At 37.2% G+C, this 72,089-nt stretch overlaps 1 protein-coding gene across 1 annotated transcript; it reads left to right on the top strand.

Annotated features, from left to right (window-relative positions):
* Positions 1–33,159: 33,159 nt before the first annotated feature.
* LOC127681506 (vomeronasal type-2 receptor 116-like) lies at positions 33,160–60,394 on the top strand. The gene is made up of 6 exons (XM_052177822.1): positions 33,160–33,365; positions 40,092–40,371; positions 40,751–41,554; positions 42,244–42,468; positions 43,303–43,426; positions 59,478–60,394. The coding sequence occupies exons 1-6, from the start codon at positions 33,160–33,162 to the stop codon at positions 60,392–60,394; spliced, it is 2,556 nt and encodes an 851-aa protein (XP_052033782.1).
* The last annotated feature ends 11,695 nt before the right edge of the window (positions 60,395–72,089 follow it).

The following is a 72,089-nucleotide window of genomic DNA, read 5'->3' as shown; positions in this document are numbered from 1 at the left end:
TGTTGTCCCTGGCCTTTGTTCTTCTGAGAACAATACAGCTGCTTTCATCTGGAAGTCAAGGCAGCCTCAGGGCAGTCTCACCTGTAAGCATCCTGGACCTGTTAGACATGAAGTCCTTTAATCCCAGTAGACAACCAACTGAGAGAGGAGCCAATGAGTTCTCAGATCTCTCCTTGAAGTCTGGGGGCAGGGTTTAATTCTAAAGGGTATATATTGACTAAATAATAATAAAGCTTGGGTCATGATTGGCTAATGTCATCCTGACTCATTTCTCTTTCCTTGCCTCCCCGTATATCCCCAGAATTCTCTTCCAGGTCTCCAGTTCACCTGTAGCTGCTGGCAACTACAGGTCCTGTGCTTTTTTTGGTAGGAAGACTCTATTACACCTTCTATTTCTTTAGGGCTTATATGTTTATATGATTTATGTTTATATGATTTATTTGGTCCTGATTTAATTTTGGTATTTGGTATCTGTCTAGGAAATTGTCCATTACCTCCAGATTTTCCAGTTGTGTTGAGTATAGGCATTTTGTAGTAGGATCTGATGATTTTTTGAATTTCCTCAGTTTTTGTTGATATATCCCTCTTTTCATTTCTAATTTTGTTAATTTGGATACTGTCTCTGTGCCCTTTGGTCAGTCTGGCTAAGGGTTTATCTATCTTGTTGATTATCTCATAGAATCAGCTCCTGGATTTGTTGATTCTTTGTATGGTTCTCTTTGTTTCCACTTGATCGATTTCAGCCCTGAGTTTGATGATTTCCTGTCTTCTTCTACTCCTGGGTGAATTAGCTTCTCTTTGTTCCAGAGGCTTCACATGTGCCATGAAGCTGCTAGTGTATGCTCTCTCCCATTTCTTTTTGGAAGCACTCAGGGCTATGAGTTTTCCTGTTAGCACTGCTTTCATTATGTCCCAAAGATTTGGCTATGTTGTGCCTTCACTTTCATTAAATTCTAAAAAGTCTCTGATTTCTTTCTTTCTTTATTCTTTGGCCAAGGTGTCATTGAGTAGAGTGTTGTTCAGCCTCCATATATATGTAGGCTTTCTGTTATTTTTGTTGCTATTGAAGTCCACTCTTCTTCCATAGTGAGCTGATAGAAGGCATGGGAGTAGTTCGATCTTCTTATATTTGTTGAGGTCTGTCTTGTGACCAATTATATGGTCTATTTTGGAGAAGGTACCATGAGGTGCTGAGAAAAGGGTATATTGTTTTGCTTTAGGTTGATATGTTCTATAAATATCAGTTAAAACCAATTGGTCCAAAGCATCAATTAGTTTTACCATATCCCTGTTTAGTTTCTGTTTTCCTGATTGGTCCTTTGTAGAGAGTGGTGTGTTGAAGTCACTCACAATTATTGTGTTAGGTGTAATGTGTGCTTTGAGCTTTAGTAAATTTTCTTTTAGGAATGAGGGTGCCTTTGCATTTGGCGCCTAGATGTTCAGAATTGAGAGTTCTTCTTGGTGGATTTTTCCTTTGACCAGCAAGAAGTGTCCTTCCCTGTCTCTTTTGATGATTTAGGTTGAAAGTCAATTTTACCTTATATTTGAATGGCTACTCCAGCTCGTTTCCTGAGACCATTGGCTTATATAATTGTCTTACAGCCTTTTACTCTAAGGTAGTTTTTGTCTTTGACACTGAATTGTGTTTCTTGTCTGCAGAAAAATGTAGGGTCCTGTTTCCTTATCAGGTCTGTTAGTCTATGTCTTTTTATTGGGGAGTTGAGTCCATTGACGTTAAGAGAAATTAAGGAATAGTGATTATTACTACCTGTCATTTTTGATGTTATTTTTATATTTGAGTGGTTATCTTCTTTTGGGTTTGATGAAAGAATGTTACTATGTTGCTTTTTCCAGGGTGTAGTTTCCTTCCTTGTATTGGAATTTTCCTCCTGTTATTCTTTGTAGGTCTGGTTTTGTGGATAGATATTGTGTAAATTTGCTTTTGTCATGGAATATCTTGGTTCTCCATCTATGGTGATTGAGAGTATTGCTGGGTATAGTAGCCTTGGCTGAAATTTGTGTTCTCTTTAAGTCTGCATTTGATCTGCCCAGGATCTTCTAGCTTTCATAATCTCTGGTGAGAAGTCTGATGTAATTCTGATAGGTCTTCCATTATATGTTACTTGGCCTTTCTCTCTTACTGCCGTCAATTGTCTTTCATTGTTTAGTACAGTTGGAGTTTTGATTATTACGTGGTGGAAGGTATTTCTGCTCTGGTCCAGTCTGTTTGTAGTTCTGTAGGCTCCTTGTATGTTCATGGGCATCTTTCTCTTTAGGTTAAGGAAGTTTTCTTCCATAATTTTATTGAAGATATTTGCTGGACCTTTAAGTTGTAAATCTTCACTCTCATCTATACCTACAATCCTTAGGTTTGGTCGTCTCATTGTGTCCTGGATTTCCTGGATGTTCTGGGTTACAAGCTTTTTGCATTTTGAATTTTCTTTGACTGTTGATTCAATGGTATTTATGGTATCTTCAGCATCTGAGATTCTTTCTTCCATCTCTTGTATTCTGTTGTTGATATTTGCATCTATTGCCCCTGATTTCTTCCCAATGTTTTCTATCTGCAAAGTTGTCTCCTTTTTTTTATTTATTTTTTATTCGATATAAATTATTTACATTTCAAATGATATCCCCTTTTCTAGCCCCCCACTCCCCGAAAGTCCCTTAAGTCACCTTCTCTTTCCCTGTCCTCCCACCCACCCCTTCCCACTTCCCTGTTCTGGTTTTGCCAAATACTGTTTCACTGAGTCTCTCCAGAACCAGGGGCCAGTCCTCCTTTCTCCTTGTACCTCATTTGATGTGTGGATTATGTTTTGGGTATTCCAGTTTTCTAGGTTAATAACCACTTATTAGTGAGTGCATACCATGATTCACCTTTTGAGTCTGGGTTACCTCACTTAGTATGATGTTCTCTAGCTCCATCCATTTGCCTAAGAATTTCATGAATTCATTGTTTCTAATGGCTGAATAGTACTCCATTGTGTAGATATACCACATTTTTTGTATCCACTATTCTGTTGAGGGATACCTGGGTTCTTTCCAACATCTGGCAATTATAAATAGGACTGCTATGAACATAGTAGAGCATGTATCCTTATTACATGGTGGGGAATCCTCTGGGTATATGCCCAGGAGTGGTATAGCAGGATCTTCTGGAAGTGAGGTGCCCAGGTTTCGGAGGAACCGCCAGACTGATTTCCAGAGTGGTTGTACCAGTTTGCAGCCCCAACTGCAGTGGAGGAGTGTTCCTCTTTCTCCACACCCTCTCCAACACCTGCTGTCTCCTGAATTTTTAATCTTAGCCATTCTGACTGGTGTAAGATGAAATCTCAGGGTTGTTTTGATTTGCATTTCCCTAAAGACTAATGAAGTTGAGCATTTTTTAAGATGCTTCTCCGCCATCCGAAGTTCTTCAGGTGTGAATTCTTTGTTTAACTCTGTACCCCATTTTTTAATAGGGTTGTTTGGTTTTCTGGAGTCTAACTTCTTGAGTTCTTTATATATATTGGATATTAGCCCTCTATCTGATGTAGGATTGGTGAAGATCTTTTCCCAATTTGTTGGTTGCCGATTTGTCCTCTTGATGGTGTCCTTTGCCTTACAGAAACTTTGCAATTTTATGAGGTCCCATTTGTCAATTCTTGCTCTTAGAGCATCCGCTATTGGTGTTCTGTTCAGAAACTTTCTCCCTGTACCGATGTCCTCAAGGGTCTTCCCCAGTTTCTTTTCTATTAGCTTCAGAGTGTCTGGCTTTATGTGGAGGTCCTTGATCCATTTGGATTTGAGCTTAGTACAAGGAGACAAGGATGGATCAATTCGCATTCTTCTGCATGCTGACCTCCAGTTGAACCAGCACCATTTGTTGAAAAGGCTATCTTTTTTCCATTGGATGATTTCAGCCTCTTTGTTGAGGATCAAGTGGCCATAGGTGTGTGGGTTCATTTCTGGATCTTCAATCCTGTTCCATTGATCCTCCTGCCTGTCACTGTACCAATATCATGCAGTTTTTTAACACTATTGCTCTGTAGTATTGCTTGAGGTCAGGGATACTGATTCTCCCAGATTTTCTTTTGTTGCTGAGAATAGTTTTAGCTATCCTGGGTTTTTTGTTGTTCCAGATGAATTTGATAATTGCTCTTTCTAACTCTGTGAAGAATTGAGTTGGGATTTTGATGGGTATTGCATTGAATCTCTATAGTACTTTAGGCAAAATGGCCATTTTAACTATATTGATTCTACCGACACATGAGCATGGGAGGTTTTCCCATTTTTTGAGGTCTTCTTCCATTTCCTTCTTCAGAGTCTTGAAGTTCTTGTCATACAGATCTTTCACATGTTTGGTAAGATTCACCTCAAGATACTTTATATTGTTTGTGGCTATTGTGAAGGGGGTCATTTCCCTAATTTCTTTCTCAGCCTGCTTATCCTTTGAGTATAGGAAGGCCACTGATTTGCTTGTGTTGATTTTATAACCTGCCACTTTGCTGAAGTTGTTTATCAGCTGTAGGAAAGTTGTCTCCCTTTGTGATTTCTTAGTTGTTTCTACTTCTGCTTTTAGATCCAGGATAGTTTTGCTTAGTTCCTTCATTTGTTTGTTTATCTTTTCCTGTAATTCTTTAAGAGAATTTCCTCTTTCATGTTTTCAAGTGTTTCCTCTTTAATGACTTCTGCCAATTGACTCACTTTCTCTTGCATTTCTTATTTATTTATTTATTCATTTTTGCATTTCTTCTTTATTGGCGTCTAACTCTTGAGCCTTATTCTCCTGAACTTTTTATAGTGATTTTTGTCAGTCGATTATATGGGTTTCTAACTTATTCATGTTCCCCCGTATTTCTTTAAGAGATTCATTTATGTCTTTTTTGTGTTCCTCTAGCAGCATCATGACCAGTGATTTCCAATCCATATCTTGTTTTTCTGGTGTGTTTGGGTATCCAGGACTTCCTGTTGTTGGAGAGTTGGGTTCAGATGCTGCCATATTGCCTAGATTTCTGTTAGTAGTGTCTGTAAGTTTGCCTTTTGCCATCTTGTTATCTCTGGCATTAGTTGGTATTTTTGTCACTGGCTGGTGTTTGAGCCTCCTGTGAGACCATAAGGATATTTCTGCAACACTGGATGGCTGGGTTTCCCCTGGCACAGCTTGCTGATGTGCTGCCCTCTTCTCGGGTGCCCTTGGAGACCTAATGTGCCTTTCCCCAAGTTGTCTCTGTGAACCAGGTGATGCCTGTTTGCTCCTTCAAGAGTGATGATGGTGGATCCTGCAGGGACCTTTGCAGAGTGCTGAACATTCTGCTGGGCAGCCGGTCCCTCAACCAGGTTGGTGTACACACGACTATCCTAGCTGCTTAGGCCCTGAGTCCAGGCAAAGGCCTGACAGCCTTAGGCCAGAGCAATGTTTGCCTTGGGCTATGTCTGCCATCTGGTTCTGTCAGGTAACCAAGATGGTGCTGCATGCTCCTACACATGCTAGGCAGTCTGCCTGGCAGACAACCTCCTGGCTGGCTTGGCACATAAGTGGCCCACCAAGCTGCCCAGGACTTGGGTGCAGGCCAATGCCTGTTGGTCTTAGACCCCTGTGATGTTAGCCTCAGGCTATGTCTGTTAACTGGCTTTGTCTGTTAGAGCTCTCTGGCATTCTGTAGCCAAGATGGTGGTGCATGTCCCCTGCCAGTGCTGGACAGTCTGCTGGGTAAAAATTGTCCTGGCAGGGTTGGCACACAGATGGCCCACCGAGCTGCCTAGGGCCTGGGTGCAGGCCAACTGCCTGTCAGGCTTAGACCCAAGAGAGATGTTAGCCTCAGAATATGTCTGCATACCTGGGGCTGTCAGATCTCTCCGTCATCTGGGAGCGAAGACGGTGGAGAGCCTCTTGTAACTGGCTGGCGGGAGGCAGAGGCTTAATGTGGCTTCAGTGCTGTGAAAAGTGCTGTAATTCCACTGCTGCTCACAGCTCGGCTGACCAGTGGTGGCCAGTGGTAGCGGGCGCAGGGCCTGTCTGGACCCTATCCCCTTGGTTCCACTTGTGGTGGCCTTCTCCACTGGATAAGCTGCTGCTGCTGCTGCTGCCACTGCCACAGCCGCCACTGCCCCCTATATACTCATCGCCATTATGATTTGTATCCACCCCCAATCTTAACTTTTTCATGTACTTCCTGATAAAAAATATATCTGGATGTACATTCGAGTTTTCTTTTTGGCTTCAGGCATTTATTACAACCTGAACTTTAATTGGCAAAATATAGAAAAGTGGCCATACTCTAATTTTTTCTCATGTATATTTTAGCTTGGATATGAGTGCCACTCAAATACAAGCTATATAATTGATCTTTAATTTGGTAAAGTCTGCATGTGGCATTTCTAATGGAGGATTGTTTTAAACCTATTTTATGCCATCAATTACATTGCCCAATTTTTTAGTATAATTCTTATTCCATTCATCCAATTCATGATGTGTTTCATAAAATATCTAAAATTTTCAATCCTATCTAAATTTATCTTATTTTCAAATTGTAGATTTTAGTAATATTTTCAAGAGTCTATGTTTTTTTTCTTACAATGCATTTTGACCAAATTCATCACCTCCCCAAATTCTAGGTACCTGTCACTTTCTCTATTTACTTGATGTTGAAAATGAATGTAATCATATTCCCTTGAGGTTGAGAAATATTAAAGACCAATGATATTTGCTTCCTGTCATTTTTGTTTTGGAGTTTGAATTATGTTTGTGCTGTTCTTTTCTTTTGTGTTTCTTGTGAAAAGATTAGCTTCTTCCTTCTTCTTAGGTATTGTTTCCTTCTTTTTGTTAGTGTTGTCCTTCTATTATCCTCTATAGGGTTGGATTGGGAAAAAGATCTTGTTTTAATTTGGTTTTGTCATGGAATATCTTGGTTTCTCCCTTCTATGGTAATTGAGAGTTTTGATGGATATAGAAGCTTGGGCTGGCTGATTTCTAAGGGTCTGTATGATATCTTCCCAAGATCTTTTGGCTTTTAAGATCTCTCTTGAGAATTTTGGTATAATTCTATTGGGGCTCCCTTTATGTGCTACTTGACCATATTCTGTTACTGCTTTCAATATTCTTTCTTAGTTTTCTGAATTTTGCATTTTAGTTATTATGTGATGGGAATTTCTTTTCTGGTTCTATCTGTTTGCTGTTCTGTAGGCTCTACTAGAGCCTAGTCAATAGAGATGGATATGTACACACCCAAACATCAGACTGAGCCAGAGGATCCCAATGGAGAAGTTAGGGCAAGGATTGACAGTGTTTAAGGTTTGGAAACTCATAGTGAGAACAACAATATGAACCATCCACATTCCCACAAAGCTCCCAGAGTCTTAAACACTAACCAAATATTACACTTGGGAAATCCAGGACTCCTGCCAGAAATGTAGCAGAGGATGACCTTATTTGGCATCAATGGGAAGGGAGGCTCTTGTCCTGTGCAAGCTCCATTCCCCAGCATATGGAAATACTAGGGTGGTGATGGAGAAGTGGGTGGGCATGTAGGAGAATGTGCTCATAGTGGCAGTGGAGAGAGGGGTGGGTATTGGGCATTTGTAGAGGAGAAACTCTGAAGAGGAATAATATTTTAAATGTAGATAAATAAAATAACCAAAATTAAAAAACAATGCATATTAAGGCACAAAAAATAATATAGATACTGAAGGAATGGCCATCCAGTGACTGTGCCAACCTAACCTCAGACACCAATCACCCACACTATTTTTGGCCCCAATAAATGATTGTTGACAGGAACATTGTATGGCTGTTCCCTGAGATGTTCTACCAGCACCTGACCTAGAAAAATACAGATCCTCATAGACAAACCTCAAACTGAGCCTTGGAACCCTAATGGCAGAGCTATGGGAGAGACTGCAGGAGAACAAGGGAATTGTAACTCTATAGGAAGAATAAAATAAACTAACTTGGCAATCCAGAGCTTCCAGGGACTAATACACCAACCAAAGAGTACACAGAGAGTGAGCCTTGGATCCAGGTACACATGTAGCAGAGGATATAGCCTTATCTGATATTGATGGGAGGAGAGGTCCTTTGTCATGTAGAGGATTGATGCCTCAGTATAGGGGGATGCTACAACAGTGCGGTGGGAGTGGGTGAATAGGTGAAAGAGCACCCACATATAGCTAAAGTGAAGGTAGGAGAGGGAGTGTTGAGGGGTAAGCAGGAAGAGAATATCAGCTGACCCCCACTGTTGAATTAGGGAAGGCTGAATGAACCTGAGGGCAATCCTGTAGGAGGACCAGCATTCTTAATTAATCTGGAACCCCAGGATTTCTCAAACACTGGACCACTAAACAGGAAGTTGATGATATGTGGCCCCTAGCACATATACAACAGAGGACTGCCAGGTCTGTGTTCATTCAGAGATGATGCACCTAACCCTCAAGAGAATGGAGCCTCCAAGGAGTTCAGATGTCAGGTGGGGTGGAAGTAGTGATACCTACATGATGACAAGGGGAAGGGGGGAGGTATGGGATGTGAAAGAGTTGGAGGGTGGACAAGGGTTTGCAGGATGGAAAATAAAATATGGAGTGTATAAAAATAATTAATAAAATTATTTGAAAATAAAATGTGAATGAATAAAATAAAAAAAATTAAAATGATTAGCTTTGCAAAAAAAGGCCATGTATCATAAAAAGGCAGTCCTGTCAAAATCTCACATGATTTTTGAGCAAAGACTCTACAATCTAGAAGGAATTGTTCAGATTTCTTACATCTTTGAAAAAAAAAAAACACAGATGCTAACTTAGGCTACTAACCTCATCAAAACTATCAACCACCACAGACAGAGAAAATAAGAAATTTCAAGACATATCCAAAAATCAAACAATCTGTCCACAAATCAAACTCCAGATAAAATACTAAAATTAAAACTCTAACCATTCTGCCATCTGTACTTTCTTCTGGGGGAGACTCTTGCCATGTCTGCGACAGTGAAGACACCATTACCTAATACATCCAAGAGAACCAGCTGTACTCTGGAAATTATGTAAGAACCCCCTCCTACCTCTGGAATCCAGAACTGCTGCTGGAGGTCCAGCGGGGCTTGCTACCCAGCAACCACCAAAACCTCACCTTCCTGAATACCACTCCCCCTCCATTAATTCTGTCCCTTCCACAACCTGTCCTCTCTCCTTGAGCAGACTCCAGGTCTGCCACAGTGAAGGCATCATTTCCTTATACATCCTAGAATAACAGCTGTATTCAGGGCATTGGCTAGGAACCCACACCTACCTCTGAAAGGCCAGAGCTGCTGCTAGGGGTCCAGCAGGGCTTCCTACCCAGTAACCACCAAAACTCCACCCTTTTCAAATACTACACCCTCTTCTTCCCCTTCCACCATTCTGCAACCTATTCTGTCTGCTGGGCAGACTCTTGCAGGGTCCGCTACAGTAAAGACACCATCTCCTCATACATCTCAAAGAACCACCTAAACCAAATAAAGACCAAACAAAGAAAGAGAATTCAGACCAATTTCCCTTATGAACATTGATGCACAAATACTCAATAAAATTATGGCCAGCTGAATTCAAGAATGCATTAAAATAATAGCTTACCATGTTCAAGTAGGCTTTATTCCAGGGATGTAGGGATGGTTCAATATATGGAAATCGATCAATGTAATCCACTACATAAACAAACTCAAAAAGAAATAAACCACATGCTCATTTCAGTAGATGCTGAAAAGGCTTTCAACAAAATTCAGCATCCCTTCATGATAAAAGACCTGAGAGATTTGGATTTCAAGGCCTATAAGTAAACATATTGAAAGCATTACACAGCAAACCAGTAGCCAACATCAAACTAAATGGAGAAAAACTTGAATCAATACCACTAAAGTCAGGGACTAGACAAGGGAGCTCACTCTCTTCTTGTCTATTCAATATAGCACTTAACGCCCTAGCCAGAACAATTAGGCAACAAAAGGAGGTCAAAGGTATACAAATTGAAAAGACAGAAGTCAGAATATCACCATTTCCAGATGATTTGACCCTACATATAAGTGACCCTTAAAATTCAATCAGAGAACCTGTAAAACTGAAAAAAGAACTCTGGCAAAATGGTTGGATATAAAATTAACTCAAACGAATCAGTAGCCTTCCTCTACTCAAAGGATAAAAAAGCTGAGAAAGAAATTAGGGAAATTACAACCTTCACAATAGTCACAAATAATATTACATACATTGCTGTGACTCTAACCAAGGAAAGAAAAGATCTGTATGACAAGAACTTCAAGCTTCTGAAAAAGAAATCAAAGACGATCTCAGAAGATGGAAATATCTCCCATGCTCATGCATTGGCAGGATTACTATAGTAAAAATGGCAATCTTGCTGAAAACAATCTACAGATTCAATGCAATCCCCATCAAAATTCCAAATCAATTGTAATAGAGCTAGAAAGAGCAATCTGCAAATTTATTTTGAATAACAAAATTCCCAGGATAGTTACAACAATTCTCCACAACCAAAGCTCTCCTTGTGAAATCACCTTCCCTGACTTCAAGCACTACTGCCGAGGAATAGTGATAAAACTATATGGTATTGGTACAGAGACAGGCAGGAAGACCAATGGAACAGAATTGAAGACCCAGACATGAACCCAAACACATAAGGTCACTTGATATTTGAGAAAGGAGCTAAAAACATCCACTGGTAAGAAGGCAACATTTTAAACAAATGGTGCTGGATGAAATGGAGGACAGCATGTAGAAAAGTACAAATTGATCCATTTTTATCTCCTTGTACAAAGCTCAAGTCCAAATAGATCAAGGACTTTCACATGAAACCAGATTCTCTGAAGATTATAGAGGAGAAAGTGGAGAAGAGCCTTGAACACATGGGCACAGGAGAAAATTTCCTCAATGGAACACTAACAGCTTATGCTCTAAGAACAAGAATTGACAAATGGGACCTCATAAAACTGCAAATCTTCTGTAAGGCAAAGAACACTGTCCATAAGAAAAAAACTGGCAACCAACAGATTGGGAAAAGACCTTTATCAATCCTACATCTGATAAAAAGCTAATATCCCAATGTATACAAAGAACTTAAGATAGTCCCCAAAGAGTCAAATAACACTATTAAAAATGTGGTACAGGTCTAAACCGAGAATTGTCAACTGAAGAAACTTGAATGGCTGTGAAACAGATAAAGAAATGTTTAGCATCCTTACTTGTGATCATAGCAGACTTATTTATAATAGCCAGAAGCTGGAAAGAACCCAGATGTCCTTCAACAGAAGAATGAATACAGAAACTATGGTATATATACAACATGCAATACTCTTCAGCTATTAAAAACAATGGATTCATGAAATTCTTAGACAAATGTATGGAAATAAAAATTGTCATCCTGAGTGAAGTAACCCAATCAGAAAAGAAAATACATATTATGCACTCACTGATAAGTGGATACAAGTTCAAAAGCTCAAAATAAATAATAATTCACAGACTACAGGAATCCCAAGAAGAAGGAATACCAATGTGTGAGTGCTTTGGTTTTGCTGAGAAAGGGAAGAAAATTTTCATAGGAGCAATTATGGAGAAAATATGTGAAGCAGAGACTGAAGGAAAGGCTGCCAAGAGACTGTCCTACCTGGGGATTCATCCCATAAACAACCACCAAACCCTGACACTATTATGGATGAGAAGAAGTGCATATCAAATGGAGCCTGTTATGGCTGTCTCTGGAGGGGTGATGCCAGAGCCTTACAGATATAGAAGCGCATCCTAACAACCAACCGTTTGACTGAGTGCAGGGTCCAAAATGGAGTAGTTGGAAGGAGGCCTGGAAGAGCTGAAAGGTTTTTGCAGCCCCAGGGGAAGAAAAATGATGTAGGCCAACCAGACACCCCAAGACTCACATGGCCTAAACCATAAACCAACAGGTACACAAAGTTCCAGCCAAAAGTGTGGCAAAAGAATGCCTTATTGGGCATCATTGGAAGGAGTGGACCTTCTTTGTATGAAGGCATAATTGATGCACCAGTGTGGGGAAATTACAAGGGGTGAAGTGTAGGTGGTAGTGTGTGGGATGGAAGAGCATCTTCTTGGAGGCAGGGGGTGGGAGGGTGGGTTGGGGGTTTCTCGGGAGGGGGGAAGCAAGAATGAGTATAATGTTTGAAATTTAAATGAAGAATATATTCAATAATAAAAATCTCCATACATAGAAGGATAACAACATCCAAAAACATGCAAGAAAACACCCAATATAATCTCATACCAGCAGAATTAAGAGAACTACAAACAAATATACATACATGTCAAACACTGTTCATTAATATCTCAACATTAATGGACTTAATTCTCTAATAAAAATAACACAGACAAACAAAATGGATATGAAAACAGGATCTAACCTTCTGCTGCCTACAAGAAACGCATAGCAATAAAGATAGACAATAAAGAGTAAAGAGCTGGAAAAAGGTTTTTCAAGTAAATGGATGAAGAAACAACCTGGAACAGTCATTTTTATATGTGATAAAATAGACTTGTATTTGAAATGTATATTTTATGTACTCATGCCTATTCACATATCTACATGTAACTGTGGAGAAGAGAGGCCAATGTTCATTGACTTCTTCAGTAACGCTTCACTATACTAATGATACTTTGTCATCAGCAAAGTGGACGGCTATAAAATCAACTCAAGCAAATCAGTAGCCTTCCTATACTCAAAGGATAAGCAGGCTGAAAAAGAAATTAAGGAATTGACACCTGTCACAATAGCCACAAACAATATAAAGTATTTTGGTGTGACTCTAGCCAAACAAGTGAAAGATCTGTATGACAAGAACTTAAGGACTCTGAAGAAGAGAATCAAAGAAGACCTCAGAAAATGAAAAAAATCTTCCATGCTCATGGATTGGCGGGATTAATATAGTAAAAATGTCCATCTTGCCTAAAGCAATGTACAGATTGAATGCAATCCCTGTCAAAATTCCAACTCAGTTCTTCATATAGTTAGAAAAAGCGATTCTCAAATTCATCTGGAATAACAAAATTCCCAGGATAGCTAAAAATATTCTCAAGAGCAAAAGAACTTCAGAGGGAATCAGTATCCAGGGCCTCAAACAGTACTACAGAGAAATAGTGTTAAAAATTGCATGGATGGTACAGTGAAAGGCAGGTAGATCATTGGAATAGGATTGAAAACCCAGAAGTGAACCCACACACCTATGGTCACTTGATCTTTGACAAAGGAGCTGAAACCATCAAGTGGAAAATGATAGCCTTTTCAACAAATGGTGATGGCTCAACTGGAGGTCAGCATGCAGAAGAATGTGAATTGATCCATTCTTATCTCCTTATACTAAGCTCAACTCCAAGTGGATCAAGGACCTCCACATAAAACCAGACACACTGAAACTAATAGAAAAGAAACTGGGGAAGACCCTTTAGGACATGGGCACAGGGTGAAAGTTCCTGAACAAACACCAATAGCTTATGCTCTAATATCAAGAATTGATAAATGGGACCTCATAAAATTACAAAGTTTCTGTAAGGCAAAGGACACTGTCAAAAGGACCAAATGGCACCCAACAAATTTGGAAAAGATTTTCAGCAACCCTACATCCAACAGAGGACTAATATCCAATATATACAAAGAACTCAAGAAGTTAGACCCCAGAGGGCCAAATAACCCTATTAAAAATGGGGTACAGAGCTAAACAAAGAATTTTCACCTGAAGAAATATGAATGGCTGAAAAGCGCCTTCAGAAATGTTCAGCATCATTAGTGATTAGAAAAATGCAAATCAAAACAACCCTGATATTTCACCTCATACAAGTCAGTATGGCTAAGATTAAAAACTCAAGAGAGAGCAGGTGTTGGCGAGGATGCGGAGAAAAAGGAACACTCTTCCACTGGTGGTAGAAATGCAAGTTGGTAGAACTACTCTGGAAATCAGTCTGGTGGTTCCTCAGAAAACTGGGCATGACAGTTCCGGAGGACCTTGCTATACCACTCCTGGGCATATACCCAGAGTATTCTCTGGCATTCAATAAGGACACATGCACCACTATGTTCATAGCAGCCTTATTTGTAATAGCTAGAAGCTAGAAAGAACCCAGATGTCCCTCAATGGAGGAATGGATACAGAAAAATGTGGTATTTTTGCACAATGGAATACTACACAGCAATTAAAAACAATGAATTCATGAAATTCTTAGGCAAATGGTTGGAACTGGAAAATATCATCCTAAGTGAGGTAACCCAATCAGAAAAGAACACACATGGAATGCAGTCACTGATAAGTGGATATTAACCAAGAAGTTCTGAATACCCAAGACATAATTCACATATCAAATGATTCCCAAGTACAAGGAAGGAGAGGTCCCTGGTCCTGGAAAGACTTGTTCCAGCATTGTAGGGGATTACTGTGACAGGGATTTGGGAGGGGGTTGATTGAAGGATGGGTGGAGGGAAGATAGCTTATGGGACTTATGGGGAGTGGAGAACCGGGAAGGGGAAGATAATTTGGAATGTAAACAAAGAATATAAAAAAAAAAGACGTTGAAGTTTGTTCAGTATGTTAGGATGAGTCAGTATTGAGTTCCCTGTTGTAACTTTTTCTGTTTTATGAGAAGGAAAATTTTTGCATGTACTCTTATACACATAATATCATTGTAGACAAGGGATGAGAAAGATTTTAATAGAGTATCTCGCAGTTAGTTTTGAGATTGTATCCCTCGGTATTGTCAGAAGCTGTACCCATGAACTCTTACCATCATGAATGCTTAAATATGGACTGAAAACAGGGCCACCAAGGACTCAATGCTATATCAACATTTACAGTCTTCTGAGAATGCTGAGAGAAGAAATACCAAGAGAAGTAATTTAACTTTATTATCCAATACCAAATGGAAAATTCTTCAACCATATATACATGTAACTACCTTGTATGGATTGAGCAAATTACATTGTTATATTTAGGAATATATGTATACATAAACATCTAAAATGTTTTTTTAAATTATGCCATTAATATGGAAGACAGCATAGTAATATGTAGAGAAGTAATTTTCAGAAGGGAAGGGAATAGGAAAAGTATGAATTTGCTATGTAATTTCAAAATTAAGAATTATTATAACATCTATTTTAAATCCTGATAATTCAAACATAATTTTTTGCCATATTTAAAGTCTCCAGTTCCTTCAATTTCTATCAGCTTTACATGTTCACAGATCTTTGTTTCATCATTTCTTTTAAATTATCTATTTTTTCTAGTAATTGAGTCAAAATATAGTTAAGAAAACTGACTCTGACTCTTCATTCATTAGTTATTACAAGAAGATTCACAGCCATGGGTGGGTTTGTGTTTTACTCAATCTACAAGTAGATTTTTGTATGGCTTCTTTTGGAATAGGTCTTGTGTGGAGCTTTTACACAACTTTGATTTCATAATTGAAACAATCCAAATTCAGTGCAGTCATCAACAAGGTTTGCTCTTATAGAATATCTCCTACCTATTTCTTCATGATCATTGAGCCTTTTGTAGTACTTTGAATGAGATTTAGGAGGTCAGTTTGAGTATTTAATTCTTTTCTCATTGACTGATTTTGAGTATATGTAATTTTAACTATCACTAAAAAGAAAATTCTGCTTCTACTGAATTTTTATGGTATCTAAATTTGCAAAATGTGTCCTTGTGCTTGTGTGGCAAACACTTTATAGGATAAGACATTTCCTCATTTCCAAAGAATAATTATAAACTAGAAGATTTTTCTTCGGATTTTAAATCTATATAAGGTACATGGGTAGTCAAAACCGAGTTGGCACAAGTTTATAGAAAACTATTCAGATCTCTATAAATTATGTTTTCATATGTTGATAGAGGTGACAGTGAGAATTTATTAAGTTTATCTTAGACCCATCATATTAATAATCTTATCCATTCTCTGAGCACAGCATGCTTCCAAGCCTTGTTTTAAATTAAAATACCTTAGCATATCTACTGACAAAGAAATTTCCTCTCACTATTTGTATGAATATAACATCTACTATTAAAGCATACTTTTTAAACAAAAAATTGGAAAATGTTAGGACCTCAGAAAATGATTCTGTTATTGAGAAGCTTATCTTTCAAGACTGAGGACTTCACATGTGGAAAGCAGTTTTATTGAATGGATAGTAGATTGAAGCAAACATTATATATGAATAACTAACTTCAGCATACACATGCTAATATATATGAATGCAGAGAATGGATACAGTTATGAATTTTTTTATACAAAATGAAGACCATTAAAAGTAAGATGGAACATTATTGAGCATATGACCTGTCAGGCAGGTCCAGTTATTCCAGGGTCCCGAAGGGGTACTACCTGAGGATCAAAAGGGGGGTGAGAGAAAGGAGACCAGGCAGTGGAGGTTCAAATGTCGAGGTCTTGTTTAATATTCCGGGGTACACAGATTTTAAGCTCTCAGAGGAAGAGTTCTTCTCAAGGCAAGAACAAAGGAGGGAAGAGAAATCTTAGCAGTATCAGCAGAAAGAGCTAAGTATCCTCCAGTGGAGACATCTGGTGTTTACATTGTCTGGAGCACCCCGCAGTTATCTCAGGACTTCCTTTCACCAGCAATCAGGGAAAAGCTCTTCTTTGTTTTATTCAGGACCTTTGCCCTGTCAGTCCTCCGGGCCAAAGTGAGAATCTCTAATGGCTTCCCACATTTCCTCCCTTTCCTTATATTAAAAGTGGAAAGGTCTGGTCGGAAATACTGGGCAAGGGGGCCAGACCAAAAATGTGTAGCCATCTCTTGTCTTAGGATCGACCTCTCTATCCCTCAGCCTTACCCGTCATAGGATTACCTTGTCATCTTCAAGGCCCCGTGACTTAGGTTGGTCAGGGGATGGAGGAAGTTGCCCGTTTTTAAGATGGATACCTTGGGTCAGCTCCCCCTTCAGATAAGCCCAGGGATGAATAAGTGGGAGCCAGACAGAGTCTCAGAAAAGGAGCTTATTGAAATTGAGCCTCTCTGTGGCAGTTGCTGCAGTTGTTTCTGCCGAGCCTTCTCGTCTCCCGGGGTCCATCATTTCTCCTGTGTCCAGCTGATGATACTATACCGAGACATAATTCTTGGGTAGGGTAGAATATATTTGTGATTTAATGAAGTGGGTTAATCATTGAAAAGCCCAAGGACCAAAGGAGATTAACAATAATAACCCTAAGAAGGGTCCTAGAATAGAAGGTAGTAGGGTGGAAAGCCACGGGGACGTGGAGAAACAATTTTTATAGCAAGACTCCTGTTGTTCTTCTTCCCTTCTGCATTTCTATAGACTATCCTTTACTCTCCTCAGGCTGTCATCTACCAGTCCTGTCTTATTTCCATAAACACAGCATTCTTCCCTTAAGGCTGCATAAAATCCTCCCTCCTTCAGGAAGAGCAAATCAAGACCTCTCCTGTTCTGTAATACTACTTCTGATAAGGAGGCAACAGAATCTTTTAAATTGGCTAAATCATCTCTGAGTTTGGCCAGGTCCTTATCAATGGCAGCAATGAGTAAAAGATATTGTGGTCGATTATGTTGAGAGGTAACAAGTGAGGAGATGCCTGTGCCCGTTCCAGCTGCCCCTAATCCCAGAATAACAGCAAGGGTGATAGCTGTAATAGGCTCTCTCTTCCCCTATGGGGTATCTCAACGTTATCATCCCAGAAGTTTAAAAGGTCTCTTGGCTCATGAATGCTAAGTCTTGGAAGTATTTGTACCAGCACGCAATAATCGCGACGCTGTGTGAATTCAGATATTTTAATATAGGCAGTCAATCCTGAGGAACATGCCAAATAGGTATAATTTGGAGCTAGCAAATACTCATAATGATTGTCAATAGTTATGGTATGGTTGCATATCTCTAACAATTGTTGAGGGAGGAGCATATGTTCTCCCAGAATGCAGCTTCCTACCCTGGATACCTCTGTAAAGTATAAATCCTAAGAAATTTTCATTTAAATCCTCAGAATCATTGGTATATGTAAAATTTCCAGAAAGAGCAACACCTCATAGAATGGAGGAGAGGCTGAAAAACATATCCAGCATTCTACATATTTAGATGAATTAGCCTCTTGCTCCTTAAGGAGCAAAGCAGAGGCAGATGCATTAAGGATGGAAAGAATTACCCGAGATGACAGCATGGGGCCCCAGGGGATGGTAGGTTGGAACAAAGTAGTCAAGGAAGGATTATGTTAAGTGCATGTGGCTGATGGATTCCTAGGCTCTGAGGCTCCTCTGGGTGATGAGGGGCCAAAATTAAGTAATTGATGAATAGGTCCAATGGAGGCTTAATGCATATAGGGTAATGTCTTTTCCTCCTGCAATTTGAAGGAAGGACATGGGTGTCTGCCTGCTCTATAGGTATATAGGCCCCACTCAGCTTCCTCCCAGGCAAATTTCTTTCCCTGGCCTGTAAAGGTTATTTGTAAGGTATTACACCAGAACTCACATTGTGGGAAGTAAGGGGTGGGCACTCCTGAGTAGGGGTTCCCTCTCCACTGGTTGTAGGTTTGGCCTTGTGGAGGGTTATATCTCTTGACCTGAATGAGGTCCCAAGAAGAGGAGGGATTCCAATAGGTGTCACCCGTGGTCTCATAGCCTCAAGAGGCGCAAAAGTATTTGTCATGGTAACCACATTTCTGTCCTAAGGATCGGTCTCGGTGGCCTCCAGTGCAAACATAGATAGGTGTAACGGCCAAGAAAATTTGGCCCATTTATTCTGACACCCAGGGGCAATTCTATAACCTTCCAGGTTGTTGACCGGTGTAGTTCGTGGCATGTAGTGACTGGAGGTACCCCAGGCCATTCTAGCCCCCAGGGCCAATTGGCATAAATCTACAAACAGGGGTTCCCAATGAGGAGATCCCCCAAGTGTGGAAGAAGCTTTGACTACATTACCAGCCTCATTACGGACAATCCAGGTGTAGTTGAAAATCCAGTAGGGTGACATTGCTCCGTTGTTCATCAATGGTAGGAGGAGACGGCACACCCCAATCCAGCAGCAGGCCATTTTCTAAAAAACAAAATTATTTTGTTCTCAGGCGCCACCCTGGAATTTTTTATACAGCTTTATCAATCTTTCAGGGAGCCATCTGGCTCCCCCTTCTTTAGAATTATAAATATAGGCAGACCCTTTTCCCCAGTTGATAACAGGGTCTGGCTCCTGCCATCTTCCTGATAGGGGGTCTTTCCACAGGGCTTGGGCATAATCCATATTTGTTGTGGGATGCCATAGGCCATCAGTGGTGGAGCACCCTTGCTTGTCTACAGTTAAAAAATTTAAAACAAACAGGGCATGGTATAATAGGAGCTTAACATCGTCTTTAAAGGAATAAAGTGTTTCCTGAGTGTGAGCTTTAAAAGGGTATTTTTAAGTGTTTGATTGGCACGTTCAACAATCCCTTCACCCTGGGTATTGTATGGGATGCCTGTAATATGTTTTGTCTGTATTTGAGAAAAAAGTTGCTTAAATTTTTTACAGGTATAACCAGGTCCATTGTTTGTTTTAAGTATTTTGGGTTGGCCCATAACAGAGAAGGTAAATAACATATGAGAAATAACGTTTTTTGTGGCCTCTCCCACAGAGGCTCATAAAAATCCACTAAAGGTATCAACAGTCACATGTACAAATTTAAGTTTTACAAAAGAGGAGACATGAGTAACATCCATTTGCCAAAGTTCTCTGGGGACAAGGCCCCTGGGATTGACTCCCAGATGCGGCTCAGGAAGTAATGTAGACAATTTTTACAGCCTTTTACAATTTGTCTAGACTGTTCCCAAGTTATTTTATATCTAAGTCTTAATGTTTGAGCATTTAGGTGATGAAGGGAATGAGCCATTTGAGCCTCTCGAAGTGAATCGATGAGGGAGGCCAATACTACTAAGCAGGTAGCTTTATCAGCCAAATCATTTCCCTTAGTTAGAGGACCAGGTAAGTATGTATGGGCTCTTATGTGTCTTACAAAGAATGGGTTCGTTCGAGCCCTTATATGCTGGTGTATCTCGAAAGACAACGAGAAGGCTGGTGACAAAGGCTATATAATGGGGACAACTTCAAGAACTTGGAGAGCTCTGACTACATAATGGCTATCCGAATAAAGATTAAAACTCTCATCAATTGTTTTAAATATCTCAAGGGCGCCTCGTAATTCTATTAATTGAGCAGAGGCATAGGGCGTGTTAATATGAGAGGCCCGATTTCCAATGACAAAGGAAGCCCTTCCACTTTTTGATCCATCTATAAGGACAGCTAAAACATCCCTTATAGGTTTTAATCATGTAACTTTTGGAAAAACAAAAGGGGTGTTATGGAGAAATTGCATTAGTTTGTCTCCTGGTAGGTGGGCATCAAACTTCCCTTGATAGCTGGACAATGAAACAGTCCATTCATCATCTCTCTGTTGTAGCCAAACAAGCTGCTCTTGGGAATAGGGTGAAATAATTATCTCTGGACCGCAGCCAAAATAGCGGACAGCTGTTCTGAGCCTGAGAAATATGGCCCGGCAAACTAAGGAAGGGTAAGTACGGAGTATTTTAGGGTGAGTAGCTGGTAGGTGAACCCACATAAGTGGCTGTCCACTCTGCCATAGAAGGCCTGTTGGTGTAAACGTTGTGAAAATAATTAAAAAATGATTTTTGGATGGGTCAAAATATCCTATAAATTGTTGGCTAATAGTCTGCTCCACTAATTGTAAAGAACTTTCAGCTTCCGGGGTCAAAGCTCTAGGGGAGAGAGGATCAGCACTGCCTTTCAGAATATCAAAGAGGGGTTTAAGATTGCCAGTGGTCAGCTTAAGATATGGTCTGAGCCAGTTAATGTCACCTAAAAGTTTTTGAAAACCATTTAAGGTCTGCAATTGCAATCTTCTGATTGTTAACTTTTGAGAGAAGACAGTGATGGGTCCTAGTTGAAATCCCAGAAACAAGAAGGGAAACTGTGCCTGAATTTTCTCGGGAGCTATAACAATGCCTCTCTATTGTAAGGCAAGAACCAATTCTTGGGCTATTTTTTGGGTTTCTGATAGATTAGCTGATGAAACCAGTACATCATCTGTGTAGTGGATGATATAGGCCATTGGACGGTGTATTCTTATTGGATCTATAGTGTCGGTGTATTCTTATTGGATCTATAGTGTGTGCCACATAATGTTGGCACAGGGTAGGATTATTAGTCATTCCTTGTGGTCATACACGCCATTGAAAGCAGGGATTGGGACCTGCATGGTTAGTAATAGAGATAGAAAAGGCAAAATGAGCATAATCCTCAGAATGAAGGGGGATGGAGAAAAAGCAGTTTTTTTTTTTTTTTTTATATCAATTCCTATTTTATGAAAGCCTTTGGAAATAGCTATTGGGGAGGGCAACCCAGACTGTAGCGTCCCCATGGAGATCATGGTTTTGTTGACCTCTCGGAGGTCTTGTAATAACCTCCAGTTGCCATTTTTCTTTTTTATGGCAAATATGGGAGTGTTTCATAGGGAGGTAGAGGGTTCAAGGTACCCCAGCAATAATTGTTCCTGTACGAACCTTAGGGCAGCCTGAACCTTTTCTTTAGGCATGGACCACTGATTGATCCAGACTGAGTCATTTGATTTCCAAGATATTTTATCAGCCTGGAGTGCAGGGGGATCAGCAGTCTTTATGAAAAAAGGTCTGCACCCAAGCCCTTCTTATCTGTATTAGGGGTGGGAGCCAGGGGTTCTGCTATTCCTTGTTCATATTTACCCAATCCTTTTCCAGGGAGGAACCTCATTTTTAACATTTGATTTGTAATTATTTTGTTAGGACTGCACATCATCATTCCCATTTGGGATAGAATATCTCTCCCCCAAAGGTTAACAGGGAGTTCAGGTACTACAAATGGCCTAACTGTTCCTGTATTCTTCTCCTTATCCTTCCACATTAGAAGCCTTGAACTTTGTAATGTATCTTGTGATTGTCGTATTCCCTTTAAATGTGTGGTCGTGGCCTCAAGAGGCCAAACTGAAGGCCAGTGCCTTCAGAGGAAAGCACTGTTGTATCGGCCCCAGTATCCAATAGGCCCTGAAACTGTTTGCCATCTAGCCATAGCGTCATCATGGGCCTCTCCTCAGTCAGCTTCTGAATCCAGTAGATATCAGAAGAACCAGGGGAGGAAGAGCCACGCCCTTCTCTTTTGTGGGGAAAATGTCCTTTCAAAGGAACGCTTGTGCAAAGCGTTCTCTGGCTCTGAGTGTTAGTGGGCCCCTTGTGGCAGTGGCCAGAAACTTGATCTTTCCTGAATAGACAGCATCTATTATAGAAGGGAGTATAATAAGACCTTGAAGGGAGCTTGAAGGTCATCCAATTATCAAGAAAAACATACCAGAAGGTGGGAGCCCATTCTTTCCAGATTCTATAATAACAGACCCTTCCTCAGGGGTTATAACCTGGGTGATAGATGAACATAGGTCTAATCCTGTGCTCCCTGGTGTTGCCCTAGATAAGGCATCGGCACTGGTGTCTGCTCCTGTATTTGGGGGTATGCTGTGGCCTGAAAGTAAGGGTCCCAATGTGGGGCCCTTGGCCCATTTCCCAGGACTGCAGTAAGGGCTTGCCCATGGGCATCAGTCCTAGACCTGCATTCGTTAGCCCAGTACATGGCTTTTTTACAGCGAGGACAGATTCCCAGCAGGGCAGTTTTTATGGTCCCTTGGCCGAGGGTGGGATCGGGTGTCTGCCTAGGAGTGCTGAATTCTTTAGCAAAATGACCAGGCTGTCCAAATTGAAAACATGTCTTGCTCCTGGGGCGATTGGGGTCTCCTGTATTTTGATAGACAGCCCCAACAGCCAAACTAATGGATTTAGATACCTGCTGTGTAAAGTGGTCCACCTCATTAAAGAGCCTAATCATTCCTGAGATATCAACGTCCTTAGTTTTGCCCCTTAACGTGGCTCTGCATGCCGGGTTGGTGTTCTCAATGGAGACCTTTCTGACAAGAAGCCCTTTGCTTTCATTTTGTCCTAGGATCCTTTCTGCCGCTACCTGCAATCTCCCCACAAATTGAGCATAGGGCTCTTGGGCTCCCTGAATTATTTTGGTTAAGGGGGTAGTTCCTGCCCCTGCGGCGGGGACAGCTCTCCAAGCAGACAAGGTGGCTTGCACTGTCTGAGCGAGGATACCAGGGGATAGCCCCCGTTGCTTTTCCTCGGAGGTGAATGCACCCCTTCCACACAGCTAATCTGCTGTCCAGGAGGCAGTTTTACTCAAGGGGTTTTTTCTATGTCTAGCAGCAAAGTTCTCTGCTCTGTCAATGAATTCTGATTTTCGAGTTAAGTATTGTCTTCTGCTAAGGACGGATAGCACCACTTTAATCCATTCACTAGGTATAAGATATCCAGACCCCTCTCCGCTTCCAGATCCAGATCAGCCTGGGTGCAATGCCACATCTCTAGGTCCTGCAAGAGGCAAGAGGGGCTTCCAGGAGGCCGGCTGGGAGAAGTCAGTGTGCTCGGATGAATCCAGTGAGGGCCCCAGCAGGAGCCTTCAGGTGTCTGCTTCAGGATCTGAACAGCCTGGGTCACAGCACTCATTCTCCAGAAAGTGCAGGAGACCTGGTGTGCACCCGAAGGCAGTCTGGGAGCTTACAGCTTGCTCCTGTGGCATGGAGCTTAGGTTCAAGTCCTGAGGCCTCTGGTGGGAGCCCTCAGATCTGTTCGCTTTCGGATCCAGATCAGCCTGGGCTGCAAGGACACATTTCCAGTTACTTGAAGAGTCAAGAGGGGCTTCGGGAGGCTGGTTAGGAAGAGTCAGTGTGCTCTGGTGAATTCAGCAGGCCCCAGCGGGAGCCTTCACTTGTCTGCTTCGGGATCTGAACAGCCTGGGCAACAGCACCCTGTCTCCAGGCAGTGCAGGAGGTAAGCTCTGCACCAGAGGCCACCTGGGAAGAGGCAGCTTGCACTGGTGAGTCCAGCATTGACAAGACCAACTAACACCAGTGAGAACTAGATGGCAAAAGGCAAACCCAGGAACGTCACTAACAGAAATCAAGGCAATATGGCAATATCTGAACCCAATTCTCCTTTACCAGCATGCCCTGGATACCCCATCACACCACTAAAACAAGATTTGGATTTAAAATCACTGGTCATGATGCTAGTACAGGAACACATGAAGGATATAAAGAAATTCAGGAGAAAATGAATCAAAAGTTAGAAGCCCCTACAAGGGAAACACAAAAATCATTGAAAGAAATTCAGGAGAACACAAAAGCCAATAAGGAGGAAACACACACACAAAAAAAAAAAACACTTAAAGAAATACAGGAGAACTTTGGTCAACAGGCTTAGGTCATGAAAGAGGAAACACAAAAATCTCTTAAAGAATTACAGGAAAGCACAAACAAGCAAGTGAAGGAGCTAAGCAAAACCATCCAGGATCTAAAATCAGAAGTAGAAACTACTAAGAAAACTCAAAGGGAGACAACTTTGGAGATAGAAAGACTCGAGAAGAAATCAGGGGACAGAGATGCAAATATCAACAACAGAATACAAGAGATAGAATAAAGAATCTCAGATGCTGAAGATTCCATAGAAACCATGGACTCAACAGTTAAAGAAAATGCAAAATGCAAAAAGCTTGTAACCCAAAATATCCAGGAAATCCAGGACACAATAGGAAGACCAAACCTAAGGATTATGGGCATAGATGAGAGTGAAGATTTACAACTTAAAGGGCCAGCAAATATCTTCAATAAAATTATGGAAGAAAACTTCCCTAACCTAAAGAAAGAGATGTCCAAGAATATACAAGAAGCCTACAGAACTCCAAACAGACTGGATCAGAACAGAAATACTTCCCGTCACATAATAATCAAAACACCAAATGTACTAAACAAAGAAAGAATATTAAAGGCAGTAAGAGAAAAAGGCCAAGTAACATATAAAGGAAGACCTATCAGAATCACAGCAGACTTTTCACCTGAGACTATGAAGGCTAGAAGATCGTGGGCAGATCTCATGCAGACTCTAAGAGAACACAAATGCCAGCCAAACCTACTATATCCAGCAAAACTCTCAATCACCATAGATGGAGAAACTAAGATATTCCATGACAAAACCAAGTTTACCCAATATCTATCCACAAACCCAGCCCTACAAAGGATAATAGGAGGAAAACACCAATACAAGGAGGGAAACTTCACCCTGGAAAAAACAAGATAGTAACCTTTCATCAAACCCAAAAAAAGTTAACCAATCTAATTTAAAAAATAACGTCAAAAATGACAGGAAGTAACAATCACTGTTCCTTAATATCTCTCAAAATGAATGGACTCAATGACCCAATAAAAAGAGATAGACTAACTGACTGGATACATAAACAGGACCCTACATTTTGCTGCTTACAGGAAACACACCTAAGGGTCAAAAACAAACACTACCTTAGAGTAAAAGGCTGGAAGACAATTTTACAAGCAAATGGTCTCAGGAAACAAGCTGGAGTAGCCATTTTAATATCAGATAAAATTGACTTTCAACCCAAAGTCATCAAAAGAGACTCTGAGGGACACTTCTTGCTGGTCAAAGGAAAAATACAACAAGAAGAACTCTCAATCCTGAACATCTATGCTTCAAATGCAAGGGCACCCTCTTTTGTAAAACAAACTTTATTAAAGCTCAAAGCACACATTGCACCTAACACAATAATTGTGGGTGACTTCAACACTGCACTTTCCTCAATGGACCGATCAGGAAAACAGAAACTAAACAGGGATAAAATGAAACTAATTGAAGCTTTGGACCAATTAGATTTAACAGATATATATAGAACATTCTATTCTATAGCAAAAGAATATACCTTTTTCTCAGCACCTCATGGTACCTTCTCCAAAATAGACCATATAATTTGTCACAAGACAGACCTCAACAAATATAAGAAGATCGAACTAATACTATGCCTCCTATCAGATCACTATGGAGTAAAAGTGGTCTTCAACAGCAACAAAAACAACAGAAAACCCACATACACATGGAAACTGAAAAATATTCTACTCAATGATATATTGGTCAAGGAAGAAATAAAGAAAGAAATTAAATAATTTTTTAGAACTTAATGACAATGAAGACACAACATACCCAAATCTATGGGACACAATGAAAGCAGTTCTAAGAGGAAAACTCATAGCCCTGAGTGCCTCCAAAAAGAAAATGGAGAGATCATACACTAACAGCTTAATGACACACCTGAAAGCCCTGGAACAAAAAGAAGATTTTTCACCCAGGAGGAGTACAAGGGAGAAAATCATCAAACTCAGGGCTGAAATCAATCAAGTAGAAACAAATAGAACCATACAAAGAATCAACAAAACCAGGAGCTGGTTCTTTGAGAAAATCAACAAGATAGATAAACCCTTAGCCAGACTAACCAAAAGGCACAGAGACAGTATCCAGATTAACAAACTTAGAAATGATAAGAGAGATATAACATCAGAAACTGAGGAAATTAAAAAGATCATTAGATCCTACCACAAAAGCCTATACTCAACAATACTGGAGAATCTGGAGGAAATGGACAGTTTCCTAGACAGATAACTGACACCGCAACTAAATCAGGATCAAATAGATCATCTAAACAGTCCTATAACACCCGAATAAATAAAAAGGGTCATAGAAAGTCTCCCAACCAAAAAAAGCACGGAACCAGATAGCTTCATTGCAGAGTTCTATCAAACCTTCATAGAAGACCTAACACCAATACTCTTCAAACTATTCTACAAAATAGAAACAGAAGGAACTTTACCCAACTCGTTCTATGAAGCCACAGTTATGCTGATACCAAAACCACACAAAGATCCAACAAAGAGAGAGAACTTCAGGCCAATATCTCTTATGAATATTGATACAAAAATACTTAATAAAATTCTTGCCAACCTAATCCAAGAACACATCAAAATGATCATCCACCATGATCAAGTAGGCTTCATCCCAGGGATGCAGGGATGGTTCAATATAAAGAAATCCATCAATGCTATCCACTACATAAACAAACTCAAAGAAAAAACCATATAATCATCTCATTAGCTTCAGAAAAGCATTTAACAAAATTTAGCATCCTTTCATGCTAAAAGTATTGGAAAGAACAGGAATTCAAGGCCCATACCTAAACATACTTAAAGCAATATACAGCAAACCAGTAGCCAACATCAAACTAAAAGGAGAGAAACTTGAAGCAACCCCACTAAAATCAGGGACTAGACAAGGCTGTCCTCTCTCTCCACATCTTTTCAATATAGTACTTGACGTTCTAGATAGACTAATTAGACAACATAAGGAGGAGAGGGAGATACAAATTGGAAAGGAAGAAGTCAAATTATCACTATTTGCTGATGACATGATAGTATACTTAAGTGACCCGAAAACCTCCACCAGAGAACTCCTACAGCTGATAAACAACTTCAGCAAAGTGGATGGCTACAAAATCAGCTCAAGCAAATCAGTTGCCTTCCTATACTCAAAGGATAAGCAGGCTGAGAGAGAAGTTAGGGAAATGACACCCTTCACAATAGCCACAAACAATATAAAGTATCTTGGTGTGACTCTAACCAAACAAGTGAAAGATCTGTATGACAAGAACTTCAGGTCTCTGAAGAAGGAAATCAAAGAAGACCTCAGAAAATGGAAAAATCTGCCATTTTTGTGGATCTGCAGGATTAATATAGTTAAAATGGCCATCTTGCCAAAAGCGATCTACAGATTCAATGCAGTCCCCATCAAAATCCCAACTCAGTTCGTCACAGAGTTAGAAAAAGCAATTCTCAAATTCATTTGGAATAACAAGAAACCCAGGATAGCTAAAACTATTCTCAACAACAAAAGAAATTCTGGGGGAATCAGTATCCCAGACTTCAATCAATACTACAGAGCAATAGTGTTAAAAACTGCATGGTATTGGCACAGTGACAAACAAGTGGACCAATGGAATAGAACTGAAGATCTAGAAATGAATCCGCACACCTATGGTCACTTGATCTTTGACAAAGGAGCCAAAAACATCCAGTGGAAAAAAGATAGCCTTTTCAACCAATGGTGCTGGATCAATTGGAGTTCAGCATGCAGAAGAATGTGAATTGATCCATTCTTATCTCCATGTACTAAACTTCACTCCAAGTGGATCAAGGACCTCCATGTAAAACTAGACACACTGAAACTAATAGAAAAGAAACCGGGGACGACCTTGAGGACATGGGCACAGGGGAAAAGTTCCTGAACAGATCACCAATAGCTTATGCTTTAAGATCAAGAATTGACAAATGGGACCTCATAAAATTACAAACTTTATGTAAGGCAAAGGACACTGTTAAAAGGACAAAATGGCAACCATCAAATTGGGAAAGGATATTCACCAACCCCACATCTGATAGAGGGCTAATATCCAATATATACAAAGAACTCAAGAAGTTAGACCCCAGGGAACCAAATAACCCTATTAAAAATGGGGTACAGATCTAAACAAAGAATTTTCACCTGAAGAAATTCGGATGGCCGGCAGGCACCTTAAGAAGTGCTCAACATCATTAGTCATTAGGGAAATGCTGGTCAAAACAACCCTGAGATTTCACCTTACACCAGTCAGAATGGCTAAGGTCAAAAACTCAGGAGACAGCAGGTGTTGGTGAGGATGTGGAGAAAGAGGAACACTCCTCCACTGCTGGTGGGGCTGTAAGATGGTACAACCACTGTGGAAATCAGTGTGTCGCTTCCTCAGAAAACTGGACATGAGACTTCCAGAGGACCCTGCTATACCTCTCCTGGGCATATACCCAAAGGATTCCCCGGCATGCAATAAAGGCACATGCACCATTTTGTTCATAGCAGCCTTATTTATAATAGCCAGAAGCTGGAAAGAACCCAGATGCCCCTCAAAAGAGGAATGGATACAGAAAATGTGGTATATTTACACAATGGAATACTACTCAGCAATTAGAAACAATGAATTCACAAAATTTTTAGGCAAATGTTTTGATCTGGAAAATATCATCCTAAGTGAGGTAACCCTATCACAAAAGAATACACATGGAATGCAATCTCTAATAAGTGGATATTAATTAGCCCAGAATCCCTGAATACACAAGGCACAAACTGCATAACAAATGAAGAATATGGAGAGGGTCCTGATCCTGGAAAAATTGATCTAACATTGGAAGGGAATATAAGAACAGAGAAAAAGGAGGGAGGTGATTGGAGAAGGGATGGAGAGAAGAAGGTTTATGGGCCATATCGGAGGGGGGATCCGGGAAAGGGGAAATCATTTGGAATGTAAACAAAGAATATAGAAAATAAAAATATTAAAAAAATTAAAATTAAAAAAAAGAAAAAAAAAAGATATCCAGACCCTGTAAGCCCTTCTAAAATGGACATGGTAAAGGGTGCACTCATGCCGTAGTTATCTACAACTGAATGCAATTCCTTAATACTCTTAAATTTAAGTTTTTTGTACATGGGGCGCAAGGACTCACAGTTTTTGGTCAGATTCTTCTCCCTCAGAGTCCTCGGTAACCTCATCATAGTCTTGTTCTCCTGCAGTTTCTTGGTCCTCATCACTCTCTCCCCTTTGACTAAGACCAGTGCTGTCTGTCTCCGGTTTATCTCTGGTTTGCTTAGCATGTGCCCTGTTCATGATTGGGAAGGCTCGTTTAGACTGATGTTTCAAGGAGCTGGACAGTCTTTTGTAAGGGGAATCTTGTTCCTTTCTTATAGTTTCTTGTTAGTTATGAATTTCTAAAGAAAGGTCTCTTAATTCTTATTGTAAATACAAGACCTGCCTGAGCCTGGTAATTTGTGCCTGGAGCATATCTTTTGTTTGGGTTAGTCCTTCAACCACTGCGATCAGCAGAGGTGCAAGAGAGGCCAACGGCATCTGAGGTAGGTATGGCGGGGACCAAGCAAACCCGGGTCTTTGAGTGAAAAAGTCTCGGGGTTCTCGGGGTCTGTCACCATACCTCTCCTCTTCATACTTGGCAGCTTCCTCCTCTAACTCAGCCTCGAAGGCTGGGTCTAATTTTAGGTCTGAGAAGCAGCACAGGCAGTGCTTGTTTTTAGTTTCATTTTGGCCTTTTGAAAACTCCTTAAGAGAAGGGTATTTACTTCTAGGAATTTTGGGATCCTCTAGGGATTGTGTAATCTTTGGAGGAGGGTCCTCCATGTCCTCAGGAATATCTACAATCACACAGGGACATGGAGAGCTCAGCTCTTCTTCGCCACCTTCGCTTTTGTGTGATGGGAGTCTTGAGGCTTGCAGAAAGTCACCAGCAACAGCTAACAGATGGGCACTTTCTCCTCCATTCTCAGCATCAATTATTATGTCCCATATAAGGCCCCAGTAACTAAAATATGCATCAGACACTGGTTCACCTGTTTTCAAAATCCTATTAATCTCTTTACCAACCCTATTCCATGTTAGCGGGTGAATGTCAGGTCCACTTGAAACCAACCAAGGGCATTTTTAATCAATAAAATAAAAGAACTTAATTAAATCTTTTTCCTTAACTCTTATTCCTCTCTTCCTGAGTGATTGCTTGATTTCTCTTATAAAACATGCTTCTTTTGATAGTTGCTTCCCCATAACAATTGAACGACAATTGTTCGGCCACTCACCTGCCCCTCCAGCAAAGCATGAGTGATACGGTCTGTGGGGTCTTTGAATCCTCTTCCCAGGGTTTCTCCTCCATCTTCTGGTAGTTGACCCATACTTTGTGTCCCTGTTTAGGTGCCACTATGATCTGTCCGGCAGGTCCAGTTATTCCAGGGTCCTGAAGGGGTACTACCTGAGGGTCAAAAGTGGTGGGGGAGGGGGAAGAGATAAAAGAGACCAAGCAGTGGGGGTTCAAATGTCGAGGTCTCGTTTAATGTTCTGGGGTACACAGGTTTTATGCTCTCAGAAGAAGAGTTCTTCTCAAGGCAAGAACAAAGGAGGGAAGGGCAATCTTAGCAGTATCAGCAGGAAGAGATAAGGACTTTCTGGTGGAGAGATCTGGTGTTTGAATTGTCTGAAGCACCCCACAGTTATCTCCGGATTTGGACTTCTTTCCACCGGCAGTCAGGGAGAGGCTCTTCTCTGTTTTACTCAGGACCTTTGCCCTGTCAGCCCTCCAGGCCTAAGTGAGGATCTCTAATGGCTTCCCACAAGCATACATATGTGCAATGAATATTTGAGCTTCATTCTTCATTCAAGTAAGGTTCAGGCTAGAAAAGGCAAAAGAAGAAAACCCAAAAGCTATTTTGCAACTAAGTCAGTATCCATTTAAATATATTCAAATTTATTAAAATATGTGCATCATGCAAAGGAGCTATCAACACATATCTGGCAAACTTTTGTATTTGATTATTTGATTTTTATATTACTATTAAAATGCATGGGACAAATTGGAAACTACAAACTATGTATGTAAGACTGACAGTATCATATATAATACATGTTCCTCAGGGCAGAAGGATTTATTGCATTAATTTGAAAAGCCATGAGTAGTAGATTTCTAGAAGGAAACACAGTGCTCTGAACACAGTAGAGAAGGCTCTCACTCCCAGGGACTGAAGTTAACAAATATAATAACTTGCAAGACATATGCATCCTAATATGAAGATGAGAAATGGGCACACAATTCCCACATCCCAGTATTAAATAATGGGGATTTTAGCTCCTGGAAAAGGACAAATAAAAAAAAATTAAATGAGAGCACATACCATGATAAGTTGACTATACTTCTTTGGAAAATCCATTGTTCCAAAATGATTTTGCCAGCAAAAAGTAATCTTGAAATGCTTAAAAGAATAAATGACATACAGCTGGATGGATAGTGAATGTAGGAATAAAAAAATTAGAGAATGGTGTAATTATATTCAAAATGACTTGTAAAACTAAAGAGTATAAGAGAACTAAAATGCAGAATATAAAAGTTTTTAACATATGACATAACTGTCCATGCAATATAATTTAATAACTACAAAAATACCTAAAGCATATGAATGGCAATAAAAATATATTTTTCAAAATATATTCTTACAAATGATATTAATTGTAAGCATGATCACTGAGTAACATGCCCAGTCACCTACCATGAAGTTATGTTCTGCCTTGTAGGATGAACTTTGACAATTTTTCTTGGTAGATATAATTTGTGCTATATAATATCTCTGTATATCCACCAGAAAACTTCCCATAAAGGAAATCACCACAGATCATGAGTAATAGAGAATGGGTATAACTGACTTTAAATTGTAAGTCAAACTGAAAATATTCCCAGACATCTGCGCATTGTCCTAATGCATTTTTATGGAAATCACTCTTGCATTTAAAAGACAGGATATCTTATTCAACATCACAACTAAGGTTAATACACTTGATGGCACTTAATACAGTGCATAGTACAGTTTGCACACTCTTTGCTTGTCATTTCACGTGCCCTTTAATGAACCATGAAATAATAAAAAAAAAAAAATGCTTGCCTTGGATTTCACATGCAATCAGTTTTTGTTAACAGCTATGAATAAAATTAATTTAAAATTATGTAGTCTTACATTGTCCTGATCTAATATTATTCAATCAAAATTCTAAATGCAAGAAACATGAATCAGAGAGAAAGCAACCATATAAAATTAATATCCGCAAGTGTTGAAGACACATACATTTGTTGCTTTATTTTACTAATCGTTTTATTACTGAGATCAATTGGGTTCATTTGGATTCATCGACGTAATTTCTTGTAAAACTCATTGGAATAATCTATGTAATCAATAGTTAACTATTGCACTTGATATCAGAAAACTAGATAGATGAACTAAGCTTATGAGAAAATATTCCCAAATGGAATCATGTCTGAGACCAAATGTCTGTTTATAGGAATGTAATCATAAGCGATACAGAGAAAAATAATCATGACAAAAATTATTACCCCTATTTTTTACCTGGACACAGTGTCTCAGATGCAGAGCCCCAGGCCAGAATGTGCTTCAGAATCCTCCAGAGGTAAACAGTGAATTGAAAAATAAATTCTTGGAGAAATACGTGTGTACTTCTATAGTAACTGCAGTAATAAAAAGTGACACCAGGATGTATTCATGAAAATTTGATATGTGAGTTTCTGCCCTCCTGACACTTCATGGTGCATTTTGCTCAGGCACCTATCTTGATGACATGGCAAAGATGTTCTCTTTGATTCTTTTATTCTTGGTTTTGAAGCTTTCCTTTATTTTTTGCCTTTTGAGTGACCCCATGTGCTTTTGGAGAATAAAGGACAATGAAAATTATTTAGGAGATAAAGAGGCTGATTGTTTCTTTTCCATTTATACAAAGCATGGTTATGTGAAGAATGATTATTACAGTGGGAATCTAGACAAGCAGTAAGTGTGTCATTCATTTATACATAAATGCACATAAAGAATTCTAGAGTGCTGAATGATAGATATGATCCTATGAACCTTCTGGCTGTCCTACTCTAGGATATGACTAATATTTATTTTATGTTTTATAGCCAAACATTTTCCTAATTAAGTTGATTTTATGGTGTAGCTTTCTATTTGTCATTTTTTGAATCACCATCCAGGTAGATGCTGAATGAATGAATCACACTATTGAACTTATTCTGAGAGAGATTCTCTTAATATGACAATTTCCATCACAGGGTTTCATGTGATATTCCTGAGATAAGTAATAAAAACTCTGGTTTTGGTTTATTTAATAAAGCCTAAGAGAAAGTGCTCTTTTATAGATTTGCTAATGCTTCTTCCATGTGCCTGGATGCCCAGTCCCTGAACATCAAACTTCAATATATCTGGCCTAATTTTGTTACATTTATTGAAAAGATACACAGATCTAGGTCGAATAATACATATGTCATAATTCCAAAAGTTGTTGAAATCACAGAAATCTAAAGAAGAAATAGGAAATTGCAGTAGAATGCTAGGTTTATATGATAAGGAAAGTCATGTTACATTAATAAAGAATACCTACTTGTAAAATGTAGCATTGAGAATATGATGCAGTAGTTCAAATAAACAGATGTAGATGAGAAAGATTTCAGGGGAACTTGAACTCTTTGAATAAGAAAATCTTCTGAAATAAATGTGTTATTGCTCCCATAACCTATATTCATTGTAGGCAAGCTTTGACTTAGATGTCAAAGAGAAGGTGCTTGTAATTCATTTTTATTGATTTTATGTCCAACATTCTGAAAATTGAATCTCCTGAAACTTTGAATATATATTCTTCCATATTTTGTGGTATAAAAATGAGAAGATTCTAGAGAAGTGTTTTAATTCCTCCTCTTATGAGTAATAAAGAAAATAGCAAGATGTTTATTTCTTATCAAGTCTCCTGTATTTCCAATGTTTTACAATGAAAAGTAAATTATTAATGTAGGCACTTATTTATGAATACATGCTGAGCTGCAAAATGTTATTAGGTAGTCATTTTAGTTTTTATTTTCTTCATTGCATATGTTCATTACAAATTGGATTATTGTATCTAAGTTTCTATAAAGTCTTGTATATTACATAACAAACCTGTTTCCACAAGAGCATATATTTCTCTCCCTATATTGTGTCTATATAATCAAGATGGATGTAGGCCTATTGAATGTTATTTTATCAGCAGTGTTTAGATATTTCTATCATTATTATTAAAACACTATCAACACTGATAAAGCAAGTGAATTTTTCAAAGTAAAATACTGAATTATTAATCCACCTATATGATGACTGGTGTGAGGTAGAATCTTAGGGACATTTTGATTTGCTTCCCTAAGGATGTTGACCATTTCTTTAGGTGCTTCTGGGCCATTCCAGATTCCTCAGTTGAGAATTTTTTCTTGAGCAAAGTACCCCATTTTTTACATAGGGTATTTGGATGCTTGGCTTCTAACTTAAAGTCTTTGTATATATTGGATATTAGCTCTCTATCAGATGTTGTGTTGGTAAATGTATTTTCCCAATATGTAGGTTACCGTTTTGTCCTATTGACAGTGTCCTTTGCCTTACAGAAAATTTTCAATTTTATGGGATCCATTTGTCAATTGTTGATCTTAGAGCTTGAGACATTGATATTCTCATCAGGAATTTCTCCCTTATGCAGATGTGTTTGAGGTCCTTATCCACTTTTTTTCTATTAGTTTTAGTGTATCAGGTTTTATCTGGAAGTCCAAGATATTTTAGTGTTTATAGTGCGAATGTTATTGAAATTTTTTATTTTCAAATCTAAATTTCAAATACGTTGATGTCAATGGTGATAGACAGATTCTGAATTTCTCTGTTGCAAACCAAGTGTATTCCCAGTGTAGTTTCTGTTATTGTCTCTAACTTAGAGTATTTTGGTAGAAAAAAAGAGAAAAGGACATTATATTTATTTACTCCCTCTATATCTAAAACATTACTGTACATTAAATATGATGAATACCCAATGTCCTTGTACAGTACATTATTGATCTTAAGCTTGACTATGTTTGACATATTGCTTTCAAGGTGACGATTAAGTTATTGGTTATTGCATCACTGGGATAGGGATCCTGACTTTCCCTATATGTGTTTAACTGTTTCATCAAGCCATGATGTCAACTGACCCAGAACCAAAGCAACCCAATCTTCCTTCTGTTTAAGTCTATATCTGAAAACTTTTCACTTTGAAACTTAACTGGAGCATATTTTTATTAATTCTTTGAGTGTCATACATTGTATTTTGGTTATTTTGAACTTTTTCCTCGCTCAATTCTTTGTGCAATCTGTCTTGCCTACTGAAGCAATTTTTGTATTTTATTATCAAACTTTCAAGATTAATCAGTGCTACCCATGTATTTTCAGATGTGATATTTTATGCAAAACTCTGGCCAACATACACTCTCAGAGAAAACTATATGTCCCTTTCCAATCAGGGAAACCTGCACCTAAGTGTGGGCTTTTCTGTTGAATTCCATTTCAATGACTGTGTTTAGTTGTCCTTGAACTGTTTTAGGCAGTTGATTTTTTTTTACTGCATTGAGTTTATCTTTATAGATTATTTTTAATATCCAGTGAAAACTCACCTCAATCTCTTAAAAGATGTACTTTTTCCAATGATACCAGATGTTTGGAAGGGAATAAAATTTGCATGTTCTCTATAGTGCCAATCATTCCTTAGTATCTGGTTCTCTATAATAGTTTTTTTGTTCTTAACAGGGAAACAATGACCTTCATGTATATGAATAACATATTTCTTATTCAAAATTCTGTTGGTAGTAATTAAATTCAATTCATTTTCCATAAAATAATACAAGTTAGCATCAATTGTCATCAAAATATGCATGCTTTTTAAAAAAATGTTTTTAATGTTTTTCTTTTAAAACCCAATGATATGCTTTTTTTCCCATGTGTTCTATCATTTTCTTCTTTTTTAAATTGCTTTTAATATCTTTTTACACTTCAGTTGTTATCCTCCTCCTGGTCTCCCCTAAGATATTTCTTCATCCCATTTCTCCTGCCACTTCTCTAAGAGGATATCCCCATCCCCTACACCACCACACCCTGGAAAGCTTTCCAATTTACAGGGCCACAAGTCTTTCCAGAGTTAGATGCATCTTCTCCCATTTAGGCCAGACCAGGCAATCCTATGTTGTACATGTATCAGGAGCCTTGGAACTGATAGTGTTTGCTGCCTCCTTTGTGACTCAGTGTCTGAGAAATCTCAGGGGTCTAGGTTAGTTGAGACTGCTGGCCTTTTAATGGGGTGGCCCTCATTCTTACCTTCTTACAGACATTCTCTAATTCATCCATAGCGGTCCCAGACTTCAGTCCATTGGTTGGGTGTAAGTATTTGCCTCCCTTTCAGTCAGCCGTTTATAGGGCCTCTTGGAGAACAGCCATGATAGACTCCTGCCTGTAACCCCATCATAGCATTAGTAATAGTGGCAGGCCTTGACTCTAATAAGATGGATTCGAAGCTATGCTGGTCACTGGACCACCTTTCCCTAAGTATTTTCTCCATTTCTGCCCCAGCAGTGCTTTTAGATAGGAACAATATTAGTTCAGAGTTTTTGACTGTGGTATAGCAATCATAACTCTACTTGATTTACTATCTTTCTACTGGAGGTGGTCTCTGCATTTAAAATTAACCCTTCTGTAGTATTAATAAGAGTTAAACATGCTATATATGACAATTATTATTTGATTCACATCTACACATTTATTTACAATTTCTCAATTTAAATGGCTTCTTTGAACAATACAGATAACATTTCCTATTTTTCTGCCACAAGTACCCTTAATTGTATTACTTTTATTTTTTAAAATATCATTACCTGATTGAGAATAGCAGAGAATGTATTATCATCATATTTAATCACTTTCAATAATTCTTCCAGATTCCTCCACACTGATTTGTTCAATCTTCAAAAAAAATCCATCAAGTCTAATTTGCACTGTAAATATACACTTATATTTATTACTTGACATTTTATGAGGTTTAATTATCAAGGGGATACAATTTTAAAGACTACTGATTCTCATTCATTCAGTATTTGTTCTCACTCACCATCTAGCCAACATCTCTATTAGTCCATATTTTAATCGCATTCTATTTGCAGGTAGATATGGACTGTATTATTTTTCATGCATGTATATAGTGGGTATTTATGGAATAATAAATGCTATTGTTGAAACAGAACATTGACATTTGAAAACTCAGAATGTCCCTTCACTTTCATGCTTAGAAGTAGAAGACATTGTTGTGAATTGAACAGGAAATCATTATCAGATAAACTACAGCCTTTCTACAGCTTAAAGAGAAATCTCCCAAGTGATAAGTAGACACTCACCAAGCAGATGAGAAAATGTGGCATCATGAAACTAAAAAATATTACAAAAATATAAAGCACTAAATATTTTATAGAGAAATCATTGACTATAAAATGATTGTATAATATTCATGTTAATATAAGATAAATCTACAATTTGAAAAGATTAAACATAAATTTTCTTAAAGCTAATTTGATTTAAATGATCTTTTTTCAACTTAGGTTTTATTAATATATGATTTATTATTTATGTGTTTAAGTGTGAATGAAATATATTTATAGATGTGTAAATCTAACACATAATACCTAGAATATATCATTCAGAATCTTGAATGCTGTTTCCTTAAACTCTTATCTTTTCAAACCTCATCCCTACCCTATTCCTAAATCTACTTTCTGCTCCATGCTTGTACATTTGTATTTTTAATTTAAATGAGATTATATGCTTCATCCATTATTATGCTTTTTTTTACTAAGCATACTGTTTTCCAAGGCCAACTAAATTGCCAGCATAAATCAAATTTATATTCCTTTCATTATTTATATAAAATATATTTATAGTATAATATACTCAAATTTTGAATTTTACTCCCTCAACTCCTGTAAGATCATGTCCTAATTACTTACAATATAGGCCCACATCCTTGTATTCACTCACTAAAACTTGTCGTATAAAGAAAAGTATTAAAATAGGATGAAAGAAAATTATTAGAATATAAAAAAAAATCAAACAAACAGAAAAGGAGTCTCTGCAAAAATAAAGGCATGAGCAACACTGGTATATTCAAATAAAAATAGACATATACATCTTTACCATCAAGTAGACCATAAAAAGAAAAGTTTGGAAGATATAAAATGTATCCAGAAAAACTATAAACTTCAAAAGTAAATTTCTTGACAAAATATGATAAGGCAAAGAATTTCCAAAATATCACTGAGTTTATCTTCTGTTTTTTCATCCAAATGACATTCAATATTCCTTTGAAAATGTATTACCAGTGAGTTTTTGTATCTCAAGTGTGGATAGAAAACATAGATTTGGGTTTCTTCACTGTTATAGACATGGGTGCATTTCCATTCTTCTACTTGAAGCCATACATTTGGGCCAGTACCATTGTTGAAGACAGCTTTTTTATTCTATATTCTAGTGTAGTTTTCTGGATGTCTTTATAAAACATATTCATCCATCCAAAGGGGTATGTTTATTTCTAGGCCTCCAGCTGCATTCTATTGATCAAAACCCACCCTCTTTTGGATAATTATGTAATAGAGTTGTTTAGAACAAAGTGAGATCAGAAACGGTGACAGTCCTCCCGGTTATATCATTACTTAGGGTTGTTTTATCTATTCTTTTTTTGTAATTCTAAACAGAGGTTTGTAAAGAAACATCTAAAATTACTTGACATATCTGGATAAATCTGAACTAAATAGACCCCAAGGCAAGCTATGTGATAACCAGTGATAGTCCTATCAGGAAAATGTTATGATTATATCATATATCACCCAATTTTGTACAACCTCGAATAGAAAATAAAAAGAAATGAACAGTGTGGAATGAAAAAAATTGTAAGAATTGCAACCTATGAGTTTATTAGACATTTGCAATTATTGAAACAAACAAATATGGTCTCCTATCCTTTATATATTAATGAAGGGTCATGACATTTTTAGTGTTGATTCTGTAAAGAAGTATAGCATTCCAGATAATGCTCTCAATTATTATTATATGATGATCTCATTATTATAAATAATGAGAATTATTAGATAATTCTCATTTATTTTCCACACATTAGGTAACATAATTATAGCCTGAAGGCACTGGATGATTCAAAATTGGCTCAGAAATATTTTTTTCTTCATAGAGGACACATAGATATTTCACCATGTTAAAAAAACATAAGAACTGTAGAAAAATGACAGAATCCTGTTAATATAAAATTTATATTTAAAAAGTTTATTAAAAATAAGAGAAAATGAACATGGTGTCCAATTTCAGAACATAGTTAAAGAAGTCAAAAGGAGATAACAGTAAACTCTGCACATGCTTAATACATGTGTATATATTAAATATAAGAGTTAAAAATTAAGTAATATACTTCAATTTATCTAATTTAATAAAACAACTTTACAACTGTTAAACTATTTTGCAGGCCTCACATCCTAATACATATACATAGTAAGTAACTGGATAGACTAATCAATGGGTCACAAAAATCCAAGAACTTTATGCTTAAACCCCATTGAGCTTTATTTAAGATTACCATAATTAGAACCCATATCCACCACAATCGGTGTGCTCTGTTTCCAGGGTGACACCTAAGACCATCCTCTTCATTTCCTCTGTTTATTTTGCCATTGAAGAAATCAATAGGAACATTCATATATTACCCAACATTTCTCTACAAGTTAAGATTGAATGTAACTTGATGCTGGATCATATGAAAGGAGGTTTGTCTTTGAAAAGAAATGAAATTGTTCCTAATTATTATTGTAAAAATCAGAGAAGTTATTTAATTGTACTTACGGGACCTCTATGGATTACATCTTACAAATTTGGACCAATCCTGTACTTCTCCAGAACTCCAGAGGTAAGTCAACAAGGGTTATATTTAATGAAGACTATCTTACCCCAGTGTGAGTTTCTGAGTGCCAAGTCTAACTAAAAGGCCGTGAATTTATTTATATCTATTCTGATGCATCAAATATGAAAATTAGATACTTCCTGTAGCAAGCACAATAATTTTATGGCAAACTGGTGGGAGAAACATCATAGTGTGAAATTATTTACACTTGGTTTATAGCTACTTGTATAGCAATTCACAAGAATTTGGATACTATTTTAATAATAAGATGAAGAATCCAAACTTTCCCATAATTCCAGCATGTGCTCTAGCACACGTAGGTCTTATAATGAGCACTGTGCATTTCATCTTCTTCATAGTGATACTTATGGTCAATATCTTTCAGATTTACTGTGGTTATTTTCATTTCCTAAGTGATCAGGAACAGTTTCCTCATCTCTACCAGATGACTCCCAAGGACACATCTCTATCACTAGCCATGGTGTCCCTAGTAGTTCACTTCAGATGGACCTGGGTAGGAGTGATCATTACAGATGATGACCATGGAATTGAATTCCTTTCTGAATTGAGAACAGGAATGGAACGAAGCACTGTCTGCTTAGCATTTGTCACTATTATCTCAAATGAGCGGATATCATACTTTAAAATGATTCATAAATATTATCACCAAATCATAATGTCAACAGCAAAAGTTGTGATTGTCTATGGAGATAAAGAATCTCCTGTACAATTTAACTTCATGCTATGGAAACATAAAAACATTCAGAGACTCTGGGTCAGTGTGTCACAATTTGATATGATTACAATGATAGGAGAATTCATGCTTAACTCCTTGCACGGGACCGTCATTTTTTCACATCATCAGTCTGAGATGTCTGGTTTTAAGCAATTTATGCAGACAGTGCATCCATCTAACTACAGTAATGACATGTCTTTCGCTAAACTATGGTGGACTTACTTTAAGTGTTCTTTGCCACAACCAAATTGTAAAACACTAAAGAAATGTCCAACCAAAACGTTATTTAAATGGTTTTTTGTGCCACCACTTGGAATGTCTATGAGTGAAACATGTTACAACTTATACAATTCTGTGTATGCTGTGGCCCACTCACTTCATGAAATGGTTCTTCAACATGTAGACACATACTCAGAGAATAATGGAAAGATATTGGAATATAACTCCTGGAAGGTAATGAATCTTAGACTAAATAGAATATATATCATAGAGATGGCATTCATAGAGGAAATCTTTAATTCAAAATTCATGTAAATAAGTAAAATTTATGCTAAATATGTCTTTCTGTACTCTACCACTGCCTAAGATGCAAATTGTTTTACTGTCATAATTAATGAGACAAACAGTATTGGAACCCAAGTCTGCATTTCATAATTTTTCTTAAGATGCATATGTGTATCTCATGACTTTATCATTTGAAATCTTTCTTATGAAATTAGTAAACGAAATTATGAAAATTACTCATCTTTTATTTGAACAAAAATTTTCTGAATAATGTAATGAATTTATCTAAAATACTTTCAGGTACGTTTACGATATTTTGAACTATTCTGTATTCAGCATTTTTATGAGAAAATAACAGTTAGCAGAAAAAAATGGATAATTTATTGCTACTCTCAAATAATAAAATTCATGTGGACATGTGCTATTGCACCAAATCCAGTATGCATACAGAATTTGTAAACCATAGGAAAACTACTTGTAAAGTAGTATAAAAATGTATTTTATTTTTTAAGTACTGGATACTTCACATGATCCAGTATTTGAGGACTGTATAATGGATACGAATGATATTCCAAACTTAATAATTTGTGTAGAAATATGTCTGCATAGTTGAAAGTAAAATGGCAAATGTGTTTTAGGTATTCTCTTTTCTGAAGACCATACAATTTGTAAATCCTGCTGGAGACCTGGTAAACATGGATCAGAACAGAAAACTGGATGCAGAGTATGACATTTTCTGTATCATTGATATTCTAAAACAATATGGACTTAAAATGAAAATAGGAAGATTTTATGGTCACTTTCCAAATGGACAGCAACTCTTTATGTCTAATGAAATGATCGAGTGGGCTACAGATATCAAGGTGCTAATTTGGTTTTACTTTTTACTGCTTTACATGAAGGAATCTTGTCTATTTTTGTTTTATTATAGAATAAACATTTTAACATTTCCTCATTTAGTGAATTCCAGTATCATAGATTCCCTCCCTACCTCCCTCTATCCCTCCCTCCCTCTATCCCCCCCTCTCTCTCTCTTTCCCTCTCTCTCTTTCTCTCTTTCTGTTCCCTCTCTCTCCATTTCTCTCTCACTCATTCTCTCTCTCCATTTCTCTCTCGTAAATGTTTCGCAATATAGAATATTGTGGATAGCTTTGGGCTTGTATTTTGATTCTAACTCCACTCCTCAGAGGCTCCAGATGAGGAGTTGCCTTGTGAACTTTCTCTCCGCCTTAACTTTTCAAATAAAGGCTTGAGGCAATGATTGGACAGGAAAATTGGTGAGGAGCTAGGAGCTTAGTGGAGGAGCCACAAGCGATCAACAGGACAGAGAGTTGCTACAAGGAATCAATGAAGAAGCTTCAGAGAGACAAGCTTGAAGCCTGGAGAAATGGCAAGTTATATGTGATAATAGAGTAGTGTAGTCGGAGATCTGCCCAATCTAGGCTTATAGCTTGTGTTGTTAAAGTCTGAGTTGAGATTTCTTACACAGGGGAATTGGGTTAGAAACAAAGTAGCAACAATAAAAATAACCATTTGTTCCTAATAATTTTATCTATAAAAAGCAAAACCATCTAATTTTGCTTTAGAATATGATACTTGTGAGTAAAAGGTTTTTCAGTGGCTTTCTTTTGTGAATCAATGCAGCTTTTACCACATGTCAAACTGTTTTTTTCTATTATCTGTATTCTTTTCTTCAGATGCTACCCTCTGTATGTAGCATGCCTTGCAGACCAGGACTCAGAAAATACTTTAACGAAGGAAAGGCTGTCTGCTGTTTTGATTGTTATCCCTGCCCAGAAAATGAAATTTCCAACATGACTGGTAAGGGTATATTTTCTCAAAGCAATGATTTTGCTTATATTTCTCATATGCACCTAGTCCTCACATGCCATTTTGGGAAGGGAATGATAAATAAAACTAAAATAAATAACACCACTAAAACTGTGATTTGAAATAATTACTTTCTTTATTGGAATTCATTTTCTTTTGTATTTTTAGAAGAAATGATAACTAATTCTTCAGAGTAGTAAACATTAATGCATTTTTATAATTGTATACTTCAAATTTATTAAAGACATTGATGATATGTATTTTTGTTTTTCAAAATTCACTGATTTTTATAACAGTCACTATATATTACTTGATGTTGTATCATGTTTTAGAAGTATGAATTTCTGAATTTTTCTATGGTGGATAAATAGTGTATTTTGAAGTTTGCTCCGGTGCACAGATGAGTTTGGAGACAAGTACATGGAACTCTGAATGAAAGCTTTTATTTTAAGATTAATATATCATACACACAGAGATATCATAATTAAATAGGTACTGGTATTTACATTTAGATTAGTAAAATATTTTAAAAATAATTTTTCTAAGTAAGAGTACAGTAAAAAGATTCAAATGATATTGTAGCGCATGTATCAAAATCAAATTAATGGTTAAATTTATTGACTTTTGCCTTGGTTGAATACAGCACACCAAAATAAATTTTATTAGATTTGCCTTGCTCCTATATGTTTTTCTTTTTTATTGTAAATAGAGTCTTTTCTATACAGGAAATACAAGCACTCTAAACTTCCAATTTTTATAGTCTTCTTGGATTCCTCCTACATCCCTCTCTCAAAGAACCATTCTCCTTATATTTTATGTCCAGAAAAGTATGGACCTCTAAAACAAGATAGTCAGGACAAAAGAAGATACAATAAGTCAACCCAATGATAATCATACCAAGGATAGAAAAGGCAACCCAGTAAGTGGAAATGAATTTCAAGGACTCCCAAAGTGTCAGAGATATACCTGGTCCCTCTGTTAGAAGTCCCACAGGATCTCAAGCTAATAGCACCTCATGCAGACCTCCTCATGCTTCTTGCTAGATGCTTTTTTTCTGATTCACATGTGATAGTTCTGCCTAGTTGAAATGGTAGAATATGTTTGTGCATGCTTGTGTGCGTGCATGTGGGTATGTGTGTGTACGTGTATGTGTGCATGCAGCTCTGAATTCCTTCTGTATTTTTCACTTTTCCCTACCACGTTCTTCTGAAGAGAAGGATAGGATGAAGGTGTCTAATTTAGTCTCTCTCTGCATGCCTGAGTATTGGTCTATATACCTGCTCCTATCTGCTGCTTAACATATCTTCTCTACTGTTTTCAGGATAAAGAACAGAACTGATCTATATACATATATACATAAATACATATGTATATATATATATATGAAATTATATTGTTATATATATTGTTATATGTACTGTTATATTGGTATTTATATATTATTTACATATTTATATAAAAATGTAGCATAATATCAACTAGGAATCATTCCTTAATTTTTTTATTTTTATTAAATTAATAAAAGACTTTTAAAATATACCATACAGAATTGACGTTTCTTTAAGTCATCAAAATAATTTTAATAGTAAAATGCCTCTTAAATGTATATGATATCTACTCAAGCTAATTTTAATAAGTACTCAACCAGATTTTAAAATCTCTTTGGCACATTAAACATGAAAATCTTATGGTGATCTCTATGAAAGGAAATTGTGACAAGTACCTAATTACATAAAATGTTTTCCATCTCCAAGGTAGAATACACAGCATAAATGTGTCTTCACAGAATAAATGGGACAGTATTCCTTCTGTTTCTATTTTGTGGAATAGTTTGAAGAGTATTGGTATCAGGTCCTCCTTGAAGGTCTGATATAGTTACGCACTAAAACCAATTGGTCCTGTGGTTTTTGTGGTTCTGAGACTTCTAATGGCTGCTTTTATTTCTTTAGGGGTTATGGGACTGTTTAGATGGTTTATTTGATCCTGATTTATCTTTGGTATTTAGTACCTATCTAGAAAATTGTCCATTTCATTCAGATCTTCCAGTTTTGTTTGACATAGTCTTTTGATGACAATGTTCACCAAAAATTTGATGATTTTTTGAAATTCCTGTTTCTGATGTCATATCTCCCTTTTCATTTCTGAATTTTTTTAATTTGGATACTGTCTCTGTGCCCTCTAGTTAGTCTGGCTAAATTTTTATCTCTCTTATTGATTTTCTCAAAGACCAGCTCCAGGATTTGCTGATTCATTGTATAGTTCTACTTATTTCTCCATGGTTGAATTCAGCCCTGAGTTTGATAATGCCCTGCCATTTATTCCCTTTAGGTGTATTTGCTTCTTTTTTGTTCTACAGCTCTCAGATATGCCCTTAAGGTTGGAGGGTATGCACTGTCCATTTTCTTTTGGGGGCTGATTTTTCCATCAAGCACTGCATTCATTGTATTCCACAAGTTAAGGTATGTTGTGACTTCATTTGCATTAAATGTAAAAGTCTTTAATTTCTTTATTTCTTCATGGACAAAGTTTTCACTGAGTAGGGCATTGTTCAGCTTTCATGTGTATGTGGGCTTTCTGTTGTTTTAGTTGTGATTGAAAACCAGCTTTAATCCATGGTGATCTAACAGGATGCTTGGGATCATTTTAATTTTCTCATATCTGATGTTGAATTTTGGTGAAGGCACCATGAGGTACTAAGAAGAAGGTATATTATTTTGTTTTAGGATGAAATGTCCTATAAATATTCATTTGGTCTTTAACTTTAGTTAGTTTCGCTGTTTTTCTATTTAGTTTCTGTTTCCATGTTCTGTCAATTGATGGGAATGGGGTGTTGAAGTTTCCCACTATTATTGTGTGAGGTGCAATGTGTGCTTTGAGAATTAGTAAAGTTTCTTTTATGAATGTGAGTGACCTTGCTTTTGGAGCAAAGATATTCAGAATTGAGAGCTCTTGGTAGATTTTTCCTTTGGTGATTATGAAGTGTCCTTCCTTATCCTATTTGATAACTTTTGGTTGAAAGTTGCCTTTATTCAATATTAGAATGACCACTCCAGCTTGTTTCTTGGGACCATTTGCTTGGAAAATTGGTTTCCTGCCCATTACTCTTAAGTAGTATCTTTCTTTGACACTGAGATGTGTTTCCTGTACTCAGAAAAATGTTGTGTCCTGTTTATATATCCAGTCTATTAACCTATTCCTTATTGGGGAATTGAGTCTATTGCTAAGAGATATTAAGGAATAGTGATTGTTGCTTTATAATTTATTGAAGTTATTTTTGTTTGTTTGACTTTTTATGTTTGTTTTTCTTTGGGTTTGTTGAAAGAATTCTTCCTGTTTCAAGGGTATAGTTTTCCTCTTTGTGTTGGAGCTTTTTCATCTATCATCCTTTGGAGAGTTGGATTTGTGGAAAGATATTGTATAAAATCTTTAATCCAAGGAATATCTCAGATTCCCTATCTATTGTAATTGAGGGTTTTGCTGGGTATAGTAGCCTGTGCTGGCATTTTCTTTCTCTTAGGGTATGTATGACATCTTCGCAGGATCTTCAAGCTTTCATAGTCTCTGGTGAGAAGTCTGGTGCAACTCCGATGCTTCTATATGTTACCTGGCATTTTCCCTTACTGTTTTTAATAGTCTTTCTTTGTGTTGCTCATTTGATGTTTGGACTACTATGTGACAGGAAGAATTTCTTTTTTGGTCCTATCTATTTGGATATCTGTAGGCCTCTTGCATATTTATAGTCATCTCTTTCTTTAGGTTAGGGGATTTTTTATATAATATTGTTAAAGATATTTACTGCCAGTTTAAGTTGGGAATCTTCAGTCTCTTCATTACCTATTACTCTTAGGTTTGGTCTTCTCATTTTGTCCTGGATTTTCTGGTGCCTGTGTTCTGAATGTGTGTCCCACTTGGACCAGAAATTTGAGTAGAAGTAGTGTTTATACTTGACCTCACAGATGAGTCAACACCCCTAGAAGACCAGTTCTCTCCAGATGGTATTTGGGTATGGAGTGCATTGGCACAGGACCAACTGTAGGTGCAGAAGGAACCTGGAAGGATCCTGTCCCAGTCTCCTCCTCAGTTCCTGTGTCTTGAAGATCTGGGCAGGTCACTCTGAGCAAAAGTGGTGTTCTTACCTGTGCTCACAGGTGTGTCTGCACCCCTTGGAGACTAGATCTCACCTGATAGTATTTAGTTAAGCATCATTGTGACACAGGATCAGTTCCAGTTGAGAAAGAAACCAGAAACCCTGTCCAGTGATTTTCCCAGAGAGTGTCCAATCAGTTTCCAGGCATTCAAGACTTCTTCACACTGCTTTCATTTCCGGGTTGTTTTGATTTGCATTTTCCTGATGACTAAGGATGTTGAACATTTCTTTAGGTATTTCTCAGCTGTTCGATATTCCTGAAAACTCTTTGTTTAGTTCTGTACCCCATTTTTTAATTGGGTTATATGGCTCTCTGGAATCCAAATTCTTGAGTTCATTATATACATTGTATTTTAGCCATATATTGGATGTAGGGTTGGTAAAGATCCTTTCCCAATTTGTTGGTTGCTGGTTTGTCCTATTGACAGTGTCCTTTTCCTTACCAAAATTTTGTAATTTTATGAGGTCCTATTTGTCAAATATTGATCTTAGAGCATATGCTATTGGTGTTCTGTTCAGGAAAATTTCCCCTATGCCCATGTGCTCATTGATATTTCCCAATTTCTTTTTTAATAGTTTTAGTATACCTGTTTTTATGTGGAGGTCCTTGATCCACTTGGACTTGAGCTTAGTACAAGGAGAGAGGAATGAATCCACTTGCATTCTTGTACATGCTGAACTCCAGTTGAACCTGCACCATTTGAGGAAAAGGCTCTCTTTGTTCCACTGGATGGTTTTAGCTTCTTTGTCCAACAGCAAGTAACCCTAGATGTGTGGATCATTTCTCTGTCTTCAATTCTATTCCATTGATCTAATTGCCTGTCACTGTAACTATACCATGCAGTTTTAAACACTATTGCTCTGTAGTACTGTTGAGGACTGGCATACTTATTCCCCCAGAAGTTCTTTTACAATTGAGTATAGTTTTAGCTCTTCTGGGCTTTTTGTTATTTCAGAAGAATTTGAGAATTGCTCTTCCTTACTGTGAAGAACTGAGTTGAGATTGCAATTTGATGAGGAATGCATTGAATCTTTATATGGCTTTTCTCAAGATGCCCATTTTTTACTATATTAATCTTTCCAATCCATGAGCATGGGAGATTTTTCTATCTTCCTAGGTCTTCTTCAATTTCTTTCTTCAGAAACTTGAAGTTCTTGTCATACAGATTTTTCACTTGTTTGGTTAGAGCCATACCAAGAGGCTTGCTATTGTTTGTGGCTATTATGAAGGATGTCATTTCCCTAACTTCTTTCTCAGCCTGTTTATCCTTTGAGTATTGGAAGGCTACTGATTTGCTACATTTAATTTTGCTGAAGTTGTTTATTAGCTTTAGGTGTTCTCTGGTGGAGATTTGTGGGTCGCATAAGGATACTATCATATCATCTGCAAATCATGAAAATTTGATTTCTTCCTTTCTAATTTGTATCCTTTTGACCCCCTTTGTTGTCTAATTGCTCAAGCTAGAACTTCAAATACTTTATTAAATAAATATATATAGAGAGGGCAGCTTTTTTTAGTCCCTGATTTTAGGGGGACTGCTTGAAGTTTCTCTCCATTTAATTTGTTGTTGACTATTGGTTTGCTGTATATTGCTTTTATGATGTTCAGGTATGGGCCTTGAATTCCTGTTTTTTCCAAATACCTTTAACATGAAAGGATGTTGAATTTTGTCAAATGATTTTTCAGCATGTAATGAAATAACCTTGAAGTTTTTTTTTCTTTGAGTTTGTTTATGTAGTGGATTACATTGATGGATTTCATTATAGTGAACCATCCCTACATCCCTGGGATAAAGTCTACTTGATTATGGAGAATGTTTGTTTTGATGTGTTCTTGGATTCGGTTGGCAAGGATTTGACTGAGTATTTTTGCATCGATATTCATAAGGAAAAATGGTCTGAAGTTCTCTTTCTTGGTTGAATCTTTTTGTGGTTTTGGTATCAGTGAAATTGTGCCTTCATAGAATGAGTTGGGTAATGTTCCTTCTGTTTCTATTTTGTGGAATAGTTTGAAGAGTACTGGTGTTAGATCTTCTTTGAAAGTCTTCTTTGAAGTACTTCTGTCCTAAAACCATCTGGTTCTGTGTTTTTGGTTTTGTTGTTGTTGTTGTTGTTGTTGTTGTTGTTGTTGTTTTGTTTTTGTTTTTTGTTTTGGTTGGGAGACTCTAAATGACCACTTCTATTTCTTTAGGGTTATGGGACTGTTTAGATGGTCTAGCTGATCCTACTTTAACTTTGTTCTTTGGAATCTGTCTACAGAATTGTCCATTTCATCCAGATTTTCCAGATGGGTTGAGTACAGGCCTTTGTAGTAGAATCTGATAATTTTTTGAATTTCCTCAGTTTCTGTTGTTATTTTTCCCTTTTCATTTCTGATTTTGTGAATTTGTATACTGTCTCTGTGCCCTCTGCTTAGTCTAGATTAAGGTTTATGTATCTTTTGATTTTCTCAAAGAACCAGCTCCTGTTTTTTTTTTGGTTTTTTGTTTTTTAATTCTTCATATAGTTCTTTTTGTTTCTACTTGAATGATTTCAGCCCTGAGATTGATGATTTCCCACCTTCTACTCCTCTTGGGTTTATTAGCATCTTTCTGTTCTAGCTTTCATGTGTGCTGTTAAGCTGCTAGTTTGTGCTCTCTCCAGTTCTTTTGTGTGGCATGAAGAGCTATGCGTTTTCCTCTTAGCACTGCTTTCATTGTATTCCATAAATTTGGATATGTTGTGACTTCATTTTCACTAAATTCTAAAAAGTCCTTGATTTCTTTCCTTATTTATTCTGTAACCAAGTTATCACTGAATAGAGCACTGTTCTTCCAGTTCTATGTGGGCTTTCTGTTGTTTTTGTTGCTATTAAAGACCATCCTTACTCCATAGTAATCTGATAGGAGGCATGGGATTAGTTCCATCTTCTTATATTTGTTGAGGTCTGTTTTGTGAACAATTATAGGTTCAGTTTTGGAGAAGGTATCATATGGATTTAAGAAAAAGGTGTATTTGTTTGGTTTAGGATAAAATGTTCTATAGATATCTATTGAATCCATTTGGGCCAAAACATCTACTAGTTTTACTGTTTCTCTATTTAGCTTGTGTTTCGCTGGTCTGTCTATTGAAGAGAGTGGGGTGTTGAAGTCACCCCACAATTATTGTGTGAGGTGCAATGTGTGATTTAAGCTTTAGTAAAGTTTCTTTTATGAATGAGTGTGCCCTTGTGTTTGGAGCAAAGATGTTCAGAACTGAGAGTTCTTCTTGGAAGCCTTTTCCTTTGATGAGTATAAAATGTCCTTCTGTGTACTTTCTGATGAATTTTTCTTGAAAGTCTATTTTACTGGATATAAGAATGGCTATTCCAGCTTGTTTCCTGGGAACATTTCCTTGGAAAACTGTTTTCTAGCCTAATACTCTGAGGCAGTATTTGTCTTTGACCCTGAGATTCCTTTCCTATATGAAGCAAAATGTTGGGTCCTCTTTACATCTCCAGTCTGTGAGTCTATGTCTTTTTATTGGGGAATTTGGTCCATTAATGTTAAGAGATATTACAGAATAGTGAGTGCTGCTTACTGCTAATTTTGATGTTGGTATAATTATACTCTTTTGGGTTTATTGAAAGAAGATTAATTTGTGCTTTTTCTATTGTGTAGTTTCCCTCCCCTTTTTGGTGTTTTCCATTCATTATCCTTTGAAGGGCTGGATTTTTGGAAAGATACTGTGTAAATTTGTTTTTGTCGTGAAATACCTTGGTTTCTCCATCTATGTTAGTTGAGAGATTTGCTGGGTATAGGAGTCTGGATTGGCATTTTTGTTCCCTTAGGGTCTGCATGACATCAGCTCAGGCTCTTCTGGCTTTCATAGTCTCAGGTGAGAAGTCTAGTGTAATTCTGATAGGTCTATCTTTATATGATACTTGACAATTTTTCCTTCCTGATTTTAATATTATGTCTTCATTTAGTATATTTGGTATTTTAATTATTATGCGACAGGAGGGATTTCTTTTCTAGTCAAATCTATTTGAAGTTCTGTAGGATTCTTATATGTTTTGGGGCATCTCTTTCTTTAGGTTAGGGAAGTTTTCTTTTATAATATTGGTGAAAATATTTTCCTGCCATTTAAGTTGGAAATCTTCATTGTTTTCTGTACCTATAATCCTTAAGTTTTGTTTTCTCAATTTGTCCTGGATTTCCTGGATATTATGGCTCAGGAGCTTTTTGCATTTTTCATTTTATTTGACTGTTGAATGAATGCTTTCTATGGTTTCTTCTGTATTTGAGATTCTCTCCTCTATCTCTTGTATTCTGTTGTTGATTCTTGGATCTTTGACTCCTAGTTTCTTCCCTAGGTTTTCTTAGTTCAAAGATGTTTCCCTTTGTGTTTCATTTTTGTTTTTACCTCCATTTTTAGATCCTGAATCGTTTTGTTCAATTACTTCACTTGTATTTTTGTGTTTTCCTGTAGTTCTTTAAGGACTTCTCCCTGTTTATGTGTGTTCTCTTTTATTTCTTTAAGGCAGTTATTTATGTCCTTCTTATCAGCATCTTGAGCTGTGATTTGAAATCCAAATCTTGCTTCTGGTGTGTTTGGGTATCCAGGACTTGCTGTTGTGGGAGAATTGGGTTTGGATGTTGTCATATTGCCCTAATTTCAGTTAGTATCATTCCTATGTTTGCCTTTTGCCATCTGGTTATCTCTTATGCTAGTTGGTCCTGCTGTCACTGACTGATGCTTGCCCTTCCTGAATGCCTGTAAGCCTATCTCAGAACTCCTGGGTGAGCAGTTTCCCCTGGCACAGATTACTGTAGGTCTGCCCAGCTCCTGGGTGCAGGTGGGGCCCTGGCAAACCAAGTTCCAAGTGATATTACACTTGGGTGTTTTCTGTGTTCCTGGCAGTTAACAGCCCACTTAGTTGCAGAAGTGAAAATGGTGGTTTCACCTCTAATCATGGGACTTCCTAAGAGCAGATATCCTCTAACAGACTAGGTGCATAAAGGTCTATGATGGTGCTGTCCAACTCCTGGGTGCAGGTGGGGCCCTGGCAGACAATGTCCCAAGAAATCTTACACTCTGGTGATCTCTGAGTACCTGGGTGCAGCTGGCTGCTCACTCACAGAAGCAAAGATGAGGGCAGCCTCACCTCTAAATGCAGCACTCCCTCTAACCACAGGACATCTTGCAGGGTAAATAACCCCTGGCAGGTTGGGTGCACAGAGATCTGTGGTGCTGCCGAGCTCCTGGGTGCAGATGTAGCCCTGACAGTCTGTGTTCCAAGCAACCTTATAATCGGATTATTTCTGAGCACCTGGCTGCAACTCTCTGCTCAGTCACAGGAACAAAGATAATTCCATAACGTTTTAAAATAAATGTTAAGTGCTATTTGGGATTTACTAGTTCTCAGGAATATTCATTCTCTAGGTTATGACCATCCAAGTAAGGTTGGGCATCAATTCCTTCTTGTGGAGTGGATGTTAACTTAAATCAGTCATTACTTGGTCATTAAACAAGTTATGAGCTACCATTGCTGCAGTACACTTTGCAACCTGGATAGATTTTAAGTGAAAGGTTTAATGGGTGGTATAATGCCTATGTTTATGTTTTCACAGCATGTATAATAAGAATTCTTGCACATACCAGATATATATCATTCCTTGGTCAATAACTAGAGTCAAACTTGTGTTCAGCAATGGGGTCACACTATCAGGTTTCAGATGGTCATCTTCAGACCAAGAAACAACCTGCGTTGTTTATAGATTTTCTTGTCAACCAGTCAGCCAAAGACTCAACCAATCTTAGCCCAGCAAATTACTTTCATGGTTGCAAAAGATCACAAGTTTAACCTCTGTATTCTCCATTCATAGACTTCTACACTATGGCTATCCCCTCAGATTCTATATTCAAAAATGTTTCTACAGTCAACCTAATACATTCTAATTTCAGTTGTTCCCTCTCAATGCTCCTTTCTTAACCCACAAAAGACCATTTGATCTTCTGTCTTTTTCTGCACTCAACCACAAATATATGTGTTTTTAAATCACTGTTACTCTATCAAACAGCTTGAGGGCTGCTTTTGCTTTCTGAAGTTCTTTCAGCACCAGGATTTTTTTAAACTATCTTGTTTGGTTATATTTTCTTCTTCTTTTTTCTTTTCTGTGTGAAGTTAGGAAATATTTTTAAGGTGTCTATAAAGAATTATGTTAGTATATTGATGGGAATGGCATAATTCCATCTATGGGAATCTACACCACAGTATAGCTTGCTTTTGTCAACATGGCCTATTTTGCTATTAATCCTACCAATCCATGATAATGGGAGATCTTCCCATCTTCTGATATTTTATTCAGTTTCTTTCTTCAGATACTTTAAGTTCTTGTCATAGAAGTCTTTCTCTTGCTTGGTCAGGGATTTATTTTGTGCGGGTATTGTAGAATGTATTGTTGCCATAATTTCTTTCTCAGTTGACTTATGGTTTATTTAAAATGGGACTACTATAATTTTAGTGGTAATATTTTATCCAGCCACTTTGCTGAAGGTACTTTTTTAGCTGCAGTTCTTCTCTGTTGGAATTTCTGGAGTCACTAATGTATAATATCAAATCATTTGTGAATAGACATACTTTAACCTATTCCATTCCAATTTGTATCATCTGCATCTCCTATAGTTATATTGCTCAAGCAAGAAATTAAAGCACTAAGTTGACGAGATAGGGAAATATGCAGGAGACTTGTCTTATTACCGATTTTTTTAGAATCTCTTTAAGATCTATGCACTTAATGTGGTGATATCTTTGGCTGGGTGAATTTTGATTTTATTTTGTTTGTGTGTACATCTTGTTCCTCATTGCTCCAAGACTTTAATCATGGAGGTGTGTTGGGTGTTGGTCAAAGTTTTCAGTAACTAATGTGATAATCCTATATTTATTCTTTCAGCTTTTTTATATGGAGTATTAGGTTAATGGATTTTTTTTAAAATATGCAACATCTCTGACTTGAAGAACACTTTATCATGGTGGGTGTTTTTTACTGTGTTATTTTGATTCTGTAAAAACAAAATTCACAACAGTTTTTTGAGTTGAGACTTTTATCATCAATGATCATAAAAGAAATTGGCCTGAAATTCTCTTTGCTTACTGAGTTAATGCATAGTTTAGTTACCCAGGTTACTATGACCTCATAAAAACAATTTGGCAGTATTTCATTTTTTCTTTTCTTTTTTTTTTTCTTTTATTGGATATTTTCTTTTTTACATTTCAAATGTTATCCCCTTTCCAGATCTCTCCTCTGGAACCACCTAATCCATTTTCTCTCCCCTTCCCACTATGAGGATGCTCCCCCAACCACTCCTGCCTTCCTTCCCTCAAATTCTGTTATACTGGGGCTTTGAACCCTTAAAGGACCAAGGGCTGTTCTTCCCACTTATCACAACAAGGCCATTCTCTACAACATATGCGGTCAGAACCATGCTTTTCTCCACGTGTACTCTTTGATTTATGTTCTAGTTCCAAGAAGCTCCAGGGGTTGTGTCCAACTGATATGGTTGCTCTCCCTATGGAGCTGTAAACCCCCTCAGCTCCTTCATTCCCTTTTCCAACTCCTCCATCAGGGACCTCACCCTCAGTCCTATGGCTGGCTAGTAGCTTCTGCCTTTGTATTTGGCAGGCTGTGAAAGAGCCTATCAGTAGACAGCCATATCAAGGTCTTATGAGCAAGCACTTCCTGATATCCTGAATAGCGTCCAGGTTTGTTGACTGTATATGGGTTGTATCCCTATGTGGTGCAGTCTCTGGATGGCCTTTTCTCTTGTCTCTGCACCACACTTAACCTCCACAATTCCTCCTGTAAATACTTTGTTTCCACTTCTACAAAGCACTGAAGCATCCACACTTTGGTCTTCTTACTTCTTGAGCTTCATGTGGTTTATGAATTGTATCATGGGTATTCTGAGCTTTGGGGCTAATATCCACTTATCAATGAGTAACTAACATTGTTTTATTTTGTGACTGAGTTACATCACTCAGGTAGATATTTTCAAGTTCTATCCAGTTGTCTGTAAATTTCATGAAGTCATTGTTTTTTATAGCTGATGAGTACTCCATTTTGTAAATGTACTACATTTTCTGTATCCATTCCACTGCTGAGAGACATCTGGCTAGTTTCCAGCTTCTGGCTATTATAAATAATGCTGCTATGAACATAGTGGAGCATGTGTCCTTATTACATGTTGGAGGGTCTTCTGGGTATATGCCCAGGAGTTGTATAGTTGGGTCTTCAGTTAATACTATGTGCAGTTTTCTGAGAAATCGTCAGACTGATTTCCAGAGTGATTGTACCAGCTTGTAATCCCATCAGTAATGGAGGAGCATTCTTCTGTCTCCACATTCTTGCTAGCATCTGGTACCACCTGAAGTTTTGTTTCTTAGCCATTCTGACTGATATGACAGGGAATCTCAGTGTTGTTTTGATTTGCATTTCCCTGATAACTTAAAATGTTGAATATTTCTTTAGGTGCTCCTTAGTCATTTCAAGTTTCTTCATTTGGGAATTCTCTGGTTAGTTCTGTTCTCCATTTTTAATAGGGCTATCTGTTTCTCTGAAGTGAAAGTTCTGAGTTCTTTGTATATATTGGATATTAGCCCTCTATTGGATACAGGATTGGTAAAGATCTTTTCCTACTATGTTGTTTTTGTTTTGTCCTATTGACAGTGTTTTTTGCCTTACAGAAGCTTTGCAATTTTATGAGGTCCCATATAATGATTCTTGATCTTAACTCATAAACTATTGGTGTTTTGTTTAGGAAAATTTCCTGTGTCAGTATTTCTTTTGTTTCAATTTTGTGGAATACAACAGGGAGCATTAATATTTACTTTACATTGAAAGTCTGGTAGATTTCTGTCCTAAAACAATTCAGAACCAGGTTTACATTGTTGGGAAATATTTACTGACCACTTCTATTAATTTAGGAATTATAGGAATACTTAAATTCATTGCTAGTCTTCATTTAACATTAGTAACATGTATCTACATAGAAATCAACAATTACCTATAGATTATACAATTTCTTGTAGTAAAAAATTTTGAAGTAAGACTCAGTGATTCTTGTACATGCTTCAATGTCTACTGAGCACCATGGATGAAACGTAGTTAGTGGTGGGTAGTAATTCTGGATTTAAACATTAAAATTGATTCTAAAACCAGAAAGTGGAGGCAGCTGTCCAGATCTCATGATGATTAAGGCTTATTAAATATATAAAGGCTGTGTGTGTGTGTGTGTGTGTGTGTGCTTTGTCCCCCAGGAATTCAATAAAATTGTTGAAAGTACAGCATTTTTATACTATTTGATTATTTTGTTGTTGTTTTCCCCTCAGTTCCCCCTGCCACTGATTCACAATCCATTCCTTTTCCCCCTTGCATCCTAGAAAATGCTCCACTCCACCAGTGCCTCAGACTGGCCTATGTATGCTGTTTGTTGGTTTCTCAGTCTCTGTCAGCTCCTTGGAATTTGGAATAGTTTGCCCTGTTGGTCTTCCTATGGGGTCACACTCCCTTTCAGCTTCTTCAGTCCTTCCTCTAATTCAAACATAGGGGTTCCTGACTTTATCCGAGCAGTTGTGTTAATATGCCTGTCTTTGGTTCTGTCAGCTGCTGATAGGTCCTCTAAGAGGGCAGTCATGACAAGTTCAAGGCTATCAGTACATCAGAACATCAGTAATAGTGTCAGGACTTGGTGAACCCCCTCCAATGAGATGAATCCCAAGTCGGGCTGGTCATTGGACTGTCTTCCCTCAGTCTCTACTCAATCATTGCACTTGTAGTAATTTTAGACTGGAATGATTCTAGGTTACAAACTTTGACTGTGGGTGTGCCACTATGTTCCTATATTTGAGCCCATCACTATTTGCTGAAGGTGAGCTCTTTGAGTTTCCTCTCCCCAACATTGGACATTTTTGCTAAAGTTACCCATGAGTCTTTGGAACAGCTAACATTTCAGGTCTCTAGTACTTTCTAGAGTGTTCTCCACCTTCTACCCTCTAAGATTGCTATTTTCTGTTCATTCTATTAGCTATGTGTGCTTATCTCCTGCACCCCCAAATCTAATCCTGAACCCTTGCTTTTCCTCCCCCTCTTCTCTAACCCTATGCCCTCCATCTGCCTGCTGTGATTACTTCCTTCCCCCTTCTAAGTGTACTTGAAATATCCTTACTTGGCCCTTTCTGCTTGTTGACCATTTTAAGGTCTGTAGGTTGTTTCCCAGGTAGTCTTTACTTTTTTTGTAATACCCACTTATCATTGAGTGTATGCCAGGCACATATTTTGGGTCTGAGTTACCGCACTCAGGATGCTATTTTCTAGTTCTATCCATTTGTCTACAAAATTCATGAAGTCTTCTTTTTTAATAGCTAAATAGTATTCCTCTATGTAAATAACCACATTTTGTGTATCGATTCTTTGTCTGAGGGATGTCTGGGTTGTTTTCAGCTTCCAGCTATTACAAATAAGGCTGCTATGAACATTGCGGAGCACATGCCCCTGCAGTATGGGTTTGGCATATTTTGTGTATATGCCCAAGAGTGGTTTATTTTGATCTTCAGGTACACTTATTTCCAAATTTCTGAGGAACCACCATATTGAGTTCCAGAGTGGTGGCACCAGTTTGCAATCCTATAAGGAATTGAGGAGAGCTCCTCTTTCTCTACATCATTGACAGCATTTTCTGTCATTTGAGGTTTTGATGTTATCCATTCTTATTAGTGTAAGGTAGAGTCACAGGGTCATTTTGATTTGCATTTCCCCGATAACTAAAGACTTTGAACATTGTTGTAAGTGCTTCTCAGCCATTCAAGATTACTTTACTGGGAAACGATTGTTCTGCTCTGTACACCATTTTTTAATTTGGTTCTTTGGTTCTTTGGAGATTAATTAACTGCTTGAGTTCTTAATATATTTTGGATGTTAGCCCTGTGTAAGAAGGAGGGTTATTAAAGATTTTTTTCAATCAGAAAGTTGTCAGTATTTCCTATTGATCATGTCTTTAGCATTACAGAATCTTCAATTCTGTATGAATTGAAAATTCATGAGTTTCTATTTATCAATTCTTTATCTTAGCACATGAACCTTTGATGTACTCTTCCGGAAATTTCCCCCTGTGTGAATGAGTTTAAGGGTATGTCACACTTTCAATTCTATTAAATTCAGTGTGTCTGGTGTTAGGTTGAGATATTTGAATCATTTGTACTTGAGCTATGTGCAAGATGATAAATACAGATATATTTTAATTCTCCTATATTGACACCACCAATTAGACCAGTACCACTTATTGAAGATGCTTTCTTTTTTTTCACTGTATTTTTTAGATTCATTGTCACACATCAAGTATTTATAGGTATATGGGTTTATGATGTATCTGCTGGTCTTAACTCCAAAACTATAAGTTTTAATTTAATATGATTTTCTCTAATGATGTCTCTTTCAAAGGTAAGTTTTCATAATGAATGGTAAAGACTATATGTATTTGTATGTGTAAGAAGAAATGTGTGGAAAAGAGTTTGGAAATATAATGGGTTAGTAAAATGTTGGCTATAATTTCTTCGCTAAGATATGGAGTAGAGAGGATAAATGTCAAAATATGTGCTTGAGAGCATAAGTATGATCATACCATTTGTTGAAACATCTCCTTCTAAGTTCTTCTTTTTCATAATATACACAATTATAAGTGAAAATTGTATGATTCAATTTGTGATCAATCCTAGACATAGTATTGTGGACAAATAAATTTGAATATTAAGATCATATCTTATAATGTTTCCACATTTAAGTATGCATTAAACACAAGCTGTAAGCCTAATTAGAGTTAATTTGTCTTGTGATTATTCAAGAAAAAGTAAACCTGATAATACTTTCCTGCCTATCCTAGACATGGATCACTGTGTGAAGTGTCCAGAGAATGAGTATGCCAATACAGATCAAACTATCTGCCTCAAGAAAGTTGTGACCTTTCTGGATTATGAAGACCCCTTGGGAATGGCTCTGGCTGGAGTGGCTCTTTGCTTCTCTGTTCTCACAGCTGTTGTTCTTTGTATATTCTTAAAACACCGAGACACTCCAATAGTCAAGGCCAATAATGAAACTCTCAGCTATGTCCTACTCATCTCCCTCATATTTTGCTTTATCTGTTCCTTGCTCTATATTGGTCATCTGAGTGTTGCCAGCTGCATCCTCCAACAGACCATGTTTGCCATTGTGTTCACTGTGGCTGCCTCTACTATCTTAGCTAAGACAATTACTGTAGTGCTAGCATTTAAGATAACTGTTCCAGGAAGAAGATTGAGGTGGATGCTGCTTTCAGGGGCACCTAATTACATCATTCCAATATGCACCATTATCCAAATTATTCTCTGTGGAATCTGGCTGGGAACATCTCCTCCATTTGTTGATATTGATCTGTACATGGTACCTGGACACATCATCATAGTTTGCAACAAAGGTTCAGTTATTGCCTTCTACTGTGTCCTGGGATACATGGGCTCTCTTGCTCTCACAAGTTTCACTGTAGCTTTCCTGGCCAGGAATCTGCCTGATACATTCAATGAAGCCAAGCTCCTGACATTCAGCATGTTGGTATTCTGCAGTGTCTGGATTACCTTTCTTCCTGTCTACCACAGCACTAAGGGCAAGGCTATGGTTGCTGTGGAAGTTTTTTGCATCTTAGCGTCCAGTGCAGGGATGCTTCTTTGCATATTTTTGCCAAAGTGCTATATTTTGATGAGACCACAAATAAATTCTTTTAATGAGTTTAGGAAAATACATGCTAAAGCTACAAATATTAATTGATTGTCATTTTTTTATTTAGTACTCCAAATGTATCTCTATTGTCACCACACTGCGATCTATGCATTATATCATTATGTCGGCGTCCTCCATTAAATATGAAGATAACAAACTGGATAATAAAGATCTAACATATGATTTGGACATCAGTTTATTGGTTCATACAAGAAAATCAGGATTTTATCATTTAATAGTCTTATATCTGAACATTGTTAATTTGTATACAAATTATTTAATTTAATTCATATTGTCTAGTAGCAATTGTGTGTTATTTTTAGATTCCAAGAAAAAGTATTAAAATGTGGATTGTATATGCAGCTTGCATTTAATGAGAAAAACCTACATATTGATTTAGTACTTGAATAAAATCTTTAAAGCTTAATTAAATTATTTTCTATTTGTGGTGGTATCTCAGAATTGGGATGATAAGAATAGCAAGGAAGGCACAAAGGATGGTGTTTAAACCTCACTGAGACTTAGAATCTGAACAACCTGTGAATGTACATAAAGGAGGAAATTGGTTGGGAAAGGGAATAGGTGGGGGATTACAGAGATCAGATATAGAGTCAGCTGGGAAGAGAGAGCCAAGTCAGTAAATAAAACTTGGCAATAGGAGGCAGAGCAGGTATCTCAATGGTGAGTCAGAGATCTGCAGTGGGGAGGCTCCAAGGAGTATAGGATAGGGATTCTAGTTGAGATCCTGACAGTGTGCAATTAGAGCCTGGAATGACATCGTCCTGTGGACAGACAGGCCTCCAACTGGACATCAACTAAGTAAACTTCAACTCAGAATTATTCCTGAAGACCACATTGAAGTGCAGGGACAACGATGGAACAGAGATTGAGAAAATAAATAAGCAATGGCTAGGCCCCTTTCAGAGTCACCCCATGGGCACGAACCAAACCATGAAATGACTTAACCTACTCTATTATGTTTGCAGTAAAAAACCTAGCATAATTATTCTCTGAGATTTTCAACTCATCAACACACAGAAACAAATGAATAGAACCATAGCTAAACAGTGGACACAACTCAGGATAGCCTTTGAAAGAATTGTGAGAAGAATTGAGAACACCAAATGACTCATGGCTTCCAGAAGTCCAAAAAAGATGACTAACCTGGGACCTTGGGACCTCCCAGAGATGATCAAGTAATGCTCTTGAATGGGCTGGCCGTAAGCTGCCTGCACAAATGTAGCAGAAGTGTTGTTTGGTATTCATGTGAATCTGCAAGCACCTGGAGTAGGGGCTGCCCCTGACTCTCTTATATGCCTGTGCAACATGATTCTGTGCCTGGATATCTTCTCTGTCCTCACGGGGGGGGGGGGCATTATGCATTGTCCTGCAGTGACTTGATGTCTCAATGTGAGTTGGTATTCTGGGTGTTGGGGAGGTGATATTCTCACCTTCTCAGAAATGAAGGGGAGGGGACAAAATTAGGACGAGCTAAGTGAGATGAGTAATCAGAGTGGAGGCTGTGAGCAGGATATAAATTTAATGGATATATTAATGCAAAAAAATGAATGATTTACCTGAAATTTTATTCCCAGGAAGACAACATTATGAAAATTACAATTCAAGCAAAGAAGTAAAATCAAATAAAGAACATTTCTGATCTTACAATGAGTTATTATAACATTATTTCTTTATGGTTTTTAAAATCTCCTCATATAATAATAATCTAATCAATCACTTCCTTGAAAGTTCTTGAGAAAAAGAATAATGATGTCATGCCATTATTAATCTTCGCTGCTAAAATATGAAGACTTCCTTACCTGAAGAAATTCTATGAAATATATTGTAATGCTTTTCTAAATCTCATTACTGAGGATGCAAGTGAACCTATATTGTAACAGTGTTTCATATTTTGTTATGTGGTAGAATGTCTTTCTATATGTCTTTCATTGTAATTATGCTTAACTCTGAGAGTTCAGTTTCTTTCAAACTTAGTCACAAAAACTCATTAATATGATGAAGAAATCAATTGATGAAGCAAAATTGTTTAATGTACTAATTGTAACATACTAGGTGATACAACATAAATAGAATAGCTAAAAACTCCTCTCCTCATCAAGACACAGGTAAATACATTGAGTAGGATGCAGAAGAAATTAATAGCCAGTGACTTAGGAGAACTGTGAAATATCATTACAATATGATACTTCACTTGAAGTTCTAATTACTAAACAAAATCTATAAAACACTAAAAAATTTCTAATCCTAGCATACACTCAGAAGACCTTTTTTGTGAACCAAAAGCATACTGTAAGTTATAGGCAGTAAAAATGCCTATGAAGAAACCTCATTATTTTTTGGATATTTTTTTATGGTATGATCCTCCTTTCTATTAAATTGTCCTAAACCTATTCAAAGTTTGGTATTACTAATTGAACATAGTGAGTTTCCAACGCTGAGAAGTTTAGAAAAAGGTGCGTTTAAATGTATCAAGTTTTATGTGGAAACTAGGAATTTGTTAAATGATAGTGTGATACTCATAATAGTTGAAATAATAAAAAAGCAACAAGTTTAAAATATTGTCTAGGCTGCTATTCTTATGTCATCAATGTTTTTATGTGATTATTTTCAGTATTAAATTTAAAGGACTATGGTTTTATGACATTTTCTGCTAAATTGATGGGGTATAGTATAGGAATTCTTAAAGTCACAAGCTCTACAATTTCACTTATGATGAGAAAGACATTCTGCTACATGAATATTCAAAGAAGTTGATAATAGTATTAGAGCAAAAGGAATGATGATTAAAGATCACTTTTTTAAACACTTTAATCCTTTTGGTCATATTTTAAAAAATTTGTAATGTTGAAAACTATATTGTGGACTGGAACCATAGTATCATTAACAAATATCTAGACTTCCAATATTCTATAAGATTATTGTGACATTCTCCTGACAAGATATGGGTTGGTCATGGATTGTTGCAAGGATGTAGTAGGGAATCATCTACAATTTACAAAGAGCTGGCAAATCTTTTTTAATTCAAGGTTTAATGGAACAAATGACTTTAAAGAAACTCATGGGTTTTCTTAAAGGAAATTGTGGCAGAAATAACTATGTTTGAAATTTCAGACATGGTAATATCACTTTGGAGAGAATAACTACAAGAAAACTTGTTGGGCAATTTATGAATACATTAGAATTATAGGAAAGACCTAAATGTTAGCAGTACTCACTACTAACATTAGTACTAAAACTTTGCAGTATAGATTGAATAAAGTAAAGAATAGAGTTTTGGCCTTTCAATTGCTTCCATATGCTTTTGAGTTTTGTTGAATTATCAAAATTTCCTTGGGGAAGTTCAACATAAATATATATTATCCAGAGATATGGAACCCGCAAAAATTTTAGTAAGTACACGGATCTTCTACGTGCAATTTGGTGAAACTATCAGTATTTTGTGGTCACTTATCAAAATGTGATTGAGACATTATTTACAGGGGCAGAAATAAGTCACTTAAGACCTGACCTTCATGGGTGAAGCAACACAAAGCTAGGGATCTGGAGTATATTTACTGCACAAATCTCAGGATTTTTGGCAAGGTTAGAGATGAAGTGTCCATTCCAAAATCACTCTGATGTAAAAATCTTCCAGGCAGCTTTGTATGTTTTTCCTCCCAAGAATATGACACGGTTTCATAGTCTTCATTGCACCTCTTCTTCACTGAGAGGTTTCTTGAATATAAGATTTTTTTACTTGTTTTGCTTTTGTCTGAGTGGGAAGTTTTCTTCTCAAATTGAACTCTTATACATTATTCTACTCCTTCCTCTGTCTCTCACATTTCCTATTGCTTCTCTTCTTCAATATTCCCTGAGCCATGGAGAGAGTAATTTTAGATAACCATGTATCGTCAACAAATAGACTAACATGACCCAGTAAAAACCACTTGATTTCAGGGTTTTCATCATTAGTTATGAATTGAGGCTGAAAAATCACTGAAATTTAAGTGTATGTGCAAGCAGTTTCACTGGGACATCACTCACAAACAAACAAAACCATGGAAGTAGCTTCCATAGCCACAGGCCTTTGCTTTTCTTTACAGCAAAACTCCATTATGGTCAATATGCCTGGAATTCTGTTGGAAGAGTGTTGTTCTTATCCATATTAACTGGCCAATTATTTGACAAGCAGTCAAAACCTGCTTATTATAATTTCTGTTTAGCATGGTGGCTTAATAAGCAAGAATGTTGGAGAGAGTTCACTAGCAACATTAATGCTCCTCCACTAAATAATGTCAAAGCAAGCCAGCATAATCTTTTTCAGTCTAGTGATCACTTAAGTTTTCATGACTTAACAGTGAAAGTATGCAATTGCAGAGCCTTTACGAATATGGTTTGCTGGAAAATAGCCCAGGTGTGTGAGGACTTATTTCTTGGAGGTTCTCCTTCAGGCAAGAGATGGGGAAGAGCACAGGCAGAGGGTAAGACTTTTGTCTTAGTAAATAATTAGGGTTTCTGAATAATAATTAAAGGTTCACTTTTTCCATGTTACTTTGCTACTGTGGCTAACCTGCCTTCTAAGTTCCTATGAGGGTATATTTTAGTCTCTGGAATTTAGCACCTCATCCTAAAACAGCAGGACTAAGTAAAGATTTGATTGCTAGAGCCTTTTAACTTTTATCCAGATGCCTCTTGCTTGTCAAGCTAGGAGGAAGTTTGGAGAAATAAATTTCTTTATTTTATTGGATATTTTGTTATTTACACTTCCTATATTATCCCCATTTCTTGGTTTTCCCCAAAAAGCCTCCTAACCCATCTCCCCTCCCACTGCTCTCTGACCTATCCATTCTTGCTGCCCTGTCCTGGCATTCCCCTATATTGGGGCATCGAACCTTCTCAGGGCCAAAGGATTCTTGTCCTTTTGATATTCAACAAGGTCATCCTCTGCTATATATATAGCTGGAGCCATGTGTAATCTTTGGTTGGTAGTTTAGTCCTGGGGAACTCTGGGAGTATTGGTTGATTCATATTTTTTTCCTCCTATGGGGCTGTAAGCTTCTTTAGAACATTGGGTCCTTTCTCTAGCTCCTCCATTGGGGGTCCAATGCTCAGTCCAATGGTTGGATGAGAGAACTCACCTCTGCATTTGTCAGGTACTGGCAAAGCTTCTCAGGAGACAACTATATCAGGCTCCTGTCAGCAAGCACTTGATGGCATCAACAATAAACCACTATTGAGCCTGGATAAGATAATAACCCTGATAGAAGAAAAAATTTATATAAATAAATATGCAAAATTTTACAGAAATTCATAAAGAGATTAATACATACATATACATTTTATTCAAACCAGGTGGGTCCACTTTGCATACATGCTCACAATAACATTTTTTTGCACAACTTACTTACACAAGCATTTGAAACAAAAGATCAAGCAAGTGTGCAGAAAGAATTCACTCTTTCTGCTTAAAAAAATTGAGCTCCAATCTTCATTGCATAGAGAAAGAAAATGATTCCACTCTTTTCATTCTAAATGAATTATAGACTAACTTTGAATAAGGAAGCTTTGCTCCATTTACGAAGACTAAGCCTGCCTTGTTATTAAAACTAAAACACAAACAAAAGCAAAACTTGTTCTGTTCCATGATAAGGAGAAGCTTGCCTGATCCTTCCGTTCCCTCTGTAGCTTCTACTGTTTTTCTTTTCTTCTCTACATTTTGAATATTGCTCTATTATTTTTATGTTACCTTATAGTTTCTAATTTATTTCACTCTGAATTCTCCTTCTCATCTTGTTTTCTCCTAATTCTTTGATGTCACAACAATGATTTTATTCACAATGCCTTTTTCCCCAATCCTATGCCTGTACTTTTACATTCTTCTTGAGTTCAGTTCTGTGACAAAAAATTCTCTTGTGTTCTGACTAAAAAAATTATCCTCAGTTCTTTTATAACAATATTCTGTTCAGATCTGACTAAAAAGTGTCTATACAAAAAGTTCTCTTCAGCTCAGTTCTGACGCATCTCCTTGTCTTCATCCCTTATACACCTTCCAGAATTCATGATCGCATGGTAAAAGGTTCATCTCGTTTATAACAAAAATCAAATCATAAATTTAAATAGAAGTTAAAAACAGAATTTTTATATGTATATCCATTAGAAGTATTTATCTGGCTAAACAATAAACTATTTGTCAGAGCTCCAAAGGTTCATCAACTGGTAAAATCCCTAACTACTCTATTTGTGAAGTTTTGCCTAGATATACTCAGTCAATATTTTATCTTTTTCCTAGCAAATATAATAAATAATAAGTTCCCTTTTATGACCTTTGGTTAATAGTTCTGCAGTTTCTTGGAATGTATTCTTAGCAGCAGAAACTCTGGGAACTATCTAGAAACAATTAACAGGTAACATAGTAGAAACCTACAGAGTACGCTCTGCAGTTCTGATTATCAGAAAAGAACTTAATAGCAGTCCAAGAATAAAAGTGCTTAATGACTACTAACACAATTTTAGGAATTCTTATAAGATCCACAAAAAGAATTGAGACATCATCTATACATCAACTATATCATCTATACTATACTATGCTATGCTATACTATACTGTACTGCACTGCTCTATACTATACTATACTATACTATACTATACTATACTATACTAAACTATACTACACTATACTATACTATAATATACTATACTATATTATACTGTATCATCATCTATATATCACTACAAGACAGTACATCTTCAAAAATCTGCAGGGATCTGCTCAACAGCTTGGACAAACCCCTAGTGATGATCATATATGTTTAATAATAACAGGATAAAAATTAATAGTTAGAATCTTTACTAAAATAATTTTTAACTGGGTCTTCTTTATAGTAGACAATCTTTCTTGTATTATTAAAATGTGAGACAGATCATCTCAGGAAAATCAACTGTTATTAGCTTGTCTTATGATGACTCCTGACAATGGTTTAACCATCTAGTTCCAGCATAAAATGAAGATCAAGAGAAATAGCTTTTATATTTTGTATTGTTTCATGGTTTCCCATTTTTAACAGGTTATAGGTAGTTAATACTCTCTTAGCACTAATCAGTTTATTATATCAAGTTATGGTTTCAAATATTGTCATATTTCACCACATAGCAAAACTAGTGGATTTATTTATTTTTATTATTTTTTATTATCCAAGCACCCATACCATTACAAAATATTTGGAAATGTTACTATATTTTTGTCTCTCCAATGTTTGCCCAAACCTATGAAATTCGAGCTTCTGTAAGGCAACGGACACCATTAAAAGGACAAATCGGCAACCAACAAATTGGGAAAAGATCTTCACCAATCCTACATCAGATAGAGGGCTAATATACAATATATATAAAGAACTCAAGAAGTTAGACTCCAGAAAACCAACTAACCCTATGAAAAAATGGGGTACAGAGTTAAACAAAGAATTCTCACCTGAAGAACTTCGGATGGTGGAGAAACATCTTAAAAAATGCTAAACTTCATTAGCCATTAGGGAAATGCAAATCAAAACAACCCTGAGATTTCACCTTACACCAGTCAGAATGGGTAAGATTAAAAATTCAGGAGACAGCAGGTGTTGGTGAGGATGTGGAGAAAGAGGAACACTCCTCCACTGCTGGTAGGGTTGCAAATTGGTACAACCACTCTGGGAATCACTCTGGCGATTCCTCCAAAAACTGGGCACCTCACTTCCAGAAGATCCTGCTATACCACTCCTGGGCATATACCCAAAAGATTCCCCAGCATGTAATAAAGATACATGTTCCACTATGTTCATAGCAGCCCTATTTATAATTGCCAGAAGTTGGAAAGAACCCAGGTATCCCTCAACAGAAGAGTGGATGCAAAAAATGTGGTATATATACACAATGGAGTACTATTCAGCCATTAGAAACAATGAATTCATGAAATTCTTAGGCAAATGGATGGAGCTGGAGAACATCATACTAAGTGAGGTAACCCAGACTCAAAAGATGAATCATGGTATGCACTCACTAATAAGTGGATATTAACCTAGAAAACTGGAATACCCAAAACATAATCCACACATTAAATGAGGTACAAGAAGAACGGAGGAGTGGCCCCTTGTTCTGGAAAGACTCAGTGAAGCAGTATAGAACAAAATCAGAACAGGGAACTGGGAAGGTTTGAGTGGGGAAACAGGGGGAGGGAAGCGGACTGATGGGACTTTCGGGGAGTGGGGGTCCAGAAAAGGGGAAATCATTTGAAATGTAAATAAATATATCAATAAATTAAAAAAAAAACCACTATGCCATTTGTACAAAAATTCCTTTCTTGTGTATCCTCAATGAGTTCTGAAGTCATTCCTACTATTCTTACCCAACAGTTCAAAATTCCATTCACTATTTAGCTGTGGGGGTCTGCATGTATCTGAGTGTATACCAGATGGATCCTCTAGAAGGGGAACCATGATAGTCTTCTGTCTGCAAGAATATCAGAGTATGATTAGTAGTGTCAGAGATTGGTGTTTGCCCATGGTATGGGTCTCAAGTTGGGTCTTTTATTGGTTGGATATTCTCTCAGGCCATCCACAATCTCTTCATTTCTTTCAGACAGGATAAAATGTGGGTTGAAAGCTTTTTGTGTGGCTTGGAAACTGTATATTTCCACTGTAGTTTGTGGCTGGCTACCAAAAGTGGTCTTTTCATGTTACATATCTGCAAAGTCCCAAATCATACTTCAGTTCACTGCCATTAATTCTTGAAGACCTTCCTTATCCAAAGTGTCCTATGTCCTGGAGATATCTTCTACCTCCACATTCCTGTCAATTTCATATTACCATTCATTCTCATAGCCATCTGGCCATGTCTCCTCTCTCTCCCCAAACATGATCTTTAACACCTTCAAATATGTCCTCCACATCCCCTCACCCATACAGTTATCTATCTCTCTCCATTTTCCACTTATGACAATTTTATTGCCCTTCTAGGTAATATCCAAGCATACTAGCTTTTGCCCTCCTTCTTGTTTAGCTTCTTTGGCTCTGTGGCATATAGCATAGGTATCCTTTGTTTTATGGATAATATCCACTTATAAGTGAGTACGTACCATTCATGTCCTTTTAGAACTGGGTAACCTCACTCAGGATGATATTTTCCAGTTCAATTTACAGTCCTTCCAAAATTAATGATGTCTTTAATTTAATGGCAGAATAATATTCCATTGTAGATTTCTTTTCACATTTCTAAGTTGAGGACAATCTAGATTGTTTTCAGGTTTCTGATACTATGAAAAAAGCTGCTATGAAAATCATTGAGCAAGTGCATTTCTGAGACAGTAGAACACCTTTGGTTATATTCCCAGGAGTTTTATATATAGTTCTTGTGGTAGAGCTATTCCAAGTCTTTTGAGAATCCACCAAATTGATTTCCTTAGTAGTTTTACATGTTGGCACTGCCACTAGCAATGGAGAATTTTTCTTCTAGTTATACATTCTTACTGGTATGTGTTAGTTCTTTAGGTTTTGATCTTAGCTCTATTGAATGATACAAGATAGAATATTTGATTGTTTTGATTTCCATTTCCATAGAGCATAAGGAATATGAACATTTCTTTTAGTGCTTCTTGGACACTGGAGACTCCTCTGTTCATAATTCCCTGTTTAGCTCTCAGTCCCATTTTATAAATTTGGGGGGGGGGTGCAGTTAGTGTCTGACTTGATTTCTTTAAAACTTTGGGATAGTAGATTCTTGACCAATATTAGATTCTTAAAGATCCTTTCTTTGCCTGTAGGCTGCAAATTTATCCTATTGGCAATGTCAAATGTCTTAAAAAAATCTTCTGAGTTTAGTGAGATTCCATTTATCAACTGGTGGTTTTGGAGCATGAACCACTGGTATTATGATTAGGGAATTGTCTACTGTTCTAATATATTCTATGGTATTTCTCATTTTCTTTTCTATGAGCTTTAGAGTATCCAGTTTCATGTTGAGATCCTTAAACTACTTGGATTTGAGTTTTTTGCAAGGATGAAAATAATGGAACTATGTTCATTCTTCTACACATAGATATCAAGTTAGATTTGCAATATTTGGTGAAGATGCTTTCATTTTCCATTGTCTGACTGTTTATCAAAAATCAAGTGTTCATACGTACATGGGTTTAGTTTTGAATTTCCATTTGATTCTGTGATCAACATGTTTGTTTCGGTGCCAATATTGTGCAATTTTTAACTCTATTGCTCTGTTGTACATCTTTAGTTCACCAATGGTGATTCATCCCTAAGGTCTTTTAATGTTCAGGATTGTTTTAGCTATCCTGAATCTTTTATTTTCCCATAGATGAATTCTTTTAGCATTTATAAAATGTATTGTTGGAATTTTGATGGGGAGTGCATTTAATTTGTAGATAGCTTTGGTAAGATTGACCTTTTTTACCATGTTATTCCTACCTGTCCATGAGCATGGGTAATCTGTTCATCTTCTCATATCTTCTTCAATTTCATTGTTTGGAGATTGTAATTTCTTATCACACAGAGCTTTCACTTGCTTTGATAGAGTTGCAGCAAGATATTTTATATTATGAGTAGGTATTGTTAAATGTATTCTTTCTGTGATTGCTTTCTTGGCCCATTTATCTTTTGTTTAAAGAATGGCCATATTTTCTTTGAGTTAATTTTCTTTTTTTTTTTTTTTTGCAATGGCAGTCTTCTTGTCAGAAATTTAATTTTCTATCTAGTCACTTTGATGGAGGAAGTTGTTCTTCAGCTAAAGGTGTTCTCTGGAAGAATTCTGTGGTAGCTTATGTATAGTAAGTTAACATCCACAAATAGAGATACTTATTTGGGAGAATTTTAAAAACTGTTTCTATTTGCTTAGGTGGCATAGGTATTTTTAAATAGTTTCCTTGATCTTGAAATAATTTTGTAAGTTTAATCTTTCATTATGATTTTCTAATTTTGTGGAATACAGGCTTTTTTTAGTAAGAACTAATGATTCCTTAAATTTTCTCACTGTCTGTAATGTCTCTCCTATCTTTGTGCTTATTGAATCATGAATTTCTGTCATTTACTTAGTTTGGGTAACGTTTTATCTGTCTTTTTGATTCCCCCCCCCAAAAAAAAAAACAGCAGTTGGTTTCATTAATCCTTTGCATTGATTTTTTCTTTGAAAAGGAAATAAATACATTATGAATGAAGTAACCTGTAAAAGATGAATTGAAAATTAAGAAAGGTAGAGAACAAAATATTTCATGGTGAAGAGACCACTGGTATGAAAACATGGAAGTGAGGAAAATGTATAGTAGTAGTTTGCTTTCTGTTACTATGATAAAACACTAAGCAAAAACAACATGACAGAAGAAAATGTGTATTTGGCTTATTTTGGCATACTGTAACTGTGGGAAGACAAGGCAGAAACTCAAGGCAGTAAAAATCTGGAGGCAAGGACTGAAGCAGAGACCATGGGGAACCACTGCTTATTGTCTATCTTTCCTTAATTTCTTCAACTTGCTTCGGTCTACCAACCCAAGACCACCTGCTCAAAGACAGTACTGTCCACAGTTTGCTGGGCCATTCTACAATAATCATTAATACACCAAAGATATGCCCACAGGCAAATATGATAGAGACAAATTGTCAATTGGGGCTCTTTCTCCCCAGGTTGCTCTAGTTTGTGTCAAATTGATAAAAAACTAATTAGCCAATAATTAAGGACCTGGTAATCATAGAACCAATCATACTAGCCA

Source organism: Apodemus sylvaticus, chromosome 1 (genome assembly GCF_947179515.1).
Source record: "Apodemus sylvaticus chromosome 1, mApoSyl1.1, whole genome shotgun sequence".
Classification (NCBI taxonomy): Eukaryota; Metazoa; Chordata; class Mammalia; order Rodentia; family Muridae; genus Apodemus; species Apodemus sylvaticus.
This window is presented reverse-complemented; position numbering and strand designations above follow the sequence as displayed.

Excerpts from the sequence above, each read along its gene's own strand:
- LOC127681506 (XM_052177822.1), top strand. The coding sequence starts at position 33,160 with ATGGCAAAGATGTTCTCTTTGATTCTTTTATTCTTGGTTTTGAAGCTT. Across the intron at positions 33,366-40,091 it reads AGTGGGAATCTAGACAAGCA|GGTGACACCTAAGACCATCC; the intron begins GTAAGTGTGTCA and ends CTCTGTTTCCAG. Across the intron at positions 42,469-43,302 it reads AGTGGGCTACAGATATCAAG|ATGCTACCCTCTGTATGTAG; the intron begins GTGCTAATTTGG and ends TCTTTTCTTCAG.